The 72089-nt window shown below is 34.3% G+C and overlaps 5 protein-coding genes and 1 non-coding gene across 7 annotated transcripts; 3 read left to right on the top strand and 3 right to left on the bottom strand.

Annotated features, from left to right (window-relative positions):
* Nucleotides 1–10827: 10827 nt before the first annotated feature.
* Nucleotides 10828–12347, top strand: LOC101259272 (probable sugar phosphate/phosphate translocator At2g25520). Its single transcript, XM_004244980.5, has one exon. The coding sequence runs from the start codon at nucleotides 11019–11021 to the stop codon at nucleotides 12072–12074; it is 1056 nt and encodes a 351-aa protein (XP_004245028.1). The 5' UTR covers nucleotides 10828–11018; the 3' UTR covers nucleotides 12075–12347.
* Nucleotides 12348–16559: 4212 nt separating this feature from the next.
* Nucleotides 16560–18615, bottom strand: LOC101258978 (probable carboxylesterase 17). The gene has a single exon (XM_004244979.5). The coding sequence runs from the start codon at nucleotides 17605–17607 to the stop codon at nucleotides 16672–16674; it is 936 nt and encodes a 311-aa protein (XP_004245027.1). The 5' UTR covers nucleotides 17608–18615; the 3' UTR covers nucleotides 16560–16671.
* A 245-nt stretch (nucleotides 18616–18860) lies between these two features.
* TRNAR-CCU (transfer RNA arginine (anticodon CCU)) lies at nucleotides 18861–18933 on the bottom strand. Its single transcript has one exon. It is a non-coding gene; the product is annotated as a tRNA-Arg (tRNA).
* Nucleotides 18934–28805: 9872 nt separating this feature from the next.
* Nucleotides 28806–30173, bottom strand: ail (IDS4-like protein). Its single transcript, NM_001247105.2, has 3 exons — nucleotides 29831–30173; nucleotides 29623–29749; nucleotides 28806–29390 (listed from the first exon to the last, which is right to left on the bottom strand). The coding sequence occupies exons 1-3, from the start codon at nucleotides 30089–30091 to the stop codon at nucleotides 28978–28980; spliced, it is 801 nt and encodes a 266-aa protein (NP_001234034.2). The 5' UTR covers nucleotides 30092–30173; the 3' UTR covers nucleotides 28806–28977.
* A 3795-nt stretch (nucleotides 30174–33968) lies between these two features.
* Nucleotides 33969–46260, top strand: LOC112942082 (uncharacterized). Of its 2 annotated transcripts, XM_069287929.1 has the most exons (5): nucleotides 33969–34348; nucleotides 34600–34719; nucleotides 36551–36662; nucleotides 39168–40633; nucleotides 44740–46260. In XM_069287929.1, the coding sequence occupies exon 4, from the start codon at nucleotides 39168–39170 to the stop codon at nucleotides 40053–40055; it is 888 nt and encodes a 295-aa protein (XP_069144030.1). In that variant the 5' UTR covers nucleotides 33969–34348; nucleotides 34600–34719; nucleotides 36551–36662; the 3' UTR covers nucleotides 40056–40633; nucleotides 44740–46260. The 2 variants fall into 2 exon arrangements, with proteins under 2 accessions (XP_069144030.1, XP_069144029.1); XM_069287928.1 differs by lacking the exon at nucleotides 33969–34348 and having other exon boundaries at nucleotides 34497–34719; nucleotides 36569–36662.
* On the top strand, nucleotides 46241–51878 carry LOC138337682 (uncharacterized). Its single transcript, XM_069287930.1, has 2 exons — nucleotides 46241–46880; nucleotides 51334–51878. The coding sequence occupies exon 1, from the start codon at nucleotides 46241–46243 to the stop codon at nucleotides 46856–46858; it is 618 nt and encodes a 205-aa protein (XP_069144031.1). The 3' UTR covers nucleotides 46859–46880; nucleotides 51334–51878.
* Nucleotides 51879–72089: the final 20211 nt, after the last annotated feature.

Here is a 72089-nt window from a genome sequence, read left to right as displayed (position 1 = left end):
AAAAAGTTTGACCGTTGAAAATGCCACGTGTCAGTCATCGATTACTCTGACCGATCAGTCCCATCGTTTCTCCCTCAAACGACGCATCCAATCACAGGACCTGGCACCTTTTCACTCCTTTTAAAAAGCCTTTCTTCTTTTTGAAACTCTCATTCCTTTCTTAACTTCTTCTCCCTGTTCACGAAAGGTTTTATCAAAATTCAAAGGAAAAATTTGTCTTCTTCTTCTTCTCTTTGTTGTACAAAGAAACTTTCTAGTATACCAACCATGTCTTCTCCTTCATATTCTTCTAAACAAATGTTGAATGCTCTCAGTGAAATAGAACCTCTTGCCTTCTATTCTCCGACCACAACACAAGCCATACTTTCTCCCCCTCCCAGTCCTCAACAAGACACTCCTGATAACCCTTTTTTAGCCATAGATCTAAACATATTTGCAGTGCCTACTGGACCTGGTCCGTTTCAAGACATGTTTCCTGACAATATGTTTGAAGGGGATCTACCAAAACATAGGGCTTCCGAGTCTAACATACTGGCAGCGAGTAAAGAACTCGTGATTGAAAGTCTGGCCATGATGCGAGAAGAAGAAAGGGCAGAGCATACTGAAGTCTTGGAAAGGGAAGAGGTAAGACCTACTCAACCTATCTTTGATAAAACCCCTGATTTAGGTAGGTACTCTTCTTCCTCTTCTTCTGACTCTGCTAGTGAGGAGGAGCCATTAAAATGGAAGGTTGAGAGAAGAGAAGGGGTGGGATCTAGAAAAGGGAAGGAAAAGGTTGTGGAGGAGGCCCCTAGGAGACGACCTACTACAAGGTCTGCTGCACAAAAGTTGATGGCTGATGCCTTGAAGGCACGTGCACGTTCTACTGCTGCAGTTAGAAGTGCAAGAACCTTCAAGGATTCAAATTTTAGAATACCTGAGGCAAATATGGTTGAGTTGTCTGGAGAAGAAGTGGAAAAGAAAAATAAGAAGAAGAAGTCATAAATGAAAAAAGGAAGGGCTACAAGGAAGGTTGAAAAATCACAGTCAAAAGGGAAGAGATCTGAGAAAAAGAGAAAGCGGTCATAGGGACCTGGTTCCCAAGCTAGGAAAGTTGAGAATGTCAACATGCAGGAGGTAGTTGACAGCCTGAGGAACCAAGCAGTCCTAGCAGGAAGAGTTTTTGATATGGGGATCATAACTCTTCATGGCATGGATTCTCTGCATGATATGGTAGAGATTCAATCTTGGCTGCACTTGTTCGACAAAAGTTCCCCCATTCTCCATGAAGAAGAGGTTCGTGAATTTTACTACAATGTTCAATTCAAGGAAGATGGGAGAATCCTCACATGAGTAAATGATGTTGTCATATCTTTGGATGAGGAGGTGTTGAGCAAAATTCTCAGGGTGCCTAAAGAGGGGACCCGGTCTGTGTTGGGCAAAACTCGCTCTTCTGAGTTTGCTTTTATGATTTCGAAGACACCCACAACTAAGGTTGCTGGGATTTATAAGAAAATCATTAAGAGTGAGTATCAGCTGGTCTTTGAGTTCGTCAACAAGGTGCTCCTTCCTCGCACAGAAAAGAGGACACTTGCAACTGCTACTGATTTGTATATGATGGAGATGTTGCGTAGCTTTGAAGCCCTAAGCCTCTCTGGTCTAATGATTGAGCACATTCACAAAACCGTCGTTGAGAGGAAAGGTGTTCACGGAATGGGTTATGGATACTTTCTCACGGAGGTATTCAAGCATTTTTGAATCCCTCTCAGTGTTGGAAAGGTTGGGACAGTTAAACAGACTATCTCTGAGAATACCTTGGTTGAGTGTGAATGCATTGAAGGAAGAGGCTATCCAAAGAGCAAGATGGCTCAACTTATTGAGGACCAGGATCAGCTTAAACACGAGGTTGAAGAGCTCACTGTGCGGTTGAGTAGTAAAGAGGCAGAAATTGCTATACTCAAAGCAGAACTGCTTACTGCACAGAGTGAAGGACCTGGTTCTTCAGTGGTTCAGCTCTGGAGAAAGAGAATGTTGAGTTGAAGGCGAAGATAACTGCCCTGCAAGAAAAGGCCATCAAGGATAATGATGCTGCCAATTCTCAACTCACTCTTGTTATCCAGTCCCTGTCTCATCCTCCCCCCTCTTCCTAGACTGTTAATCAATCCTCACCTGTGTCATTTTTTTTGTGTGGCTTATCACTGTGTTGATGGATCTCAGTTTGTTTTTAATGTATTTATATTATGATGGCATGTTGGTTACTTTATTCCTTTGTTGTTCTGACTATCTTCATTTGTGAATGTGTTTCCTCTACTATTTGATTGCTTTTTAGCTTTGGTCTTGCTCAGTATTTACGTTGACATCACTGGTTTACTGCATCTCTTTTTTATGATGCCAAAAGGGGGAAGTAAAACTGTGAGTAGCTAAATGATAAGTAAGTAAAGGGGGAATATACAGTCAGGGGGAACAATTTTGGAGAAGATCTCAGATCATTGTTTGTCATCATCAAAAAGGGAGAAAATGTTATTTGTAGTTTTGATGATTTGACAAACCTAGGGACCTCATAAAGGTACCGGGTTTCTTACTTGAGTACTGTAGGTTTCTTGTTTTTAGTATTGCAGATGAAACAAACCCAGGGACCTAGTAGAGGTACCAGGCTCTCATGATGATGAGCCAGTCGACTGCTAGCTGGAGACGGTACAGAAAGTAGGTGCACACTTCCCGATGGCGTCAGAAAGTGTGACTTTTCCTACCAATGGCAAAGAAGTTTAGGAAAGTGACTTGTCCATATAAAAGACACTTTCCTAAACATTTTTAGTAGTTTTTGCAACTTGAGAGAAACCTCTTCAAGAACACTTGCAAAGGCTACTAGAAAACAAAGGCAGAATTATTCCAAGAACAACAGCAATCTCTGGAGCTTTTTGTATAGTTGTTTAGGATTACATTCTCTCATTCTTAACTTGTAAACTATTCCTGAATCTATAAAGGAATCAGTGTGTAGTGTTGAAAGTCTAGGGTACAGGTGGGATAGCTTAGTGGGTAGATAGTTTTTCTACTTAGGCTTGTTAAGCAATAGGGACTATTGCTTAAACGTGAGATTAAAAACTTATTCTCACATTTGTTGTAATCGTGTTTTGATTTTACTTGTGAATATTAGTGAAAACGATTGAAAATCCTGTGGAACAGATCGTGGTTTTACTCCCTTAAGCAAGGAGGTTTCCACGTAAAATCATTGTGTTGATTTTACTGCATTTAACTTTTCTGGTAATTTTCTGGAGTGTAGTAAGGGACCTGGTCCATTACTTGTTAAGTGAAGGCATATATTCTATCAATAGGCTATAATGTTACCGTTATTCATTAGTACACAATGAGGTCCAGCTCTGGAAACATCATAATAAACAACAAAACCCTTTGTAGCCTCTGGTATGGTTGAAATCGGAGTAGTTTTTAATCAAGTTTTCAATTTCTGAAAGATTTCTCAGAACTTTCAGACCATTGAAACTTACTTTTTTTCGGAGTCAACTTAGTCAACGGGATGAAATAGACCCTCGACGAACCACTTGTAGTAACCAACCAACTCAAAAAGAAGTTCCTTATATCAGTTGGAGATGTGGGTCTGGTCCAATTTTGTACTACTTCAATCTTCTGAGTGTCAACTCGAATCTCTTCGCCTAATACAATGTGGCCTAAAAACGCCAAGGAAGAAATAACTCACACTTAGAAAATTTGACATATAACTCTCGATCCTTGAGAGTTTGGAGGACTGCATGACTAATATGGTCATCCTCATTCTTCAAATGCATCATTATGTCATCAATGGAAACAATAACAAACATATAAAGAAAATGCTTAAATACTTTTTTTCATAAGATCCTGAACATTGTAAGAGCATTGGTCAGCCCAAAATACATTACAAGAAACTAATAATGAACATATACGATTCTAAATATTGTCTTTTGGATGTAACTTTCTCTTACTTTTAACTGATGATGGTCAGATCTGAGTTTTATCTTAGAGAAGAACCCTGAAGTTGGCCAAAAAGGTCATCAAATCTTAGGAGGGGATATTTATTTTTATGGTGACCTTGTTCATTTGTCGGTAATTGATACACATTCTAATGGAATTATCTTTCTTTCTAATGAATAAGATTGAAGTTCCCCAAGGTGAGACACTAGGTCAGATGAAATCCTTATCAAGAAGATCTCTCAACTGCTCTTTTCACTCTTTTAACTAAGCTAGAGGTATTTTATTTGGTGGAATAGAGATGAGTTGAGTATTATGAATAATGTTTATTTCAAAGTTTATTTCTCTTTAAAGAGGGACTCTGGGAAGATCATTTCGAAATACCTCTAGAAACTCACTCACAACTGGAACTAACTCAATACACGGTGTCTTAGGTAAATCTCAGTACACAATTTCATCTACAGACGGATGGACAGGTAGAGCATACCATTCAGATCTTAAGGACATGTTGAGAGCTTGCGTGATACATTTCAAGGATAGTTGGGATGATTACTTACCTCTCATAAATTTCTCTATAGTAGTAGCTTTCATTCTAGTATTCAGATGGCCCCGTATGAGGTATTATGTGGGCGTAGATGCAGGTTCCCGATTGGTTGGTTTAGAGTAGGTGAAGCAGCCTTGATTGATCCAGATTTTGTTCATGAGGCTATGGATAAATTTCAACTCATAAAAGTTAGATGGGAGGAGACTTAGAGTTCAAAATCGATGAGTGGACTTTTCTAAAGGTGTCACCCGTGAAAGAGGTTATGAGATTTGGCAAGAAAGGGAAATTCATTCCTAGATATGTAGGTCCTTACAGAATATTGAAAAAGGTTGGTAATGTTGCTTATGAGTTAAAGTTTCCAGCAGAACTAACAATAGTTCATCCGGTCTTTCACTTTTTCTTATTGATGAAGTGTGGGGATGATAAGATATCGATAGTACCAGTAAAAAGTGCGACTGTGAAGGATCGTCTCATTTATAAAGAGGTGCAGTTGAGATTCTTGACAGCTAGGGTCATAGGCTGAGAAATAAGGAAATAGATTCAGTACAAGTTTTCTAGAGGAGTCAGTCCGTAGAGGGAGCTACTTGGAAGTAGAAGCAACCATGATGGCCAAGTACCCTTTCCTCTTTCCTTCCGATTTTGTTTCAGCTCGAGGTAATAGTTCTTGTCTCTCAGTTTAATCATGTGTAATTCAGTCTCAGAATCTTGTTCCCTCAACATCCTAGCATTTCAATACATTTCCATGTTCATGAAACTCAGTTTAGTTAGATATTAGTTTCTGGCACCGAATAAAAGGGATAATAGAACTTCCCTCCATAATCATCATTTTTGAAATTCATTCGAGGATGAATGTTTCCAAGAGGTATATATTGTAACACCTCAAATTCGAGAAAATAAAAAAAATGTATCTTTTCAGAATACTGGTGTTAGTACCAAGGGAACCACTCACAGACCGTAGGTAAAACCGTGGTTGGACAATTCAAGTTCCCATAAAGTAAAGGTTACAGTATTTAGTGACGGTTCACCAGGATGGTTAATCATTTAATGCACGAGTCGTAGGAAGGTCTCGTAGGTGAGTTCCAGACTTAGAGAGAAATTTCAGGATCAAAAGATGAGACTTATGATCTTGGTCCATGGTTTGTTGATGGAACCATGGTCCATAGTTGTGGTTTCATCGTTGGGGTCCATGATTCAGTGGTCTATGATACCACCCACGACAATGGTCATATTTTTTAGCAAAAAATAAATTAGGTGGTTCATGACCTATCAAATTAAACATAATTGAATCATCTTTCCAACCCCAATGAGTTTTCTAAAATCCACACTTGAAGTAGAATGTTATGGTCGTTTTAGTGGAGCCCTGTCAAGCAGACCTCAAACCACGTCCCAGTTGAGGGGCAATAGTTCAAATGATGGTCCATGTGTCCCATAGTAGATGACACTTCGTCGGTTTTTAGTCTGGATCATTTTGGTCTTTACCCCTATGCATTAGGAACTTAAACTATATCGTTTGATGCCTAAACTACATCATTTTACTAAGTCTAAGCTTGATAATCTAGTCAGGCATAGGTAGAACCCTCATTCTCCAATAATCACCAAACTTGGAGAGAAAAATAAGATAAAGGGATGACCAACTCTTTCAAGAACAAACAAAAGCATTCTTCAAAGTTCAGCTCCAAAATCAAAAGAGTTTCTCCGTAAATTTCGTCATCAGGAATGTGAAATTTCACTTGTGGGTTCCGTTTATCCACTAGGTCCCTAGAATTCAGTTAGTTCCTTGCACTACAAGAAAACTTTGAATTATATGGAGATTTTCCAAGGAATTATTATGAAAATTTGCAGGAAAATAAGTTTTCTGCGAATTTTCATAGTAATACACATCTAATTCACACTTTTTTGTAGTGTTGATTCTTGATAGCTTGTTTAGACCTACGGTTTATAAATCCTTAGAAAGTCATGGTAATTTTTGCTGTTATAGTATCCATAGTCTAAATAACATATTTTCTTGGAAATGTTGCTTAATTTCTTGTAAAAAAAACTCAGAACCCTAGGTTGTGTTAATTTTTTTAGTTCGTGAATTTTATTTGTTAGGTCGGTTAAACAGAATTTCATGCCCCAAATTTCGAATGACACATTATCAATGTATAAATGTTGCATTCTTAGTTATCATGTCAGTATTTTGAGCTATTAAATATTTAGTGTATTTTAGATTCATGTGTATTCAGGTGGGAGTAGGCTTAGCATTGAATTGAATTAGGACTTAGCATTGAGTTGAATTAGGGTTTAGTGTACCCTCATAGTCCCAAAAACTATGTGTCCTCAAAAGATTCTAAGTAACCTCCATTGGACATCATTATTAGTGATCACGCCACAGTCATGTCTCTATACCCCGGGAAAGGTATATTGGGTCCTTTAGATTAGAGCGCATAGATCGTACTCCACATTTAGTTCACGTGATTTATGTCGATTAATAGTAAATCCTACTGTTCGAATCTTAGTGCATTGATCAGGTTTTCAATAGTTACTTTAATATACAATTCAGCATGTCATCTTCATGATTAATACTTGATCATTGCATTCAGTTTTCTTTCGGTTATACTTCAGTACATATCTATATCTTTGTTCAGATTATATCATTGCTCAGTTATGCATTATTTAGCTTATATATTTGTTCAGATTAGAATATCTATATCTTGCGTGCTCAGTACATGTCAAGTATTGACGCATACTTTGCACTACATCATTTCATGATATAGGTTTAGGCATTCAGCATCTAGATCACGCGTAGATCGATTCTCAGTCCGTCTTCAACAACTTTAGTGGTGAGTCCTCATACTTCGAGGACAACAAAACATACTTTCCATTTTAGTCTTTATTAGTTTTCTGGCTTGCTAGAGTTGGTGGAGTATGTCCCAACAACTCAAATCAATTAGAGGCTTTTCAGATATCGTAGAACATTCAGCTGGAGTTGTTAAGTGGTTTTTCAGTTATCACTTAACTCTTAATATATTTTATATATTCAAACTAGTTGGGTTTTTCCCTATTTCAGATATTCAGTCTTTTACTTTTGTCATAGTATATGTTTTACTCAGTAACTTTTATAGTATGCTTGATATATGTAAGACTCGGGGTTATCTAGGAGTTACTAGTGATCTTAGATCCCGTGCTACGTCTTGAGGGTAGCCTCAGAATGTTAAAATCATTAAAAATAAATAAATGAAGGCAACCTTATCAGGGAGAATAAAACTCACGACCATGATCATATTTCTAAACGATTTAGACGACTGAGCTAAGCTTCACAATTGTGTTAAAGTGGTTCATTTTTAAATATATAATCATAAATATCAAATTTAACTTTACTAAATAATGTAATTTTTTCGACGAGAGGATTCACCACATAGATGTGCCTCAACTACATGTGTTTAAATATACAAGTATTAATTAAAGTGTCATAGTGAAATACAATTTCAACTTTATGTGTCTTCATATGAGTGTTGTCTTACTTTATTCTTACAAGTTAAGAAGTATGTATGTGTATGGTATTTTCGAATGATCAGTCACACTAGGACTAAGACACGGCCCGGACTCCCACAGGATATTTAAGTTTCACTCATATCCTATTTTCTTTATAGATAAAGGTTTAAGCCATCTTCAGCCCATAAAGTTGTCCACATAATTCATTTAGACACCTCAACTAGGGTGAGTACCTGTTGAACACTTTAATCTTAAGAAATTTATATCTATTAGACACAAAATATTAATCAGTTAAACAAAACTGCGTGTAACTCAAAAGCAAATACATAACAGGTGTACCAATGAAATAATGACACATGGTAGTTAAATTCAATTTTTAAAAAATCTATTTAAATATTCCAAAAAGAATTTTAAGAAATTAAAAGTTAACTCTTTTAATTAACACCCCACTATCTTCTTCTTCTTCTTCGTGTTTAGACTGTTTTCCTGTTTCGTCGGTGCCGACACGCAAACAAAGTATTGCACCAGTCTTTCATTTCCTTTCATGGGCAACACCTCCTACCATTGTCATCATTTTCTTTCGATCAATAAACATTTACCACATTTACAAAAAAAATAGTCACAATCTTTTGCCGAAAAAACAATTGATTCAGTTTCTTAAATCAGAATAAATTGAGTTTCGCCAATATATTTAAAACCTGAAAAAAGAAGAAAAAAATAGAATAATAATTGGAGAGGGTGAGAGAGAGTTGGAGGGGTGGGGTGGCATGAGAGGCAACGAGGAAGTACAGACATGTGAAGGAAGAAGACGTGCTTTCTTTTATTGTTGGGAAAAGGGTCAAATATGCCCCTAAACTATTTGAAAAGGTTTAGATATACCCTCCGTTTAAAGTTTGGTCCATTTATACCCTCGCCGTCCAACTTTTGGTCTATATATGCCCTTTTGGGCGTTAGTTGGTCAACTCGGAATATCCAACTCATTTTACTTTTATTTAAATGCCAAATGTATATTCCACGTCACTTTTATGTATTATCCCTTGACATTTATATTCAAGGGAAAAGGGTCAAATATGCCCCTAAACTATTCGAAAGGTCTAGTTATACCCCCGTTTAAAGTTTGGTCCATTTATACCCTCGCGTCCAACTTTTGGTCTACATATGCCCTTATGGGTGTTAGTTGGTCAACTCAAAATATCCAACTCAATTTACTTTTCTTTAAATGCCAAATGGGATTTCACATCATTTATATATATTATCACTTGACATTTATATTAAAAGAGAAAGGGGTCACTTATGCCCTAACTATCCGACCCAATTTTAAAACACATATACGACCGTCTTTTTTAAATGGTTCAATTATGCCCCTAATCCTACTCATATATGTGTGAATTATTTTGTTATTTACATCATCATCGCCTGCTGCAGCTTGCAGTTGTGTTTGTAACGTTGTTGCGGTGAATTCCTCTGCTCTAGCCCTTGCCTGCCAGATTTGCGCTTCCATCTCTGCGTTGCGCCTAAACGCTCTTCAAACCTCGACTTCCTTTTCCTTTAGTTGTCGTGCCATTGATTCCTCGGCAGTTCCAATCAGAGCACGATAGTGTTCGCCATTTAAATGGTTCAATTATGCCCTAATCCGACCCATATAGGGTATTTAAAAAAAAGGGTCAGGTTGTATAGATTACTTAAAAGACGGGTCATATATGTGTTTTAAAATTAGGTCGGATAGTTAGGGGCATAACAGACCCCTTTCTCTTTTAATATAAATGTCAAGTAATAATATATAAAAATGATGTGGAAAATCCATTTGACATTTAAATAAAAGTAAAATGAGTTGGATATCTCGAATTGACCAACTAACATCCATAAGGGCATATATAGACCAAAAGTTTGGACGCGAGGGTATAAATTGACCAAACTTTAAACGGGGTATATCTAGACCTTTTGAATAGTTTAGGGGCATATTTGACCCTTGAATATAAATGTCAAGTGATAATAATAAAAATGACGTGGAAAATCCATTTGGCATTTAAATAAAAGTAAAATGAGTTGGATATTCCGAGTTGGCCAACTAACGCTCAAAAGGGCATATGTAGACCAAAAGTTGGACGGCGAGGATATAAATGGACCAATCTTTAAACGGAGGGTATATCTAAACCTTTTCAAATTGTTTAGGGGCATATTTGACCCTTCTCCCTTTATTGTTAGTTAATTTTTTATTTGATTTCTTTATTAATTAAAGCAAAAAAGTGTTTTCTTTCAGGAAAAAGAAAAAGATTGATGTTATTTGAGAATCTTCACGTGTCCATAGAAAGTGAAGAACATTTTTTTTGGTCACATTAGTATTTTGTGCTTAATAGATACACGTTTTGAATATGAATATTTAGGTGTTCAATAGGTACTACTCTTAATTGAGGTGTCTACGTGAATTATGCGGATAATTTCAAAGGCTTGTAAATGTTTGTTAAGTATTTATTATAATATTAACATATAATGTTTTACAATTTTTTTAATACAATATATATATTTATTTTTACTAACTATTTTTTATTTCTTGCATTATGCTTTGTTTATGAAATTATCATATTATAAGTTTATGCTTTTATTAACAATTTATTCATTATTTATTATAAACCATCATATATTTATATACTCATCAATTTTTTTATAGGAAATTTGCTATATAGACTAAAATATCAAATACTACAATTTTAAAAAAGTAAAAGAAAAAAAATGAAGGTTGTTAATATTAGAATAGTATACATGTTTTAATAAAATAAATTAAAAAAGGAAAAATAGTAACTATATTTCGAATTTAATTTTCAACCCAAAATTCATGATATAGATAATTTTCATCCTGAGCTCATTAAAAGATATTTATTTATAGTAATAAAAGGAAAAGTAAAAAATAAAAAAAGTGAGGTTTCCACCTAAAAATAAGACCTCTTCTTTCCCATTCTTCACTTTCCCCTCTTTTGTCAAACTCTGTCAGACTCCAAAACTCTCCCAATTCCCCTTTCACCACCACCACCATCGCCGCCGCCGCCCCTCGCCACCACAAAAAATGGGGAAAGGTGCCGCCTTGTCAAACGGAGTAGTGAAGAAGATCATTCTTTCTTATACTTATGTAGCAATCTGGATCTTCCTCTCTTTCACTGTCATTGTTTACAACAAATACATTCTTGACCGGAAGCTCTATGGATGGCCTTTTCCCATCTCTCTAACAATGATTCACATGACCTTTTGTTCATCTTTAGCTTTCCTTCTTGTTCGTGTTTTCAAAGTTGTTGAGCCTGTTTCCTTATCTCGGAATGTTTATCTTACTTGCATACTTCCCATTGGTGCTCTTTACTCTGTTTCTCTTTGGCTTTCAAATTCTGCTTACATTTATCTTTCTGTTTCCTTTATACAAATGCTCAAAGCCCTTATGCCTGTTGCTGTTTATACCATCGGGATCTTGTTTAAAAAGGACACTTTTAACAACTCTACCATGGGTAATATGATGGCAATTTCAGTGGGTGTTGCTATTGCTGCTTATGGTGAAGCAAAGTATGATTCTTGGGGTGTTTTTCTTCAGTTGCTTGCTGTTTTGTTTGAGGCTACTAGACTTGTTATGATCCAGATCTTGTTGACTTCAAAGGGTATTAGTTTAAATCCAATTACTTCTCTCTACTATGTTGCTCCTAGCTGCTTGGTTTTCTTGTCAATTCCTTGGATTTTTGTGGAGCTTCCAATTTTGAGACAGAGCTCGAGTTTTCAATTTGATTTTGCTATTTTCGGGACTAATTCATTGTGTGCCTTCGCTTTGAACTTGGCTGTGTTCTTGCTGGTGGGAAAGACTTCAGCTTTGACTATGAATGTTGCTGGGGTTGTTAAAGATTGGCTTCTTATTGCATTTTCTTGGTCAGTGATTAAGGATACTGTGACTCCAGTGAATCTGATTGGGTATGGATTAGCTTTCTTGGGAGTTGCATACTATAATCATAAGAAGTTACAGGCATTGAAGGCAAAGGAAGCACAGAAGAAATCTCAGCAAGCTGATGAGGAAGCAGGGAGATTGTTGACTGAGAGGGACTCTAATGGATCATCTGATGGAAAGAAGGGTGATACACAAGCCTAGTCGAATCTGTGTGACAAAAAAGGGGTATCAAAAATAAATCTTATGAACAAAAAGGTTGTTGACAAATGGATCTTGGTATGATCTGTTACTTCCATTTCATACCTAAGGTTATTTAGGATACCCACATTGCTTTGTTTACACTGCAGATTCAATTTATGTATCTTATTACTAGTAGATTTAAGATCTGAGATACCCTTCCTTATAGCTGTTTGGAGTTTCTGCTACTTGTTGAATCCTTTACTATAATTTATTTACAATTTTCCCTTTTAATCATGTATGGTGCTGTTAGATCTCATTCTTAAGTTAAATGAGTTACAAAATCATAACTTCTTGGTTGTGAAGCAAACGGTTTCGTCTATGTTGAAGTGGAGAAATTTAAACTAGAATAATTAATAGAGTTGAGTATTATAAACCGTCACCATTGTTTCTATGTTGGATTTGCATTAATGGCTATTTCAGGTGACATTACTTGTTCCTAGCTGTGTGGATTTAATGCTTTACAAAGGTATTTTGGACACGTAATTGGTGGTTTAATGGTTGAGAGATTTGAGTGTTGGCCAACTCTCATCTCATGTCTTAGATTTGAGATCTACTTCTTTTACGATCCATCTATGTACTAATTGAGTGTGCGAGCGCATTTGTTGATAACTGGGTGGTCTTTTCCTTGTAAAGTCTTGCTGTAGCCATTTCATGAACTAACTATTGAGGTTTCTTTGTTCTCTCTACTAGTGCAAGATTTGAAGGCAAGATAGATAGACTATATAGTTTGTTGGGAGAAATCTAACTTATTCAAGGAGAAAGAACTACTTTTCTTGCATCATTTTAGGTTGAGACTACTTGGTCAACATCCATTTTGAGCGAGGATGGTCTATAGACAGATTACTTGATATGTGGTAGAACAAGAGACAAAATGATGTAATGTACATTGGAGACAAGCACAAACTTGGGAGGAGATTGGGTCAAGTGTTGGCATTGTTAGACTTTACTGATCTTAGTTTTTCGCTTGTTGAACCATCTGTGTCAGTCAGACTTGGCATATGCTAATGGCTTCAGTCTTCCTATATTTTGAATTGTTACTCCCAATATATATGCCAAAAAAACTGGCCTCTCTATTGATACCATTTCAACTTGTACGTTACTTCAAACAATCTCTTGTATGCTGTGTGTGCATTAATTATGAAGAAAACTTTCAAATACCAAACCATATAATGTCCTATAAAAATTCCATATTTTAAAAGAAAGAAAAAAACCGATGAGAACAGAACCTAACTATTCCACCTAATCATTTTTGGATTTATTATTATACATATATTAGCCATCACTGACAGCCATTGGTATTGTCCCACCTGTCACTTCCTTTTGATTAAGATTTGAAAGTGTACTTTCCTATTTATACACGAGCTCTAAGTACTTGTATTTGTTCCTATTCCTATACTCTTTTGGTACTTACAATTATCTCTCATTTGACAACTTGTAATGTATATGAAGCAGAAAATAAATTTGCAATTCAAAAAAGAAGTACTCACATTTTGTCCTGATTAATTTCATTAATATCATTCAAATGACTCTTAAAAGTCCTCCATTAAGACACATTTTATGTTAAGGATTTAGAATTACTTATTTGACTTAAATGGGCCTTTATTTAATCATCCATTAAAGAAAATTACCAATTATATTTTGTAAAAGTTGGCAGATTGTTAGACCATTTCCAAATGTTATTAACAATTACTTCCTTTATTTTAGTTGTTATTATTTGACTTAACATACTAATTAAAAAAATAATTATTGATACATGAATTTTATTACACTGTTCCTATTAATTAATGTTTAGTATTAAGAAATAAGTGTAAAATTATCTATTAATTTTATAGAGTTGACAACTCTTATAATATGGAATACAAAGAGGACAAAAAAATATAATTATCTTTTCTTGATATGTTAAAACTGATAAGTAAAGATAAAAATCTATTTTAAAAATAAGTGAGAGTAAAAGTAGAGTATATTGATACAATTTCTAATGTTGTTTTTACCATATTAACATATTTTAGCGTGTCATTGTGGGGTGTCATTATTTGACATCTTTATTGCCATCAATGAGAGTATTAGCCCTTCTTGTCTCTATCTAAGTAGAGATTAGGCGAGCTTGTTGAATTCTGGGGATACCAGATAGATGAAATATTTTTCAGAATAATGTATTTACACACTTAGAGAATTATGTACAAGTATTTATGAAGAAGTACTTTGAGTAGGATATTCAACATTCTACGGGGCCATTGAATGGTCAAAATTTGGAAATTGGATGGCATATCCATAGTTTTACTTCTCATCTTATTTGTCGAAAAGTCTTCCACTAATTTTGGAGAAAATTTGCATGGTGCAATCTTCAACATTAATATATTGATCAAGTCTGTTGAAATTTTGATGGTTGGTTAGGAGTACAAAAGAGAGAGAAAAGAAGGGCACTTAATTATCTATTTTGTGAGAGGATTCATTAGGCCTCTTCTTGTTTTGTAATTTAGTTTAGCTCACTAACAACAATAAGAATGTTTCTCAGATTTCAGTACTGCTTACTCAAGTTTGAGCCTAAAACATAAAAGTACTATCAAAAATATAAAGCGGAAACATGATCATGAACCTAATTTCTAAAAAATCCAGTTTGTAGGAATTAAGAGTTGATAAATTTTTCTCAAGAATATTGCTTACTTCTATATCTGTTTCTTGCTAAAAGTATACTACAAGCTTTCTGTAAATCCTAGTTTCTACCAAACAAACACGTTAGGTAAGTTAACTGAGTATTTGCAGCTTTATCTGTGATCTCATGAACTACTTAAACTAATTAAGCAGTAAATAAAGAAACAAAGTGAATTTGCAAGTTTGTTCATGAAGGCTTCAGCTTTGATCAATGTCTATTTTATATGTAAAATATATATGTTCCTTAAGTTCATCAATCCGATACTTCATAGGCTTATAATCAATTGCCTTGTAGTCATCGGGCCAAGAATTTAGTCGGAACCTCAAAGATCTGCAGTTAGTTGTATGATGGAAAGATTTTCTTGGATGGAAAAGTTTGTGAGTAACGAGGTACTTATAGGTAAGATGAGAAAGAACTTATATCACATTGCAGATGGCAAAACATATTCTTATTATGTCTGTTAACTTATTATATCTGGACTCTTAAGCTCAGCGGGATCTCATTCTCATCATTTTAGTAATTGCTGAGAAAAATGAACTGTGTTTAATTCTATTCCAAATAGCTCATGAGGTGCAGAGTATAGTGTAGGCTGAATTCATAGATTGTTTGTTCTTGAAATCGTTCTCATTGCACATAACAAGGAGTGGCCCCCGATGGACACAAGACGTGGGAAGCAACAGCATATGAAGAGGAGATGCACGAATGTCCCAATTCAGATGTGTATTATCAAGAGGAGATGCACGAATGTCCCAATTTAGATGTGTATAGATAGTTACAGGAAAGGTATAGCAGAGGTGGGCCAAAGAAGTATCGGTAGAGGTGATAAGACAGGACATGACATTACTTCAACTTATCGAGGACATGACCTTAGATATTAGATATGAGATTATAGAGAGTTAGTTTTAGGTAGTTGAGAATTGTCTCGCTTATTCTTTCATACTAGTAGTTGTAGACTGTAGTACTACTTTGAAAGTTTTTTTGTATTTTGTTTTGTATTACTATTTAATTTTTTTGCACTTTGATTATCGTATTATCTGTTGTAGTTAATATTTCTTTTTTACTATGCTCTATCATGCTTTCTTTAGCATTTTTGTATTAGTTTCTTTATTCCCGTTGTTTACTTTTTTCGAACTGCTTTGTATCTTACTTCAGCTGAGGATCCGTCGGATATAACATTTCCACCTTCCAAGGTAGGGATTAGGTCTGCATACACGCTACCCTCTTCAAATCTCACCCGTGGGATTACACTGAATATGTTGTTCTCATTGCATATAATGTTTGACAGTCCTATGTTTATCTGTTATGTTACTCTAAGAATAGCTTGTCTCAGAACCTTATTAAGTAAGTTGTAGGAGTCAACAATGGAAGGCCTTGAAGGGGAAACTGGCGTGAAGTGTGGTCATCAGTGGAAGTGGTGACAGCTTCTACACTTGTAGGGAAGCAACATAGTAAAGATTTTTAGTTAGCTAGGATGCAGAGGTTTTCTATTCACACACATATCTGGACCCTAAAGCACACGCGAATCTGGTTTTCCCTACTGATAGATATAATTCTAATCCTCGGCTTTAAGCATTATATTAACGTTATGTTATGTTATGTTATTGATTCAAGAATTAGCTTTAGTTTAATTTGAAGGATGAATCTGGTTTTGTGAACATCCTTACACTTCCATGAAAACAAAGACATGAGAACAGATTATGGTATTTTGTTGGATTGGATCCCTCCGATGAAAATCAGCTCATTGTAGATCACCAAAAGTACTTCTTCGCATAAAAAAATGGAAGAGCAGAAAGTAGAAGTTTAGGTAGACAATTTATTGTGGACTTTAGCCAGTCTATGAAGTTTCTCAAACTAGAAACTCACAAAAGTAAAGGATTGTCCTAAATTCATTTGTCGTCAATCGACTCATTTCCTAAAACTATTTATGAAATCACTCATTTGCTTCTGAAGCAAACGAGTAGCCTCTGATTCAGGATGAAATACATGATAAACATGAGCCTGTTCCTCAGCTTCAACCACCTTCACATGACTTTTCACACCTTTCTTCTTCAAGAATTCAGCGTACGTGACTCCCCTTTCTTTCAACAAGTCTAAACCAGCAACAAAAACAATCACTGCTGGAAACTGAGACCACTCAGCCAAAGATAATTGAGCATTCTCAAAATTACATCCAAAATAATCACGATTTGATCCTTGAGGCAAGCTGAGTCTCCAAAACATGTCGTTCATTTCCACGCCCCCTGCTGATCCATTATCCATCTCTAATTCAGTCCTCTTTTCACTCCCAAAATATGGATGAATTGGCAGCAACGCCTTTAGTCTACCACGAAAAACTTCACTTGTAATCGCCCTGATAGCAACCTGATGAACTATGTTCCCTCCAGCACTGTCCCCGGATAGAAAAAGCTGAGAAAGATCAGCCCTTTTCAGCCATGGTTCAAATTCTATGTTCTTGATCAGCCATTCCAATGCAGAATAGCAATCTTCATAAGCTATAGGAAGTCTATTTTCCGGTGCAAGACGATAGTCTACTGAAAGAATGATAGATTTTGAAGCCACACTTAAATCTCCAAGAAAAACATGGTAACCGAGCCATGTAGTTGAGCCGATACAAAATCCACCACCGTGGAAGTAGACAAGAACAGGAAAGTGTTGGTGAATACTTGATTCAGGAAGGTACATCCTTCCAAATATTAGTTTCGAAGAATCAATGATAACATCCTTAGACATGTAGCCATTGTAAGGTTCAATTGATGCAGTAGCTATTTGTGGCTCGAATCGCTTCACTGAACCATCAGAAAAAACTTGGATGTAACCTGGTGCTTCAGCAACTATGGACATTTTCGTGGAAATGTACACTTGCTAGCTGGTATGGCTTGACATGAAATTTAAAGAACATGCTTGATAGTGGAGCATGACAAGAACATGAATATGTATGGTGGTTTGATCACACAAAGGGCAATGAATCATGCAAAAAAACTTTCACTTCCCCTATTCCAATTTATGCGATACTTTTAGTTTTTTAAGAGTCAAACCCAGAAATTTGCACAATAATCTTCATTTTTTTTTGAAATTAATTTATATAATTATAAATCAAAAAATGTCACGTAAATTCATAGACGTATCAAATATTTCAGCAAGATGGGTGCACAATTATGAAAAAATCTATCTTAAATATAAATTTGATCATTTGACTTTTGGGTTCTTAATATAAATCATTAAGTTTTAAACATTATAGGTTCAAAACATATAATACTACTAGTTTTAAATTTTAATATACACATTTCATCATATAATTTTTTTATGGTGCTTAAACTTTTAGGAATTTTCAATATAACACACTTGAAAATTTTGAAAGGTTTAACGAAAAAAACAAAAAATAATTAGTTGAAACGCCAAAAGCGTAACTGATAATCAGTTAAAAAAATCAATAACTACTTGAAAAGATGTTACTCTAAAAGACAAAATAGAGACGCGCATTATTTAAAAAAGAATGACTTATTTTCCTTTTTAGTCTGTTTGAAAATGAAAGACCTCTTTTTCTTTTTAGTATTTTGAAAAAAATAACAAAAGTTTTCTCTATTTTTCTCCGTAAGATTAAAGGGCACGTTTGATATAACTTTAATTAATATCTCCATAAGATTAAAGGGCAATAGATTTGACATAATTTTAATTTAGAACCACAAAATTCAAACGTCTTTTTTATTGTATAAAATTTAAAGGGAAAAGGGTCAAAATTATCCCTCAACTTTGTTTAATTGGTTAACTTTACCTGTACCGTTAAAAGCAAGTTATTTTTATCCCTATCATCAATAAACTTAACAAAAATATTCATCCTTTGATGGAAAGTCATCCTATGCTTATCACTCACCTACGCTCTTGCAACATGCCCCAAATCAATTAAAATTATTCAATTTTACTTAAATTACCCAATTTGTTAAGTTGCAACATCCTATGAATGGTATATTTGTTAAGTTTAGTAACGAGAGGGGTAAAAATAACTTGCTTTTAACGCCAAAGATATTAAGCGGTAATTTTCACCCTTTTCCAAATTGAAACTGATATAACTTTCCAAAAAAAGATTAAAACATTAACGCGCCAGGTAGGGGTCGAACCTACGACTTTCTGCTTAGGAAACAGACGCTCTATCCACTGAGCTACAGGCGCTTTTGTTAGCAAATGCTTAGTTGTATATTTAAATTTGTTACTCGTTGGTTTGTTGTGACCATAAATGCCATCATCATGATAAGAAATCCATAGTATTGATAACCTTAGATGATTGAATTCAGAAATGCAGGAAAAATTTTAATAGAATTTGTATTTTATGGGGAAAAAAAAAGAAATGAAAATTGACAACTAGAATTATATATTTTAGGGAAAAGGAATAAATATACCTTTGAATTATCATACATGGTGCGCAGATATCCTTCGTCATACTTGTGGGACATTGATGCCCCTGTAGTTCAAAAACTAGAGCATGTATATTCTTTATACTAACAGACATATACATATCAAAATCTTATCCATCGATCTACATTTATTAAACATTGGATGGACGGATAAGATTCTTTCACGTGTCTCTATTTAGTCTTCCTTTAGAGTGAATTTATTTATACATTGTAATTTGTATAATAAGATATGCATTTGTATAATTATAAGTGTATATTACGAAAATATATGTATTTGTTATATTCAATTTTCTCTCGCGTTATACAAACACAAACGTGATGTTTATTGCGAATTATAATTGTATACCGAAAATGGCTAATTGTATACCAAATCAGATGACAGATGTTTACTGCGAATTACAATTAAAATAAACTATGATTGTAGTATTTAATTTGAATTAATAGTTTTTTATTCATATAATTTTCCCACCTTTTATTTGACATTTTATTTATAAATAATAAATTTCATACTAATTATCACAGAAAATAAAACCGTGTATCATATCAAATATCATAATATCAAATAAAAACTAAAAAATTCAGTGACAGCATCCATGAAAACTCAAAATCGTTAAAGAAAGCTTTAGAAGTTTCAAGAGGACCTATGACAAGATCCCTAACAAGGAAAATTCATAACAAACTTAATGTGCTGAAATTAGCAATTACAAAGTGTTGTGGTGGAAGAAGCTTTCAAGTCATAATCTCCCCCAAGTTTATATCAATTTGAAGGCCCAAATTAAGTCCAAGAAGAGATGGAATGGGTTCCCAATACGTCCCCAAATGGAGAAAATACTGCAGCCCAAAGTTAATGGTCCCTTGACTAATCTATTTATAAGAGTTGTTTTGCTCTATGTTCACTTCATTGGACTTTGTGTGGCATACCTAGAAAGCCAAAGTTTTAAAAGGCGGGAGCGTGAAGCGAAATATTTTATACCGTATGGGACGAGAAGTAAGTCTTGAGACATGTGACGTAAGTCTTATGGATCTATGGGACGTAGTCGCATATACATTCAGTTTTATAGCTTATTACTAATAAAATAAGCAAACCAAACCTTTTAATGATTTTACAATTTTTTTTTTATAAATAACCTATAATATATAGAAATTATATTATGATTTTTATTTGAGACAAGTACTGATAATTAATAATGAAGAAAAAAATATTATAATTACGATTTGAGAAATATCGTTACACCAATAATTAAAAAATATGATTTCAAGCAAAAAAAATTCAAAAAATAAATTAAAAATGTTCGAGCCTACATTTTTACGCGCAGGACTTAAGCTTTTATGCTTGAGGCACACGCTTCAAATTTTAGAATTTAAGTCTTTAATTTACCGCTGGGGCGTTTTTGGTACGCCCCTCCTCGAAACTCGCCTTGAAATCACCTCAAAAATATTTTTTTAAAAATACGACTAGAAAGTATTCATTTAATTTTGTCTTTAACCAATTCCTTCTTTATTATTTCCCTCGTTTAAATTTACTTGTTAAATTTTGATTTGATATATTTATTAAAAAATTAATTTATATAGTGAAATAGTTGATGGAATTCTAAGCATATTTATTCACTACATTTTCTAAACACATTAACTAAATTTAAATAAATTGAAGATTAACAGAAAGAAAAAATTGTTCTTTTTTTATTGATCAAAAAATGAAAAGCAAAAGCAGAATCAGATTAAGTTAAAAATATTTGACAAAATTAAAATAAACATTATATGAAAAGATGTTTTGTTCCTTCGTTAGAATCATATATTGAAGAATATTTATTGAAAGTTCTTTTCAACCTTTGTGGCAGATTTCTTTTGGAATTTATCTTTCAACTAACTAGTTCATAGTTCAAGGTAGCAAGATCTCTTCTATTTGGTGGAAAACACTTAAACTTTGTTTATTTTTATTAAGATTAAAATATCTAAATATAAATGTACATATGTATGATCAAAGTATTATACTAACAAAATATTAGGGGGAAAATCATTTTTTTATAAACGTTTAGATATTTGAATTATAATTAAATGTTTTAAGTTTAATAAAAAAAATGCATGAAGTACATATATAAATTATAATAACATAAAAAAATTGTTTAAAAAAATTGCAGTATCTTTTTTTGAAAAACAAATTCAACACAAATTAATCTTAAATAAATATACGGACAAGGGCCTAAAATACTCTTAAAAGTATTAAAAATTATATAAAATTACCCTTTATCCACCTATTGGCTCCAAAATGCCCTTTTCGTCCACCTATTGGCTCCAAAATACCCTTGTCATCCACCTTTGGGTTCAAAATTGACCATTTTTTAATTGTTTTAAAATTAAACTCTTTAAATATTTTTTTTAATACTGCGCGTTCAACTATTAATTATAATTTTAATTTATTAATATAATTTATAAACCAATCCACTACCCACTTATTACTAACTAAACCTCACTCAATTATTAATTCAATTATAATATAAAAATCGTCATAAACACTACTAAAATACGATGAAATTGTAGATTACTAAAAATGACATTCAAAATTATTCGAGTCCGAATCGAAGCCCCAATTAAATTTAGGTTGAGCCGCTTATTTAAAAGGACACTTTCTTTCAAAATTGAATTATAAATTTATATTAAAGGTAAAGAAATAATACATCCCAAATTAATTCATGCACTTTTTTTAAATATAATTTTATAAATATTTATGATTTATATTAAAATCTTTAATATATTATTTTTAAAAAAAAGTTACCTATGAAGTAACATCACATAATTGAGACGTAAGAATAATTAAGATGAACATAGTCAGACTTTTAAGTTTATCGGTGATTTTTATGTAGCCACTTGAATGTATGATAATTTACTTCTATATTTTTTAAAAACACTCAATTGGCAGTAGCTTGCATTAATAATGTGACGGGTTCATTAATTTAGAGGGATTTAATTAGTAATGGGTGGGTAGTGAATTGATTTATAAATTACACTAATAAGTTAAATTATAACAAATAGTTGAGCGCCACGTATTTTAAAAAATATTTAAATAGTTTATATATAAAACCGTTAAATAAGTGGTCAATTTTGAACCAAAAGGTGGATGACAAGGGTATTTTGGACCCAATAGGTGGGTGGAAAGGGCATTTTGGAGCCACTAGGTGGATGAAGGGTAATTTTGTACTATTTTCAATACTTTGAGAGGATTTTAGGCCCTTTTTTCGATAAATATATGAAACATTTCTATGTTCTATAATGTGTTTGCTCGTATACTCTTCTATAAAATAAATAACGAACGTGATACATTTAAATGATCTTAATCAAATTATAAAAACATCATCTTCTACTTTCAACAACACATATGTATAAAGTTTCTTTGCACTTTAATCAAATAATTTTTTACAATAAATTTTTATCAATTCTCGATAAACAAATTGGAAGAACAAAAATTAAAAGTTTAAGGGAAATAATTTGAATAACTAATAAAGTTGGAAAAGGAGAGAGAATTGAATTTTTATTTTTTTTTAAAAAAAATATGGAACATAATTTTTTTGTGAAAATAAAAGTGTCTTTAAAGAGTACGAATGAGAATAAGACTTTGTCGCAGGTGTGATTCTTCATATCCTTACAAAGATTTAGATCTCATTTGTTTCCATTAAGATTAGGAGGTTTGAACCCGAATATCCATATGATATTAAGATTTGCATTAATATATGGATGTTTTGATCTGAATACGCATCTGAATATTAAGATATGGTCTCAAAATCTGAACACTTAATAATTGATGTTTTTGTATTCAATATCTGAATGTAGAAGTGAAATTGAACAATATATTAATAAATATTAGAAAACTTTCATTTCAACAAAATATATCACTTTTGATTAAAAAAAAGTTTTAATAAATATGATTTGGAGTATTATTTTTTCATTCAAAAACCTTGATAAACAATAATACACAAAAAAATATTATTATAGTGTTGGTGACACATATCAATACAAGTAAAATATTAATATAAAAGAAATACTTAGATTTATGAAAAGTTACGAGAAATGCATATTCAAAGTAGATAAACTATAATTTATTATTTGATAACTTGTCAAATGAATCAGAATATTGTTAAGAGTCTTCTACATATCTGATTCATTTAGACCTTTTTAGACTCGTTACAAAGTTTTATAAAAAATAAAATAAATGAGGTCTTATATTGACAAAATCAGTTCTATGTGACTTGTGAATGGTATCTATTATATATAGATAACTATATCATTCAAGTAGACTACCACAAATTGATCAAGACAGGGATAAAAATAGATAATGTACTTAGTCTTCAAATAAGCGCACGTGCGACCCTAGAAAACTCAGTCACATTCTTGCATAACTTGCCAACAATCTTTCTATGTTAATGTAGTCTAAGACACTAGTAATCATTAAGAGAATAATAGAAAGAACAAGAGAAATTGCAAGAGAGATTTAGGGTTGAATTCGAAGATGAATTCTCTAGATGAAGAAGAAAATGATAGCATCCATATCAACTCAACTCATTTAAGAGTGCATTGGAAGTTCCAAGAGGATCCGTTACAAATTCCAAACAAAGAAATTTCAAGACAAGCTAATGGGTTGGAATTAGCCATTAACAAGTGTCTTGTGATTGAAAAAGAACTCAAGACCAATGAAGATATTTTCACCAAGTCTTGCATCTATTTGGAGGTACAAATTAAATTAGAATCCAAGATGAGACGGAATGAGGCCTAAAATTTCCCTCAAATAGAGAAAATACTGTAGTCCAAAACTAGTGTCCTTTTAACTAGTTCTAGAATCTATTTTTAAGAATTGTTTGTTCTATGTTGACTCCATTGGACTATGTGTATGGGTAGCCTTCTATGCCCATGGAAATATCATTCCCATTTAATATTTGTCTCTGTCCAACCCCCCTCTTTACTACTATTAAAAAAAGGAAAATTTTAAAATGTCATTGTTTTAAAATTTAAGAGGGTTCATTAATAATACTTTCAATATTTAGTAAAAATGTCAAATTTTAAATTTATTATGCATCTTATTTATGTTTTTATTATTTATTTTATTTTTAAAAAATAACTTTTATATAACAGATTGAGAGGAATTTAGGAGAGATAATTATTTTTAAAAAGGAACAAATGTTAAAAGTTTCATCAGTTACAATTTATCAAAATACACCAACTTTTATCTCTTTCTTCTTTTTTCATAATGTTATAAAAAACACTCTTTCTCCATTGTTCTAAAAAATTCAATCTCCAATTTTTTTATTTTTTTTATTTTTAAACACTTTTATTAACCAAAATAAATATTCATTTTTCACTAATTATTGTTATAAAAATAACAGAATTAAAAAAGTATCACATCTATAAAATTTCAATATCAATTTTTCACTAATTAAGTTATGAAAAATCATATAATCAAAAAATATAATATCTTATTCTCACTAATTATTACTATGAAACTTTATGATAATACTGTAATGACCCAAAAGCTCCTCTTTAGAATTTTGAATATTTATTTAACTTAAGTTAATTAATCGATAGTTTATGGGCTAAAGTGATAATTTATTTAAGACCCTATACCATTTAGACTATATTTAATAAAATATGTGGGTAAAACCTATCACTTTTAGTACATAATTAAGTAAAAAAAAAAGAGTTAGAAAACAAAAACGAAAAAGGGAGAGGAATAACGTGACCTAGCGCAGCATCGATCAAAGAGGAAAAACAAAAAGAAAGCAATTTGCAGAATTCCCGTCGGCCATCTTCAATTCTTGATAGGCATGCATTAATTACTTCATGTTACTTTATATACAATATAGAAAATGTATAACTGTTGGATATATATATAGAATTGGAAGGAGTTTATTGGTTGGAAGTTTTAGGGGAGGAACTGATACTTAAACTATGCCTAATTTAAATATTTTTGTGCAAATGTTTTCATTAAATGTCTATATATATATGATATGATATTATAATGGAATGGAAGGAAAAGAGATTTGGAATAGAAATGGGCAGTGTTATACGTATTGGAGTTGGGTATGAATATGGCTGATTTCTATGGTCTAATCATTGTCCAATAATGGCCTAATCATTGGACAATGATGGCCTAATCATTGGACAATGATCCTTGGGAAATTTAAGTGAGGAATAGTGATAGTTAATTGGGTACTACTGCACGAATATTTTATCCCTGAGCTTTCTTTTAAAATTAATATATATATATATATATATGGTATCACATTATTATTAAAGTTATGAGTTAGTGATAGAAGTAATCAAATATTAGATTAAAATGTTATATGAATATGATTAAATTTATGGTATTGGGGAATTATGCTTTAACCTTAGACTTGAAATTTGGAAATATGAGAATTTATATGTTAACTTAATTATAAAGTTGGATAAGCTTTTCGGTCTAAGCTAAACCTATATAACGTAAGTGTTGTTAGTGTCGGAATCTGATTCCAACTATATACTTGAATAGATTGCATTGGTTTGGAAGCTCAACGAAAGGGGAAAACACAAGTCCCGGAGTGATTGTTCGTTGATTTGAGGCAAGTGAATTTCTAAACTCTTGTTAAGTGTATGAAATTCGTGTATTTCCTTGTGTGGTGTTGAGAATGACTTAGAGACTTGTTGCTTAATTGTTGGTTTTGTATTTCTTGTTGTAAAATGTGCTTTGTTATCAAAATGGTTATCTCCTCATTTTCATTTGAGCATGTCATTTGCATTGTATCTGAGACATGGTTGTGGTAAGAGGATGTACCATTTCGAGGGTCGTATCGCGCGCCGCGATGGATATTATATTTCGAGGGATGTATCGCGCGCCGCGAAGGTTACTATTATCGAGGGTCGTGTCGTGCGCCGCGACAGATGCATGGACTGATATGTCCCCCATGGGTCCCGGACTGAGAGACAGCGGGTGTGTATCATTAAGAAAGGCATGCATCACTATATTTTACATTGCATCTCATGACGTTGCACATTTTATTATTGATGAACTTGAACATGTGTTTTGCTGATCTTGTGATTGTTTCTCTGTGAAGCTTGTGACTGTTGAATATTGAGTTGTTATTGAAAATGTGTAAACTGATGGAGTGTGGTTATTGAGTTGTGTGTTTGGTAAACTGTAAACTGTTAGGCTGTAGCGTGGAGATTTAGATAGGGTGTAAGGAGTACCTGTATTTCGTTCACTTAACTTGTGTTTAGAGGTTTGCTTGTTGGGTACCGCGTGGTTTGGTACTCACCCCTTGCTTCTACAAATTTTTTTGTAGGTTACGAGCCCGGATTTTTGTGATACTTTCCATTCGCTTTGTTTCCGAGGCATCTTGTGGAGGATTGTGAGGTAGCTGCTTGTCATCTCAGCGAACTTTCCTACTCTAGTTTATGACTTTGTTTTTACTTGAAAGACAACTTCATTTTAGACTTCTATTTTATTTCAATTCTAATAGTTACATTAGAGGCTTGTGCACGTGACAACCTGGTTTTGGGGATTGAATTAATATGACTTGGTTTCATACTAGAAATGTTGTTGGATTGTCATTTACTTCCGCACTTTGTTAGATATTGGGTTTTAGGCTAACTTGTCTTGGTGGGATAAGACAAGCGCCATCACGTCCATTTTTGGGTCGTGACAAATACATTATAGTTTTATTTATTAAATTTAAATTTTTTTAATTTAGAAACTTGAACACCTATAGTTTTATTTGTATTTGACCTACTTTTCTCACAGTGTATTTGTTTTATTTTTCAAAATTTTGTATCCTCGCTTAAATTGCAATGAAGCTTATATTAGTATCCATTCTAGTTTTCATGTTGTATTTTGTATAATGAAGCTTGTGTTTTTTTATTTATTAGTTTGTATTCATTCCAATATGTATGTCAAATAAATATGTAGCTATGTAAGAAATACATTTTTTTCATATATTTTTCACTGTGTTTTGTTTTTCTTTTCAAAATCTTATTTCTTTTTCTAAGTCGTATTCATTTAAATATGTATATTATTTGTATTTGTATTCGAATACAAATAAATTAATAGAAAGTTTTTCTTCTGAGTGGATATACGTTTGGATGAATACAAATTATGGACAAATACAAAATTCATAAACCATGCAACATGAAATTTTTAATAAATACAAATATTGATAGTATACATACTGATTTGAATACAAATTGAGAAAGCATACCAAATTCTAAAAAAGAACTATAAATACAAAACAAACTAATATAAAATTGGTCGATGAGTATTCGATCTTTGTCGTCTTTTTCAAGATCTTCACGAGTAGACGAAGATTGTACATTTGTCTTCTGAATTTGAAGAAGGTTTTGCACACTAATGAGTCTTATAAATGTTCTAATCCTCTTTCTTCTGTCATTTTAGTAGCGGATCATACATTATACACTATTTGTTGAGTACTAAATAAATTAAAGGATAAAAAATCACTAGAAATTGGTTTATTAAGATGAATACCTCTAGTAAGCCTCTTGAATTCAGCCATTGGAGAGTAAACCATAACGGAAATTAAAAAAAAAAAAAAACAATAGTTTTATAAGATTTAAAGAAAAACAAAATCAAAAAAGAAATCTGAAAATAGGATAAAAATTAGGGATACCTTGATCAAAGGGATTCTTGTTGATCTAATTTTTTATCAAAAAAAAATCAAAATATATGGCAGAAAATATTTACAACTTGAATGTTGGAGGAAAATCAGAGAAGATAAATATGATAGAGAAAAAAAATTTAAATAGGAGAGAGAATTAACAATTTGAAAAGATAAATATGAGAGAGTGTTTTTTTAAAAAAATCTTTTTATAGAATTAATTGAAAAACGGAGACAAAAAATAGGAGGAAAATCAGTTACATAAATTTTTTAAAATAATGTCATTTTTGACATTATTACTAATATTTATAAAGTATAGATATTTTTACTAAATGTGTTTTTTTTTAAAAATAGTTTACTAATTCCTCGATGAAAATCAAAATTTGAAGAATTACCTAGCGTATGACCTTAAATTCTCAAATACTTTTGGAAAATTATATTTGTATAAAGTTACACCATGTGTTTGGCCTAAAATTTTTTCAAAAATATTTGACTATTTCAAAAAATATGATTTACACATATAAGTTCTAAAAATTATTTAACATACCCATAATTCATATTATCATTTTATAATGAATATTTTCCGTTAAAAAAGACCTTATAATATAATTGACAACAATCAATAATAACTTACATAACAATTTAGGTAAGATAATACATTAATCACATATTCAAACTTTTCACTGATTCAGTTATGATTATAACTCACTAAACACAAATTCTTCCTTTTTCTCAATTTTATTACTCAAATTAGAACTCAATTTTTTTCAAATGTAATAGTAACAAACATTAGTTGGAACTAATAAAAAAAATATGTTTTTACTCTCAATGATTTCATTAACTACTAGTCCATATTACCTATATTTGGCATATTAGTGTGTACCAAAAACATTTGCAAAGAAGTTCCTATGAGGTGGTGAAGCTCATTATCTTACCCAAACATCAAATTCTGCCTCCAAGCCTAATTAATGTACATACAACCTTTAAGACAATAGAAGCATTAGCTTAACTTAAAATTCGTTGAGTCAAAAACAATGGATTACAAACGGTAACATGTGTGTATGTATATATATATTTATCAGAAATCTAAAGCTATACATGAACAGCAACTGCACTCGGTACTTCTTGGCAAGAGGGAATAAAACAGTATATCAAGAGGCATGAGTAACCCCCTACTTTGCTTCTTGTATGACCACTGGAGCGTTTTTCCATACATTGTCGAGGGCGTTGGTCTTCATTGGTGGCAAAGAGAAGATGCTGACAGTTGAACTTCCGCTGCGCATCTCCTGCAAGACTCTGAGTGCTGAATAGGTAAGTCTCAAGTACATGTTCTCCATATTCTTGATCTCTGCAAGTTCTTGAGGAACTTTGACTGGCCTTTCTCCGCCACCACCTCCACCTCCTCCTGCTACTTTGAGTGGCTCAGTTTGGTATAATAGGTGACTAAGAAGTGTATCACACTCCTTCACTAGTTTATTTAGAACCTCAGTTTCGAAGAATGGCTCCGCAAGCACCTTTTGGATGAAAGGCAATCGAAGAAGCTCCCCACTGAGTTTGTCATATTTCTTTAAAATCTTCACAACTCCTGTGAACAATAAAAGTAACATTGTGAAATTCATTACAGGTACTTGTTCATGTGCCAATAGCTATAGATTTAAAACAGAACGAATATGCAATTATGTCGTAAATTTGAGTTGTGACTAACAATTTTCTTTCTATATCAGGGCTCATACCGGATACCTCTAATTCATCCACTACACCACATGTTTGAATTTGATAATTAGTTGAGGAGGTTAGCTCATATTCAGAGTGGATACCTGTATAGTTAAGAGCACTGTAATTCTCCAATAAAACCATCTCTCCATGAAGATCCACAATATCCCTGCCTAATCTATTCACCTCTTCATTTGACTTTCCCATCTCAGCTACCCTCTCTTTCAAAACCTGCAATCAATTGCTACTACTATTAATTGACAAAGAATCATGTGATTTGCAATTGAATTTAACAAAAGAAACCCTACGGACCTTAAGGTGAATGATGTAGTCTTCTTCTTTCTCGACAAAGAAAGTGTTGAACTTATCAATCTCCTCTTCTAAGAGCTTTACAAAATCATTCACCTCCTTGGCAAGCTCATCATTATTCAATCTCTGTTTTTTGATAGGCCGATCATCCTGAGGATAAATCAATTTCAATTCTTTCTTCAGATCTTTGTAACTCAAGAATTTGTCTTGCCATTCCGGCAATGTTTCCTCTATGTGACTCTTCAATATCTTCCAGAACTTCATCTCTGATTTTTTCCTTACAATAGAAGATTGCAGAAAATGGAGTTTAAAGTATATAAAAAGGGCATAAGAGAAAGAATATTCCAAGCAGTGGTTTAGGGGAATTTGGCATATTTAAAACGAATATCCTCATTCCTTCTCTTTCGGTGCTTATTAGATGCTCTTTGTTTTCACCGTTTAAATTCAACCCCATCTTCCCTACCAATTATTTATTTCCCTTTTTATTATTAAAATCCACTTCTATATTTCTATTATTATAATATATAGTGGTAAGAAACAGAGAATCTCCTCTTTTTTCACACTTATTATTATTATTATTAATAATTATATAAAAGTTGGTCAAATCTACTTGTAAATCAATTTTTGAATTCTAAATGTGTTTGACGAATATAAAAAATAACTTAAAATAAATTACAAAGTGTTTAACAAGGTAAAATATATATTAAAATAAGTCAAAAATCAAAAGTAAGTCTCCTTTACTTTTTATTTTTATTTTTTTGACTTACGAATCAGTTTGATTTTTATTTTTGACTTAAAAACTATTTTCTTAAGCCAATTCTATTTCTTTTCTAGAGTCTGATATTGGTGTGGGTTGAGAGTTCTAACACAACTATGAAATATCAAGAAAAATTACTTAGGAAACAACACTTAAGTTTATGTGTTAAAGGCTATATTGTGATTTTAGTTCTTCTGTTATCTAACTTAGCACTATTAACCTTCAATTATATCATGAAGTGAGTGATTTTAATCCTTTAACTTATGGATCCAAATAAATTAATGGAGAGTTCAATTCTACAGGGGCAATTCAGGTATTTAAAAGTTGCTGCTTGAGAAATAGAAAATATTAAAAAAAATCATTGTTGCATAGCCTAGTCGTCGTGAATGTGCAATGGGATTGTGTTCTAAAAATGGTTTGCAATTCACTCCATCATATATGAGTACTCTTTTTAGTTAAATAGTTTAAAATTTCATGTGACAGACAAAAAATAATATCTATATCAAAATACTTTAAATTATAATGTTATGCAAATTTGAATTATAATTATTTGTATATGTGAAAATTTGATTCTGAATATACTATTTGTTAACTTCAAGCTACTAGAAGAAATCAATTTCAAACACCCTAAGAATCTGCATCATATTTAATTTTGGTTAGAAATAAACAAAAAATTGTTAGCATCATCATCAAAAGCATCACATAAATTCAATGTTTTCAACTATATCTTAAATATATCTTGAAAAATTTCATTTCAATTATTGTCAATTTCAACAATAGTAACAATCACAGAATGACTTAAGGAAACTGCTAATACTAGAATAGAGAGATTAGAAATGATTGCAAGACCCTTCTAAATTGGATATATTATAAATCCAACTCGTCCAATTGATTATAAGTAAAATTATAAAACTTAAAAAAATTAAGAAGTATTAGGCTGTTCGATTTATTATGGTAGGAAAACTTCTAATTATTGGAGGAAATATCGAGAAGTATTAATCCTATCTCGGCATAACAATTTCCTATCGTTTGAAGGAAGTATTAGTGGTAAGAAAGAATATCCTATTCTGCACTGATCCAATATCTATTCACACTTAATATTATTTTTTCATATAACCAAATTAATTAATTTTAATTTTAAATATATATATATATATATATATATGGTATTAAATCATCTCTATTTCTTTTCCAAAAATCTGATATTGGTGTGGGGCCGAGAGTTCTGACACAACTATGAAATATCAAGAAAAATTACTTAGGAAAACAACATATTTAGTGTATGTGTTAAATATGATTTTAGTCCTTGTGATATCTAACTTAGCACTATTAACCTTCAATTATATCAAGTGACTGATTTTAATTCTTTAACTAATAACAAAAAGATCACCCCTGAAAGGGGCGATTCAAGTATTTAAAATTTGTTGCTTGAGAAATAGAAAATAATTTTTTTATTTAAAAAAACCATCGCTGCATAACCTAGTTGAACCCTAATTCTGTACAACGAAGAAGTCCCCGATCTATTTGGTGTGGATGTGCAATGGAATTGTGTTCTAAACTAGTATTTGGCCATATATTCTTAGCAAATATTGTTTGGGTGAAAATTTCGGTGAAGTTTCACCATGTGTTTGTTTGGTCATAATATTTGGAAAATATATTTCACTTTTTAGAAAAATATGATTTGTACCCATAAGTTTTAAAAACTTTAAAACTAACCATAAATTTTTATTACAAGTCAATTAGATCTTCGTTGCAAAAAATAACAAGTAGTGCCCATAACACTACACCAATGTGATAGTTTGGAGTGAGTGCAACAAACATCATTCCCTGCACTGCTATCCGAAGCCGATTGTTCATCATTTTTATCATCACATTCATATTCACTAAATATTATGTTTATGTAGAAAATTATATTATACAACACAAACAACTACTATAGAGAATGATTTCGTAAAAGATAAAAGTTTAGTGTAAAATTTCAATTTTCAAAAGATCCCAAATAATGAGATTTGCCCAAATATTAGAAAAGAAATAATATTTGAATTTGAGATATTTGTCAAAAATATTTACCAAATAATGACAAATTGAATGGATAAATAAATTTTTTCCAAGTATTATTTGAAAAATCTATCGCCAAACGAACCCTAAGAGTGAGTTGTAATTCTCTCCATCATATGAGTACTATTTTAAGTTAAGTAGTCTAAAATTTCACGCGACAGACAGGGAATAATATCTCAACAAACATATCAAAATACTTTGAATTATATTTCCCTAATGTTATGCAAATTATATGTATATGCGAAAATATGATTCTGAATAAACTATTTGTAAACTTGAAGCTACCTAAAGAACTCAATTTCAAACACCCTAAGGATCTGTATGGTAACGCACTACATTTAAGTTTGGTTGAAAAATATAAAAAGTTATTAGCATCATAAATTTAATGTTCTCAACTATTTCTTAAATTTATCTCGAGCAATTCCATTTCAGTTGTTGTCAGTTTCGACAACTCCGACAATCTGAGCTTGATATAGAGCCTGTTTGGATGAGCTTAAAAGCTGGTCAAACTAACTTAATAGTCAATTTTTGACTTATTAGAGTGTTTGACAATCATCAAAGTGACTTATTTTAAGTTCAAAAAATGACTTATTTTTAGCCAAAAGCTAAAAGTTAGGTGAGAGATGTGTTTTTTTAAACTTAAAAGTCATTTTATGTTGACCAAGTACATAACCCTTGTTGAACCCGATTTTGACCCTCCCCTGCGATAATTTTCGAGCTCCTTCGATCTTAAACAATCTAAAAAAAATAGTTTTTATAAAATTTTGAGGAAGTACAAGCTTACAAATTATTTTAAATAATTTTTGTCACTTTTTGTATTTTTAGCAATATATATATACGTTTCATATAATTTTGTACATGAAAAATTATTCTATAGATATCTCGAAGAGCATCCCAAGAGGTTTTAATTTCTAGTAAGTATTTTGGATAAATTAGTTTGGTTTAAATTATGGTTATAACTTCAAGCTATCGTTTTGTAATTAAGTTAATTATTTTATTTTTATTAAAAAATCAAGAAGCTCCTAAGTTGATTACATTTGTTCGTCTTGTTTTGGTCTTAATTAAATTCGAAAGTTAATCCGATTGGGCCGAATCAATGTTTAATGCTAGTCATTTGAAAGACCAATTGTAGGCCTTCATAATTGTTCTACTCAGCAGCCCACTCCCTATAATTCCTTATCAGTGGCCCATTCCCGAGCCCATTTTGTTTTTCTATCTCTAATTAATTGACCCAACTCATGTATTTTGCAATTTGTAAAGTTTCAATTCCATATAACTCAATGTAATTCCCGTCCCACCCTTTATTCCTTCGACCCGTCCAGCTCAATTCACCAAGGAGAAATTCACCAGGGCAAACGCGTGAAAGCCCCTTTTTCCTCGCAAAAAAAAAATTGGAACGCAAATGGATACAAAACCCTAGCAACTTGAGAAGAGGTCCAGGCGCGTGAGTAGTAAAGGTAGCGAGAACGAGTGTAACGGAAAGTGAAGGAGGGCAGGCCCGTACACCGCGCTTTTGTCTTCTTTTTTCCATCGCTCTCAAATTGTACGATTCCCAGCAACTCAGAACACGCGAGAATCGTCCTTGCAGGCAAAGATCGAGCCACGTCGACGCTAAGGGCAATGGACGTCTATTTCAACTGTCTATTCCTCCTTTCTTTTTTGAGGATGAGGCCAAGGTTCAGAAAAAGGTGTCTCCCTATTTTTGGGTAAGGGTTTTGAATTTTTGAATTCAAGGGTAAAAAATTTGATTTTTTTAGGGTTCTCCCCCCCCTCCTCCCCCCCCCCCCCAAAATGAACCCTAAAAATTCCCTCTATATAAACAACTTTTCTTCTCGGTTGCGGGCACAAATTTTGAGAAGAGAGAAATTTTTTTATAAAGGCCTTTTCCCAAACAAAAAGGGATATCGAGTTCTTTTCGTTTTAGCCTTTGTTTGATACTTTGGATTTTTTTTTTGAGGTTGAACTCTCAGAGAAAGGGGAATATAGATAAAGCTTAAGGAAGAATCGAGTCGCATTTCGCCGATGTAAAGTCACTGCCTATCTTACTCATTCCATCCAAGTTCACTGCCCCCCCAAGGTAAATGAATCGTATCTCCTTTGTTCATTCCGTTTTTAATAATTGACTGCGTCCTTTGACGGGTTTTAAAATGATCCTGCTTGGTGCGTTCCATAAAAAAAATTCATTTTTTCTTTATCCTCAACTTATTCCCTTTAAGTTAGGTATTGTGTATTTCGTTTTCGAGGTGATTTAATAAATGTTTAAAAAAATTTCTTTCCTCATTCTTAAATCTTCTTGAGCTTGTGATTATCGTGCCTGCCTCAGATCTCATCTTGTTTGTTTGTTAATCACCTAGTTATTGTTTTATCTCTATTTGTGGATTGATATTCATGTCCTGTGGTGCATTTTTTACACGTCAAAAGAACTGTTCCACTGATATTCGCATAAAGTTTTCAAGTTTATATAGGTTAGTTCTCACTATATCAATGGGAATAGATTTGTGTAAATCTTTGGGGTCGTCTTGTATCGTAAGCGATTTCTAGTCGTTATAAAAACACATGTTTTGATTCTGTTTAAGTTCTTTTCTATTTATTTCTTTTCTTTTATTAGATGTCATCCATGCCTAGCTCAAATATGTTATTTTTTTTGGGATTGTGCTTACTTTTCCACTTTTGGGGGCCTAGTGTTTCAAAGAGTCTCTTGTAGTTAATCTCTACATTAATTTTGATTTATTATTGAGTGTTTTATGCTACTATAACTATCTATACACCCTAATTAACGAAGCTATCATTTAAATAAAAAGAAGAAGAAACATTCTAATTTCAGTTTGAAATTATGCAAAAGTTGTAGTTGGTATCCTTTTTCGTTACTTGTTAAGCTGCGAATTCGAATCATTCTAGCCATGAAAGACATATGATAGTCCTATTTGCTGCCGGCTATTCATTGTCGGAGAATGGCGCTTACTGTAATTTAGTGTAGGTATAAAGGTTCTTTAGTAAGTTATGATGGAGTTTGTTTTGGAGATAGATTTTGCGAAGTTTTGTGTTGGTTCATTTTCTAAATTAGTATATACCTTTTAAAAAAAAATATAAATGAAATATATTTTTTTAATTTTGTATACGCCTTGAAGAAACTTCTTCAATTCTTATGTGTAAAGAATCATGCTAAATTTACTGTAATTTCTAAGTTGTTTTAGTTGTCAAGCTCATCCCTGTTAGCCTCTTGTATGATCTTAACTTTATTTAATTAAATTGCAACCTAAGTATGAGTTTATCTATGAATTTGCTTGATTTGAATGCTACCTGCATAGTTGTTAATGTTGCAGTATGTTTTGTTTAGCAATTAATATTTGAGGGTTACCTATTGTGTTTTCATTTGATAGTCTATTATTTGGTCTTTTCTGCTCATACATGATAATAGTAACAGAATTTGTGTTTGAATCCCCCTTCATACTACTTTCCTTATTAGGATGTTGTTCATACATTTGATAATTAAGTCCTAATCCCCAATGATCAATGTGAATATATATTATCCATTATCATTTTAATTTTTGTGCAAAAGTCATGACAGTCTCCAATTATTTTTTGTTGCATAAATTGGTACATTTTTCCTATCTTCCATTTTGATTACGTATTATCCTATTTTATTTTATTTTTATGCTTGGAAGTTTGTCCGGGTCTTGCGGATTTTATCCTCGCTTTCTCCTTTGGGCCATGGGGTTTCAATTCTTTATTCCGAGGCAACCAACAATAAAATCGACGAACAAACCCCCAAATTGAAGAATATGGAGTCAATTAAAGAGTTGAAGAAAAATGGGTCATTAGAACCCAAATTTTATTTTTCCTTAAACTTTGTATTTTGTTGTTTTTGGGCCTAAGCCCATATAATTATTTATTTATTTTATTCTTAGAATTTAGGACATATGCAGGTGAAGTGGGCCAAAGGCCCAAAACAAACGGGTCAAAAAACGCGAAAGCAAGTGGGTCCAAAATCCGATTCAGGCGGACAGAATCCGAGTTTGGGTACAAAATCTCTCTCTCTCTCTCTCTCATCTTATTACTTATCTGTTTTTATTTGTTGCTACTTTAAAGTTAGAAAACTCCAAATACCCGTCGAATGTCATAAAGTTTTAGTAACTTAAAATTAAACTAAGTTTAAATAGATCTAAAAAATATTTTTTGCTTAGGTAAAAAACTAAGAAACTCACTTCAAATAATTTTCAATAAATTTTATAAGTTAGTTATTTTAGCCAAATAAGTTCGTTATCGGACAACCGCAAGTTAGTGGATATTTTGGGTTCTTAACACTTTTTCAAAATACAATATATAACGACCTGTTTAGGCGTTTTGAGCAACAGATTTATTTCTGGAAAAACTGGCTGAGACGACGGATCCAACGACGGACCGTCATGGGCACGATGGACCGTCGAGGGGGTCTCGTTCCAAAACACTTAGATTTCTGAAATTTGGGTACTGAAATCGACTCTCTGAACTTCGTGACGACATGGCAGGACGGACCGTCGTGGGCACGACGGACCGTCACAGACTCTTCAGGGAATTGAGTCTCTAAACTCTGTGATGGAAGCAGCAGGACAGACCATCGTAGGCACGACGGGCCGTCACAGACTGCATAATCCCAGGCTGGGTCGGCTTTCTGTTAAATGTTTTAAGGGGCGTTTTGGACTATTCCTGCTATAATTATAAATTTAGTGGGTTAATGTTAATAACTTAACTATTTTAGGGTTAAAGGAGATAGCCTTGAATTAATTAAGGGGTTGATTTATCATCTTTGATACTTAATTATATGCTAATTAGGGTAAAAGAAAGAGGGTTTGAATAAGAAAAATAGAAAGAACTAGAGAGGGAGATCGATCGATCGAGAGAGAGAAGAACGAAGAGAAAAACGAAAAGGCTTGGAAAGTAGATTGCTTGATCACCATTCTTCAGTGGAGGTAGGTTATGGTTTTTTATGCTATTCGTAGTAGACTCTTAATAGTGAATGATATGTATTAGGTAGTATTGTAAAACCCTTCTATATGCTTAATTATGTGTTTGCATGTTGTGATGATATAATTGTGATGAAATAAGCATGATGAAGCTATTGAATCCTAAATCTTGAAAACCTCTTGTTAATGATGATGCCTTGGTATAAAAGAAGGCTTGATGAACTAAGTTAATGAGATTGATGATGCCTTGGTATAAAAGAAGGCTTGATGAACTAAGTTAATGAGATTGATGATGCCTTGGTATAAAAGAAGGCTTGATGAACTAAGTTAATAAGATCGATGATGCCTTGGTATAAAAGGAGGCTTGATGAATTAACAGAATGAGATTAGTGGAGCGGGTGTCACGAACCGACACATAGAATTAGGGGATCGGGTGTCACGAACCAACAAGTAGAATTAGGGGATCTGGTGTCACGAACCGACACGTAGAATTAGGGGATCGGGTGTCACGAACCGACACGTAGAATTAGGGGATCGGGTGTCACGAATCGACACGTAAAATTAGGGGATCGGGTGTCACGAACCGACACATAGAATTAGGGGATCGGAGTGTCACGTTTCGACACATAGTAGTAGGGGAGCGGAGTGTCACGTGCTGACACAAGAGGAATAAAGATAATGAATCTTGAAATTATTTTAATAAATTCGAATGAAAAGAACCTATTTCCCAAATGAGTATGATATGGAGGCTTGAGTCCTCATGAGTGTACTTGACGTTATTTATCAAAGATTCTTGTACATGTTGTTGCTACAAATTGAGTATTGTAGTTGATTTATGATATGATCTGATATATACTATTTTCTATTTTGAGTTGGCCGATGATACTTACTCAATACTTGTTCCTTGTACTGGCCCCTACTTGTATTTGTTTTTCTTGATTTATTTGGGGAGTGCAGCAAACGTGCCGTCGTCTTCAACTCAACCGCAACTCTAGCCAGTCTTCATTACACCGGATTTCAGGGTGATTTAATGCTTCTAGCTTGGACTGGGTCTTCCTCTTCATGTCTTGATGCCTTGAACTTCCGGCATGGACTATCTTTTTACTTATTTTAGCTTCTTTGATACTCATAGATTAGTAATTTGAGGATAGATGTTCTTGTGATGATGACTTCCAGATTTTGGGTATAATAATAAGGGTTTGAGTTTTAGAAGTTATTAATATATTTCTATTAATGAGTTTTTAGTCTTCCGCATTGTATTTTGTTCATTATGTTTGAAATGATGGGGTTTAGATTGGTTGGTTCGCTCACATAAGAGGCTAAGTGTGGGTGCCACTCACGACGCGATTTGGGTTGTGACAAACTTGGTATCAGAGCATTAGGTTTGTTGGTCTCATCACACAAGAACGAGTCTAGTAGAGTCTTAAGGAACGGTAGGGGGACGCCTTTACTTTTCTTTGAGAGGCTATAAGACTCTAGGAAAATTCCATTCTTTCTTTCTTTCTTTCATGCTATTACTTGGATCCAATTGGTATCTAGGTGATACAAATTGGTATCTGACCATCGTCACTCTATTTCGCAGATGGTTAGAACTAGAGCAACGACTGCGCCAACACCAACATCGGCAAGACAAGAAGCGTCTGAGCCAACCACTGGGGCTGTAGCTCGAAGAGGAGTAGTGGCAAGAGGCCGTGGAAGGGGTCGCGGGAGGACGTCCTCTAGAGGAAGAGGACAAGCACCTAGCCCATCTTGTAATAGGGCGGTGACTCCTCCACCGGCTGAGGAAGTAGTAAGAGAGGGGGAGGATGGGGAAAATAAGCAAGTACAGAATGAGGAATTACCACCCCAACCTAACCCAGAGATGATCAATCAGGTTCTTGCTTATCTTAGCGGGTTATCTGATCAAGGACAGACACCTCCAGTGTTTTCTGCACCAGCACCTCAGCTTCCGGAGGTACAACATGCGGCTACTGTGGCTCCCCGCATGGATGCCTCATCGGAAATAGGCACGTTTCCTCGTCTGACTACAGGACCTATAATGACAAATGATCAGCATGAACTTTTCAGTAAGTTCTTGAAATTGAAACCTCCAGTCTTCAAGGGTGCTGAATCTGAGGATGCCTACGATTTTCTGGTTGACTGTCATGAGCTACTACACAAGATGGGTATAGTAGAACGGTTTGGTGTTGAGTTTGTGACTTATCAGTTTCAAGGGAATGCTAAAATGTGGTGGCGGTCACACGTTGAGTGTCAACCAACAGAGGCACCACCTATGACTTGGGCATCATTCTCTAGCTTGTTTATGGAGAAGTATATCCCCCGGACTTTGAGGGATAGGAAAAGAGATGAGTTTTTGAGCCTAGAGCAAGGTAGGATGTCGGTTACTGCATATGAGGCTAAGTTTCGTGCATTATCCTGGTATGCCACCCAACTTTGTTTCAGTCCACAAGAGCGGATTCACGTTTTGTGAAGGGGTTGAGGTCAGAACTGCGGATTTCAGCCTTACAGGTAGCAGCTATGGCAAAATCCTTTCAAGAAGTGGTAGACTTCGTGATAGAGGTAGAAGGAGTGAAGCCAGATGACATCACCATGGCATCGACATCAAAAAGGTTTCGAAAGGGAGTGAGTTTAATGGTTTTTACTCTAGAGGACAGGGTTCAGGAGGTTACTCAGTACGACCAATTCAGTCTTCACTACAGACTGTAGTTGGGGGTCCACCTCAGACCAGTCAACACTTCTCTGAGAGACCTATGCTTGACTCCAGGGAGTGTTATGGATGTGGGGAGACTGAACATATTAGGAGGAATTGTCCAAAACAGAGTTATAGACCCCCAATAGCTAGAGGTAGAGGTTGTCATGGTAGAGGCCGTTATTCTGGAGAACGTGGTGGCCGAGGTAATGGTGGTCACCAAAACGGCCGGGGTAATGGGCAAACTGGAGCCACTACAGCACAACATGGTAGGGGCAACGGGCAGACAAGTGATAGGGCCCATTGTTATGCTTTCCCTGGGAGATCTGAAGCGGAGACATCTGATGCTGTCATCACAGGTAATCTTTTGGTTTGTGATTGCATGGCTTCTGTATTGTTTGATCCTGGATTCACATTTTCTTATGTATCTTCCTCATTTGCTAATGGTCTTAATTTACATTGTGAATTGCTTGACATGCCTATTCGTGTTTCTACTCTGGTGGGTGAGTCTGTGATAGTTGAAAAAGTATATAGGTCTGGTCTGGTGACTTTTGTGGGGAGCAATACTTATGTAGACTTGGTTATCTTAGAAATGGTTGATTTTGATGTAATTCTGGGTATGACTTGGCTTTCTCCGAATTTTGCGATCTTGAATTATAATGCTAAAACTGTGACGTTAGCGAAGCCTGGGACAGATCCGTTAGTATGGGAGGGCGACTACACTTCCACTCCGGTTCGTATCATCTCCTATCTTCGTGCTAAGAAAATAGTTAGTAAGGGGTGTTTAGCTTTCTTGGCACATCTCAGGGATGACACTACACAAGTACCTTCAATCGAGTCGGTTTCGATAGTTCGTGAGTTTCTAGATGTGTTTCCCGCAGACCTCCCTGATATGCCACCGAATAGAGATATTGACTTCTGCATTGATCTTGAACCGGGTACTCGCCCCATTTCTATACCCCCTTATAGAATGGCTCCCGCGGAGTTGAGAGAATTAAAGGCTCAACTTCAAGAATTGTTAGGAAAGGGCTTCATTAGATCAAGTGCATCTCCTTGGGGTGCTCCTGTATTGTTTGTGAAGAAGAAGGATGGAAGCTTTCGGATGTTCATAGACTACAGACAACTGAATAAGGTAACAGTTAAGAACAAGTATCCTCTTCCTCGTATCGATGATTTGTTCGATCAGTTACAAGGTTCTTGTACTTTCTCAAAAATCGACTTGAGATCTGGTTACCATCAATTGAAAATACAGGCAACAGATGTGCCCAAGACTGCCTTTCGGACCAGGTATGGGCATTATGAGTTCTTAGTAATGTCTTTTGGGCTTACGAATGCCCCTGCTGCTTTCATGAGCTTGATGAATGGGATTTTTAAGCCATATCTGGATCTCTTTGTCATCGTATTCATCGATGATATATTGGTATACTCAAAGAGCAAGAAGGAACATGAGGAGAACTTGAGAATTGTATTGGAAATGTTGAGGGAGAAAAAGCTTTATGCCAAATTCTCCAAGTGTGAGTTTTGGCTAGATTCAGTGTCCTTCTTGGGACACGTGGTTTCTAAGGATGGAGTGATGGTGGATCCATCTAAGATTGAAACATTGAGGAATTGGGTAAGACCTACTAATGTGTCAGAAGTAAGGAGCTTTGTTGGTTTAGCTAGCTACTACCGTCGATTTGTCAAGGGGTTCTCTTCTATTGCTTCCCAATTGACAAGCTTGACTAAACAGAATGTTCCATTTGTATGGTCGGACGAGTGTGAAGAAAGCTTTCAGAAGCTCAAGACTTTGTTGACTACTGCACCAATTCTCACCTTGCCCGTGGAAGGTAAGAATTTCATTGTCTATTGTGATGCATCCTATTCAGGTTTGGGTGCAGTACTAATGCAAGAGAAGAATGTAATTGCTTATGCTTCGAGGCAATTAAAGGTGCATGAACGTAACTATCCGACCCATGATTTGGAGTTGGCTGCGGTAGTGTTTGCATTAAAGCAATGGAGACATTATTTATATGGGGTTAAGTGCGAAGTCTACACGGATCATCGTAGCCTACAGTATGTCTTTACTCAGAAAGATTTGAATTTAAGACAGAGAAAGTGGATGGAACTACTGAAGGATTATGACATCACTATCTTGTATCATCCAAGAAAGGCTAATGTTGTGGCAGATGCCTTAAGTAGAAAGGCAGGGAGCATTGGAAGTCTAGCCCACTTGCAGGTTTCTAGACGTCCATTGGCTAGAGAGGTTCAGACTCTGGCTAACGACTTTACGAGGTTAGAGGTAAATGAGAAAAGAGGATTGTTGGCTTGTATGGAGGCAAGATCTTCCTTTCTTGACAAGATTAAGGGAAAGCAGTTTAATGATGAGAAATTGATCCAGATCTGAGATAAAGTGTTGCGAGGAGAGGCTAAAGAAGCAACAATCGATGAGGAAGGTGTTTTGAGAATTAAGGGAAGGGTATGTGTACCCCGCATTGATGATTTGATCAACACTATTCTGACAGAGGCTCATAGTTCAAGGTACTCTATATATCCTGGTGCAACCAAGATGTATCGTGACCTAAAGCAAGATTTTTGGTGTAGTAGAATGAAGCGTGACATTTTGGAGTTTGTTGCCAAATGTCCAAATTGTCAGCAAGTAAAGTATGAACACCAGAGGCCTGGAGTCACACTTTAGAGAATGCCCATTCCTGAATGGATGTGGGAAAGAATTGCAATGGACTTCGTGGTTGGTCTTTCCAAGACAATGGGTAAGTATGACTCCATTTGGGTAATTGTTGATAGGTTAACTAAGTCTGCTCACTTCATTCCGGTCAAGGTGACTTACAATGCAGAGAAGTTAGCCAAACTTTACATTTCGGAAGTGGTGCGATTGCATAGAGTTCCACTTTCCATTATATCAGATAGAGGTACGTAGTTTACTTCTAAGTTTTGGAAAACATTGCATGCGGAATTTGGTACTAGGTTGGATCTTAGTACCGCATTTCACCCTCAGATCGATGGTCAGTCTGAGCGAACGATCCAAGTGTTGGAAGATATGCTTCGTGCATGTGTGATAGAATTTGGAGGCCATTGGGATAACTTCTTACCCTTAGCGGAGTTCTCATACAACAATATCTATCACTCAAGTATCGATATGGCCCCATTTGAGGCACTGTATGGGAGAAGATGTAGGTCTCTCATTGGGTGGTTTGATGCATTTGAGGTTAGACCTTGGGGTACTGACCTTCTGAGGGAATCCTTAGACAAAGTGAAATGCATTCAAGAAAAGTTTTTAGCGGCTCAAAGTAGGCAGAAGGAATATGCATATCGGAAGGTTAGAGACTTGGAGTTTATGGAAGGTGAGCAAGTCTTGCTGAAGGTTTCACCCATGAAAGGGGTGATGCGGTTTGGTAAGCGAGGTAAGCTTAGTCCGAGGTATATTGGTCCCTTCGAAGTTCTGAAGCGCGTGGGGGAGGTAGCTTATGAATTAGCCTTGCCCCCAGGACTGTCAGGGGTGCATCCGGTATTCCATGTGTCTATGTTGAAAATATACCATGGGGATGGAAACTATATTATTCGTTGGGATTCAGTTTTGCTTGATGAGAATTTGTCTTATGAGGAGGAGCCTGTTGCTATTTTAGATAGAGAAGTTCGCAAGTTGAGGTCAAGGGAAATTGCATCTATCAAAGTTCAATGGAAGAATCGGCCGGTTGAAGAATCCACTTGGGAGAAAGAGGCTGATATGCAAGAAGGATACCCACACCTGTTCACAGATTCAGGTACTCCTTTTCGCCCTTGTTTTTCTTCTTGTGATCGTTCGAGGATGAACGATGGGTAAATTGGTATCTATTGTAACGACCTGTTTAGTCGTTGTGAGCAGCAGATTTATTTTTGGAAAAATTGGCTGAGACGACGGATCCCACGACAGACCGTCATGGGCACGAGGGACCGTCGAGGGGGTCTCGTTCCAAAACACTTAGATTTCCAAGTGTCCTACAACGGACACTTATGACGGACCGTCGTACCTACGACGGTCTGTCCTGCTTGACCGTCATGATGGTCAGAGACCCCTCTGATCAGGGTCTCCCAACATTTCCTAAGTGTCCTACGACGGACTCTTACGACCAACGACGGTCCGTCCTTCTTGTCCGTCATGATGGTTAGAGACCCCTATGATAAAAGTCTCCTAGCATTTTCTAAGTGTCCTACGACGGACTCTTTCGACGGACCGTCGTACCAACGACAGTCCGTCCTGCTTGACCGTCATGATGGTCAGAGACCCCTCCTTCAGGGTTCTTTATATATACATAGACCAAGTACAACACGACGGACCTCATGACGGTCCGTTATATCCACGAAGAGCCTTCATCTAGCCCGTCGTGTGATACAGTTTCACTATCACTAACACACTATTTTAAATGTTTTATTTTGTATAGGCTTGCCTGTCTTGTTTGACACTACTCGTACTAATAGTGATCCTTTGCAGGTACTATCTACTATGGCACCCAAGCAAGACCGAGCCTACGCACGCGAGCGATCCAAGTCTGTTGCCCCGTCTGCACGCTTGATCATCGGCTCTGATGATGAGCGAGACCCTGAATATGTGCCCCAGGCACTTCCGCACCTTCCCGTGTTGCACGTGCCCCCAGAGCCACACCCAAGACGGTGGCATCCGGCGTAGTCACTGCCTCCTAGTCTGATGAGGAGCTCACACTGACCGGCACACCCTCTGGGTCAGCCACAAATGAGGAAGGAGCGTCTGGCTCTTTAGGAGTATCCTGGTCCGAGGAAGCTTCAGGCTCTGCTGAGGTTCCCGCACCCGCCACTGCTGAAGCGTCGGCCTCGTCTGATGAGGCTGATAGTTCAGACTCTACATCCGGCGCACCAGCCCAAGTCCCCACCCCAGCCTCTGACCAGCCAAACCGGTGGTGCGTCGAAGGCCAGTTTCAAGTTTACTCCGACGCCAAATTCCTGACTGATAAAGGAGTAATGACTCGGACACTCACCTTGGAACGTCGGGTACTTACAGGGAGTCTCCCATCGATGCCGGAGATCCACAACCTCTTCACCAGGCATCTCTTAGAGTGGAAAGCCCGTCCGTTGGGACGATACAACGAGGAAGTGGTCCGAGAGTTCTACGCATCCTACGTGGCGACTCTCCGATCATATATAGATAGGAGGGCTGCTCCCGTTAAACAGGCCCCACTGGAGCAGGTTCGAGTTCGGGGTGTGCAGGTTGACATTTCCCTGTCAGCTATCCGCCGGTCCCTATACGGCGAGAGTGCAGATGCTACGCGGACTCCCCACACTGCCGAGTTTGACTACCGCTGGCAGATAGTTAAGGATGGACAGTTCTTGCGCGAGCAGGCACTGAGAGAGACCACCAAGAGGTGGATGGCCCTGCACCTATCAGTCGATGGAGAGGGTGCAGATTGGGTCACTGAGCCGAAGGGGGCCATCAAGAAGGCCAACCTCACGTTCTTCGCGAAGTTCTTGTGACTGCTCGTCCGTCACTGCCTTTCCCCCACAGCTGCTGATAACATCGTCACTTGGGATCGAGCAATGTTGATAGCAGCGATGATAGCCGGATTCAAGGTCGACTTCGCATGGCTTCTCCAGGCAGGCATGCACGAGAGGGCATTCAAGGTCACTACTACCTACCCCTTCCCGTGTATGATTTTTGCCCTTTGCAGGACCACAGGTGTGCCCATATGGCACATAGATCGGTTAAAGACCTCGCAGGGCACCGTTGACATCGGCCTCATCAGAGACGAGGCCAATGAGTTGGCCCCACCCGTCCAGAGCTGCCACCACTTGCTGATGATCTTGCGGATACGGTGGCCCAGGCCCGCACCGCTACACAGGCGTCCACTGACACTACCCCGGTCGAGTCTATCCCGGGTAGTAGCCCAACCCCGAGCTCCTCTCGTACAGCCCCTCTACCGTTACTGGCCCCGCTTGCTAGGGTCCAAAAACTGGAGGCACAAATGGTCACCCTTCTGCATCATATCCAGCTGTGGATGCAGAAGTCTATTACTGAGTCTGAAGCACGTATGGAGAGGAAGATGCAGCAGAAGATTGCTGAGGTTCACCAGCGCCTAGATGCATTTGAGTTGAGAGTGTTAGCCCGCCCAGCCCCTCCGGTAGATGTGTCGACTCTTCAGGCTGCACTCGACAGTCTTCATGCAGACATCGACACGATCCTAGAGGCGAGAGTGCCGGAGCCTGTCGAGCCTGTTGAGGACACTATATTGGCGGCCCTGTTTGCTACTTCAGAAATTCCCCCACCTTCCCCTCGAGAGAGTGCCAAGAGGCGTAGGGATCGATCAGAGGATGAGGCGCGAGCAAGGAAGAAGGAGCGCCAAGTGATGGAGGCCGCGAGGAGAGCCTCACTTGCTGAGGCGGAGGCACACCAAATCAGAGCATCGCAGATAGCGGCTGGGGCGTCTAGCTCCCGCACTGTAGAGACAGCAGGAGGCACTACTGATGGTGCGATTATTGCTGAGGACATCACTGAGGGTGTCCAGATTGCTGAGGACACCAATGAGGGTGTCCTGATTGCAGAGGATGTAGGTTCTGGGAAACCGAACCCACCAGCTTGCTGATCGACGGCGCTATGCGCCACAGGTTTGCTTCACCTACCCCTCTAATCTTTAGATTTTTTTTATGCATTGGGGACAATTGCATGCTTTTTTGTTGGGGGTGGGGTAAATGGAAAGTGACTGTTAGGGTGAAGTCTGAGTAGCCCAGGGCTTCATTAGACCAAGTGCATCTCCTTGGGGTGCTCCTGTATTGTTTGTGAAGAAGAAGGATGGAAGCTTTCGGATGTGCATAGACTACAGAAAACTGAATAAGGTAACAGTTAAGAACAATTATCCTCTTCCTCGCATCGATGATTTGTTCGATCAGTTACAAGGTGCTTGTACTTTCTCAAAAATCGACTTTAGATCTGGTTACCATCAATTGAAAATACAGGCAACGGATGTGCCCAAGACTGCTTTTCAGACCAGGTATGGGCATTATGAGTTCTTAGTAACGTCTTTTGGCTTACGAATGCCCCTGCTGCTTTCATGAGCTTGATGAATGGGATTTTTAAGCCATATCTGGATCTTTTTGTCATCGTATTCATCGATGATATATTGGTATACTCAAAGAGCAAGAAGGAACATGAGGAGAACTTGAGAATTGTATTGGAAATGTCGAGGGAGAAAAAGCTTTATGCCAAATTCTCCAAGTGTGAGTTTTGGCTAGATTCAGTGTCCTTCTTGGGACACGTGGTTTCTAAGGATGGAGTGATGGTGGATCCATCTAAGATTGAAACAGTGAGAAATTGGGTAAGACCTACTAATGTGTCAGAAGTAAGGAGCTTTGTTGGTTTAGCTAGCTACTACCGCCGATTTGTCAAGGGGTTCTCTTCTATTGCTTCCCAATTGACAAGCTTGACTAAACAGAATGTTCCATTCGTATGGTTGGACGAGTGTGAAGAAAGCTTTCAGAAGCTCAAGACTTTATTGACTACTGCACCAATTCTCACTTTGCCCGTGGAAGGTAAGAATTTCATTGTCTATTGTGATGCATCCTATTCGGGTTTGGGTGCAGTGCTAATGCAAGAGAAGAATGTAATTGCTTATTCTTCGAGGCAATTAAAGGTGCATGAACGTAACTATCCGACCCATGATTTGGAGTTGGCTGCGGTAGTGTTTGCTTTAAAGCAATGGAGACATTATTTATATGGGGTTAAGTGCGAAGTCTACACGGATCATCGTAGCCTACAGTATGTCTTTATTCAGAAAGATTTGAATTTAAGACAGAGAAGGTGGATGGAACTACTGAAGGATTATGACATCACTATCTTGTATCATCCGGGAAAGGCTAATGTTGTGGCCGATGCCTTAAGTAGAAAGGCAGGGAGCATGGGAAGTCTAGCCCACTTGCAGGTTTCTAGACGTCCATTGGCTAGAGAGGTTCAGACTCTGGTTAACGACTTTATGAGGTTAGAGGTAAATGAGAAAGGAGGATTGTTGGCTTGTGTGGAGGCAAGATCTTCCTTTCTTGACAATATTAAGGGAAACAGTTTAATGATGAGAAATTGATCCGGATCCGAGATAAAGTGTTGCGAGGAGAGGCTAAAGAAGCAACAATCGATGAGGAAGGTGTTTTGAGAATCAAGGGAAGGGTATGTGTACCCCGCGTTGATGATTTGATCAACACTATTCTGACAGAGTCTCATAGTTCAAGGTACTCTATACATCCTGGTGCAACCAAGATGTATCGTGACCTAAAGCAACATTTTTGGTGGAGTAGAATGAAGCGTGACATTATGGAGTTTGTTACCAAATGTCCAAATTGTCAGCAAGTAAAGTATGAACACCAGTGGCCTGGAGGCACACTTCAGAGAATGCCCATTCCTGAATGGAAGTGGGAAAGAATTGCAATGGACTTCGTGGTTGGTCTTTCCAAGACAATGGGTAAGTATGACTCCATTTGGGTAATTGTTGATAGGTTAACTAAGTCTGCTCACTTCATTCGTGTCAAGGTGACTTACAATGCAGAGAAGTTAGCCAAACTTTACATTTCGGAAGTGGTGCGATTGCATGGAGTTCCACTTTCCGTTATATCAGATAGAGGTACGTAGTTTACTTCTAAGTTTTGGAAAACATTGCATGCGGAATTGGGTACTAGGTTGGATCTTAGTACCGCATTTCACCCTCAGACCGATGGTCAGTCTGAGCGAACGATCCAAGTGTTGGAAGATATGCTTCGTGCATGTGTGATAGAATTTGGAGGCCATTGGGATAACTTCTTACCCTTAGCGGAGTTCACATACAACAATAGCTATCACTCAAGTATCGATATGGCCCCATTTGAGGCACTGTATGGGAGAAGATGTAGGTCTCCCATTGGGTGGTTTGATGCATTTGAGGTTAGACCTTGGAGTACTGACCTTCTGAGGGAATCCTTAGACAAAGTGAAATGCATTCAAGAAAAAGCTTTTAGCGGCTCAAAGTAGGCAGAAAGAATATGCAGATCGGAAGGTTAGAGACTTGGAGTTTATGGAAGGTGAGCAAGTCTTGCTGAAGGTTTCACCCATGAAAGGGGTGATGCGGTTTGGTAAGCGAGGTAAGCTTACACCCGAGGTATATTGGTCCCTTCGAAGTTCTGAAGCGCGTGGGGGAGGTAGCTTATGAATTAGCCTTGCCCCCAGGACTGTCAGGGGTGCATCCGGTATTCCATGTGTCTATGTTGAAAAGATACCATGGGGATGGTAACTAAATTATTCTTTGGGATTTAGTTTTGCTTGATGAGAATTTGTGTTATGAAGAGGAGCCTGTTGCTATTTTAGATAGAGAAGTTCGCAAGTTGAGGTCTAGGGAAATTGCATTTATCAAAGTTCAATGGAAGAATCGGCCGGTTGAAGAATCCACTTTGGAGAAAGAGGCTGATATGCAAGAAAGATACCTACACCTGTTCACAGATTCAGGTACTCCTTTTCGCCCTTGTTTTTCTTCTTGTGATCGTTCGAGGACGAACGATGGGTAAATTGGTATATATTGTAACGACCTGTTTAGTCGTTTTGAGCAGCCGATTTATTTCTGGAAAAACTGGCTGAGACGACGGACCGTCATGGGCACGACGGACCGTCGAGGGGGTCTCGTTCTAAAACACTTAGATTTCTGAAATTTGGGTACTGAAATCGACTCTCTGAACTTCGTGAAGACATGGCAGGACGGACCGTTGTGGGCACGACGGACCGTCACAGACTCTTCAGGGAATTGAGTCTCTGAACTCTGTGACGGAAGCAGCAGGACGGACCGTCGCATGCACGACGGGCCGTCACAGACTGCATAATCCCAGGCTGGGTTGGATTTCTGTTAAATGTTTCAAGGGGCGTTTTGGACTCTTCCTGTTATAATTATAAATTTAGTGGGTTAATGTTAATAACTTAACTATTTGAGGGTTAAAGGAGATAACCTTGAATTAATTAAGGAGTTGATTTATCATCTTTTATACTTAATTAAATGCTAATTAGGGTAAAAGAAAGAGGGTTTGAATAAGAAAAATAGAAAGAACAAGAGAGAAAGATCGATCGAGAGAGAGAGAAGAACGAAGAGGAAAACGAAAAGGCTTGGAAAGTAGATTGCTTGATCACCATTCTTCAGTGGAGGTAGGTTATGGTTTTTTATGCTATTCGTAGTAGACTCTTAATAGCGAATGATATGTATTAGGTAGTATTGTAAAACCCTTCTATATGCTTAATTGTGTGTTTGCATGTTGTGATGATATAATTGTGATGAAATAAGCATGATGAAGCTATTGAACCTAAATCTTGAAAACCTCTTGTTAATGATGATGCCTTGGTATAAAAGAAGGCTTGATGAACTAAGTTAATGAGATTGATGATGCCTTGGTATAAAAGAAGGCTTGATGAACTAAGTTAATGAGATTGATGATGCCTTGGTATAAAAGAAGGCTTGATGAACTAAGTTAATGAGATTGATGATGCCTTGGTATAAAAGGAGACTTGATGAATTAACAGAATGAGATTAGTGGAGCGGGTGTCACGAACCGACACGTAAAATTAGGGGATCGGGTGTCACGAACCGACATGTAGAATTAGGGGATCGGGTGTCACGAACCGACACGTAGAATTAGGGGATCGGGTGTCACGAACTGACACGTAGAATTAGGGGATCGGGTGTCACGAACCGACACGTAGAATTAGGGGATCGGACTGTCACATTCCGACACATAGTAATAGGGGCGCGGAGTGCCACGTGCCGACACAAGAGGAATAAAGATAATGAATCTTGAATTTATGTTAATAAATTCGAATGAAAAGAACCTATTTCCCAAATGAGTATGATATGGAGGCTTGAGTCCTCATGAGTGTACTTGACGTTATTTATCAAAGATTCTTGTACATGTTGTTGCTACAGATTGAGTATTGTAGTTGATTTATGATATGATCTGATATATACTATTTTCTATTTTGAGTTGGCCGATGATACCTACTCAGTACTTGTGCCTTGTACTGACCCCTAGTTGTATTTGTTTTTCTTGATTTATTTGCGGAGTGCAGCAAACGTGCCGTCGTCTTCAACTCAACCGCAACTCTAGCCAGTCTTCATTACACCGGATTTCAGGGTGAGCTAATGCTTCTAGCTTGGACTGGGTCTTCCTCTTCATGTCTTGATGCCTTGAACTTCCGGCATGGACTAGCTTTTTACTTATTTTAGCTTCTTCGATACTCTTAGATTAGTAATTTGAGGATAGATGTTCTTGTGATGATCACTTCCAGATTTTGGGTATAGTAATAAGGGTTTGAGTTTTAGAAGTTATTAATCTATTTTTATTAATGAGTTTTAAGTCTTCCGCATTGTATTTTGTTCATTATGTTTGAAATGATGGGGTTTAGATTGGTTGGTTCGCTCACATAGGAGGCTAAGTGTGGGTGCCACTCACGACGCGATTTGGGTCGTGACACAATATGAATCCCCCAAACCCCCTAAATGTTTCAAATGATTTTATCTCTCTAAGTCTTTTGGAATCGCTAGTTTTTCTTGATTTTTCTCAAAAATTAAGTGGCAACTCTAAAAAGTCGAAAACTCTTCGAAACAAATATTTTTCCTTTTCTTGATAAAACAACCCTTTTGCCCATAATTCTTTTATTATTATTATTATTGCTATTGTTGTTGTTATTATTATTGTTGTAATTATAAAAAATTTGTGATGATAAAAAAATATATGAATGACGAAAAATATTATTACTTATGGATGTAAAATATAATTAATTTTATTTAATTTTTTAAAGTATGAAAACCTCAATTTTATCAACTTTTTTTTCATGTTAACAGTTTTAGGGTATTTCAGACATTTTTATAAAGAAAAAGTGTTTACTAGCACTTATTAGCCAAACACATCAATAATTTTTTTTTAAACTGAATCATTTTATCCAAACACACAACTACTTATTTTAAAAATAAATTTTAGCACTTCCAAAAGTACTTATTATAACGTTTTTTTAAGACAATCCCAACGGGCTCATATAATAAAGTCAACTCGTCCAACTGATTACAACTAAAACAAAAGCTTAAAGAAACTAAAAAGTATTAACATACAAAGAAGTAACGTAGGAGATGAGGAATATTTTAGAAGAACAAGGGATGAGAATAAGATAAAGTTATACCAATTCATCAACACATTTCTTTCTCTTCACGTTATTTTGGCTCAGTCATAAAAAATCAGTTTTTTAAGGCATATTCCTCATACACGTCACTTCTTGGATGCAACATTCAGGTTATTTGTGTTGATTTCTCAGTCCTCCAACTCAACAACTTTTGAGACCGCAACAATTTCTTTTTAATTTCTCTTGCTAAATTATATCTCCTTATCACACCTGTGTGAACGAATGAATTGCTGATTATCATGACTTTTTTTTAAATGATAGTTGTGTGAAATTCACTATCTCCATATTTTTATTGTAATTGTTGAGTTGTGTCCTTGTTGGAATCATGGTATCTTCATAATTTTATTTTGCTTCTTTTTTTTTCTTTTCATGTCTAAATAAAAGAATAAATTTTCACTTGAAATATGAACAATAAACTGAATCCAAAATAATAAGTCTTTAGACTTTTCTGTATCAAAATAAGTAAAGTGATAATGACTTTAAATAATGGAAATCATATGTATGCCTATCAAGTTAACTATTTTATGATTTACAAAGTTGAGCAATCAATAATAGATGCAGAGTGAATAATAAGTGCAGACAAGTTGAATGGTCAGGATTAACATTTTATGGATGATTGTAATTGTGATTGTAATCATCTAATATTTATTAAATATAAATTTATAAGATGATTCGGATTAACTAAATTCATAAATATATTAATCCAAATAAATATTATGGATTAATATAATTGAGTTAAGTATATGGACTTAATTAAAATTTAAATTATTTGATTTGAACTACAATGGATGAACCTAAATTTATTAAGTTAATTTTATCTCATTCTAGAGGTCCATCTTGGCTCCACGTGGGCAAATGATGTGGCATGTCAAGTCAAATACGAAATCAATAGCAATCATGGCATGTGTCAAAGATGACAAGCGCGCTCCATAAAGCTCATATGCTATGTCACTTAAATCAGATTGGCCAAAAAAATCATGTTCCAATCGCAACCCCCCTATTCTAAAACTATAAATAGGGGTCCTCATAATTCAGAAAAGTGACAGAAAATTCTAAACAAGAAGCTAGAGAAAATCCGTGGTACAAACGCATAAAATTTTCTATAAAACTACAAGTTTAAGAATTCAAGTATTTAAGTTCAAGAACAATCAAGATCAAGACCATTGGATTCAAGAACATGCTCGAAACCCTTGAATTCAAGTAAAATTCAAGAGCAAGATAAAGTTAAAATTTCAAGTTCATAGGAGATTCAAGAACAAGCTTTAAAGCCCTTGAATTTATATTTGAAAAGGCGAATTCAAAGGAATCATATAGATTGTAACACTTGCACTTAAAAATAATAAATATGGTTGTTGCATTATTTTCGTTCTTGATTATTTTTTTCTCGACGTGAATTTTATCATCTACAGTGATATGTATTATTGATTATTTTAATGTGTTAAAAAATCTTTTTACAGATGCAAGTGAAGATCTTGATATGTACTCAATAAAGTTGCATTTTAAGGATTAATGGATATTTGAACTTGAGACTAATTACATTGGCGGACTAATAGATTATTATGACTACTGTAATTGCGAGGAAAACTCTATTATTTAGATGAGATTGTGTGTGAAGAAGTTGAAAGTTAATGACAGAAAAGTAAAATGTTGGTTTCAACTTTGGATCTTATTTTGAGACAAGTATAAGATTGTTAATAAATGATTCAAATATATATAAGCTTATAAGCTTGTCTATGTAGTACCTGTGAATAGAGAAATTGAGATATTTATTGAGCACACAAATGAGGACCAGTAGAGTTATGATGTGACATATTTAGAAATTCAACTTCAGAACGAAGAATGTTTGATAAATGTAGTTGATGAGGGTTATGATAGTGATGCTGTTGGGATTTAGCAAGTGTGACTGAGAAAAGAAAAGAGAGAATATGAAAAGTGAAGGAACTACTTTGGAGGGAAAATGAAAAGTCATTTGCAAAGTGCAAATGAAAAGTCATTTGCAAAGTGCAAATGAAAAGTCATTTCTCCCATATTGGCAAAAGAAAGGGAAATTGTTGTCCTAATAGAAGGAAACACTTTCATTACTTCTTAAAGAGCTAAGAAGAAGATGCCCCCTCGCGTCGTCGTCGTCGCTCGGCCTCGGCTTTGGAAAATGATTTGATTGATACATTTTTTGGACAAAATTTATTTAATCAATTTTTGTTAAATCAAATAAATCCTGTTAAAATTATGTCTTATAAATTTGTGGGTAACGGTAACATTCCGAAAAGTTGTTACTCTTTCCGAAAAGTTACTTTCCGAAAAGTCGTTACTTTCCAAAAAGTCATTATTCTCCTAACAAACACAATTTTTCGAAAAGTTGTTATTTTTTCCAAAAGACACAACTTTCTGAATAAAATGGGTCTGAACAGATTTCACTGAACAGACACATTCCTTGCAGAAAATGGCTATAAAAGAAAGTCAATTTTCGATTTTTTAAAACATTGAAAAATTTTCCTTCTCTGCATTTATTTTTCTCTCAAATAAAATCAAAGTGTCCATCGACTGAGTCTGTGTGACTTGTTGCTGTTCTTAAGTTCGTGAAGTTAAAGAAGTTTGAGGTACCAGTATTTCTTTAACAGGTTTAATCCATTTTATCTTGGGAGAAATTAATCCATAACATTGGGTATAGTGAGGGGATTAAATTTCTTAAGGATACACAGTAGTTTCTGTGGACTCGGATTAATTCTTGTATTTTATGTATTTTCTGCTTCATCTTATTTTTGTTTCTGTTCATTGGTTAACCTTATAAATATAGGTTACTATAAGAATAACAATCTTAAGAAATTTAACAGTTTTTGTATTTGAGGTTTCTGGAGATTAAAACCTTTATGATTTTCTACTTTGCTTGAATTTTTAAAAATTCATGCGATTAACGATTAAAAGAACATAAAAACTTTATCATTAAATCAGAAACAGTTTGTATAAAGATTTGTTCTTTACTGTTAGTATTTCAAATACTTAACTTATCTGCCATTTGTGACAGAAAAAAATGACTAATTCAAGTCAAACAAATGCTGGAACAGTAAGTGCTGCAACAACAACGGTTGCACATAATCGTTCAAATGCTGCGTTAGCGCCGACTGAGAACCTGCAAAGTTTTCAGAAGTCGACTTTAAGAGATGGCAACAAAAGATATTCTTTTATCTCACTACGTTGAGTCTGTAAAAGCTTATTAATGAGAATATTCCTGTCATGTCAGATGAAACTCCGGCTAATGAACGATTCTTGGTCACAGAAGTATGGACACACTCAGATTTTTTGTGTAAAAATTATATTTTGAGTGGTCTGCAAGATGATCTGTACAATGTGTACAACAATGCCAAAACCTCAAAAAAACTGTGGGATGCTTTAGAAAAGAAGTACAAAACAGAAGATTCCGGAACGATGAAATTCATTGTGGCAAAATTTCTGGACTATAAGATGATAGACAGTAAGACTGTCGTCACCCAAGTTCAAGAATTGCAGGTCGTAATCCATGATCTCCTTGCTGAGGGTATAAATTTATTTAATACCTATGTTAGAAATATTACGTTTTCTCCTAATACTCACATAATCTTTAATGTAGGATTTATTAAGAATGATGCTTTTCAACTGGCTGCAATTGTTTAAAAGTTACCTCCATTATGGAAGGACTTCAAAAATTACTTGAAACACAAACACAAGGAGATGACTGTTGAAGATTTCATAGTAAGGTTGAGAATCGAAGAGGATAATAAGGCTGCAGAAAAGAGGTCACGTGGTAATTCAACAATATCTGGAGTAAATTTTGTTGAAGAAGATCCCACAAAATTAAAGAAAAGAAAGAAAGCATCTGGTCCAAAAAGCAATCCTCCTAAGAAGAAATTCAATGGAAACTGATATAATTGTGGTAAACATGGTCATGGGGCTAATGAATGCCTGGGTCCTAAGAAGGAAAAGAAAAAGAAGGATCAAACAAACTTGGCTTAATCCAAAGGAGAAATGAATGATCTCTGTGCAATGCTTTCAGAATGTAACTTGGTTGGAAATCCAAGAGAATGGTGGATAGATTCTGGTGCCTCATGCCTTGTTTGTGCCAACAAAGAATTATTTTCATCATATACTCCAGCACTACAGATGAAAGATTATTTATGACAAACTCCGCTGTTGCAAAGGTGGAAGGAACTGGCAAAGTCCTATTAAAGATGACATCAGGCAAGGTGGTGACTTTGAATAGGGTCTCATATGTTCCAGAATTGAGAAAGAATTTAGTTTCAATTCCAGTTCTGACCATGAATGGATTTAAATGTGTATTTATTTCTGATAAAGTAGTAGTAAGCAAAAATGATATGTATGTAGGAAAAAGCTATCTTAGTGATGGTCTTTTCAAACTCAATGTAATTACAGTTGATATGAATAAAGATTTTGCTTCTTCTTACTTGCTTGAGTCTAAATGTTTATGACATGAACGTTTGGGACACGTTAATAACAAAATCTTGCGAACACTGATTAACTTAAATATTTTGCCAAAATTTGAGTGCAATAAATCAAAATGTCAAATTTGTGTTGAATCTAAGTATGCTAAGCATTCTTATAAATCTGTTGAAAGGAATTCAAATCCTTTAGAATTGATTCACACTTATATTTGTGACATGAAGTCAACACCATCACGTGGTGGGAAAAAGTATTTCATAACTTTTATTGACGATTGCACTAGATATTGTTATGTCTATTTGCTAAATAATAAGGATGAAGCAATAGATGTATTTAGGCAATATAAAACTGAAGTTGAAAAAAAAGTTAGATAAAAAGATCAAAATGATCAGAAGTGATAGAGGTGAAGAATATGAATCTCCATTCGCAGAAATATATTTAGAAAATGGAATAATCCATCAAACTACTGCTCCCTACACTCCTCAGTCTAATGGAATTGCAGAAAGAAAAAATCGAACTTTAAAAGAAATGATGAATGCATTACTTATAAGTTCAGGTTTACCACAGAACTTCTGGGGGGAAGCTATCCTTACAGCAAATCAGATACTTAACAGAGTGTCTGACTCAAAGACAAATGTAATTCCATATGAGAAATGGAAAGGTAAAAAACCCTATTTGAAATAATTCAAAGTGTGGGGGTGTTTAGCCAAAGTCCAAGTTCCTATACCTAAGAGGGTAAAAATAGGACCTAAGACTGTGGATTGTGTATTCATTGGATATGTCACAAACAGTAAGACATGTCGATTTTTGGTTCATAAGTCCGAACATCTGGATATTCATGATAATACGGTAATGGAATCAGATAGTGCTAAATTTTTTGAACATATCTATCCGTATAAAACTAGACTTGAGTCATCTAGTTGGGGATCTAAGCAACCCAGAGAAGAACCAAAAGAAAATGAACAAAATGAAGAAAGTCCAAGACGCAGTAAACATCAAATGACATCTACTTCATTTGGATAAGATTTTGTAACATTTCTTCTTGAAAGTGAGCCTCAAACATTCAAGAAAGCAATGTTGTCTAGCGACTCAATCTCTTCGAAGGAGGCTGTTAATAGTGAAATTGAATCAATCTTAAGAAATCATACTTGGGAGTTGGTTGATCTTCCTCCAGGGAACAAACCCTTGGGTTCAAAATGGATCTTTAAAAGGAAGATGAAAGACGATGGAACTATTGACAAATATAAAGCAAGACTTGTTGTCAAAGTTTTTAGACAAAAAGAAGGTCTTGATTATTTTGACACATACTCGCCAGTGACTAGGATTACATCAATTCGGATGTTAATTGCACTAGTTGCAATATACGGTCTTGAAATTCATCAAATGAATGTGAAAACAACCTTCTTAAATGGAGAGCTTGAAGAGGAAATTTACATAGAACAGCCTGAGGGTTTTGTAGTTCCTGGTAAAGAAAAGAAAGTGTGCAAACTTATTAAGTCACTTTATGGGCTAAAACAAGCACTAAAACAATGGCATACAAAGTTTGATCAAACCACGTTTTCAAATGAATTTAAGATTAATGAATGTGATAAATGTGTTTACATTAAAGATACTCCAAATCAGGAAGTTATTTTATGCCTATATGTAGATGATATGCTTATAATGAGTAAGGACATTGCTAATTTAAAAGCTACAAAGCGTATGCTTGCTAGTAAGTTTGATATGAAAGATTTAGGAGTTGCTGATGTGATATTAGGAATTAAAATTCTTAAAACTCCTAACGGTCTAGCATTGTCTCAAACTCATTATATTCAAAAGATACTTGAAAAATTTAAATTTTTGAATTTTAAAAGGGCAAAGACTCCAATTGATGTAAATATTCATCTTGCAAAGAATAAAGGTGAAAGTCAGTTTCAATTGGACTATGCTAGCGTATAGGGAAGCTTAATGTATGTCATGAATTGTACACGACCAGAAATAGCTTGCACTATCAGTAAACTGAGTTGATACACAAGTAATCCTAATCATAATCATTGGTTGGCAATGCAGAGACTTTGAGATACTTAGATGACACTCAAAACTATGCTTTACATTACAACAAATATCCACCCGTTCTTGAAGAATATAGTGATGCAAATTGGATTACTGGGTCAACTAAAACAAAATTCACAAGTGGATACATTTTTACTATTAGTGGAGGAGCAATATCTTGGAAATCATCCAAACAAACATGTATAGCTTGCTCTACAATGGAGTTTGAATTTATTGCTTTAGACAAGGCAGGTGAAGAAGCTGAATGCCTCTGGAATTTCTTAGAAGATATTCCATTTTGACCCAAACCAATGGCCCCTATATGCATACATTGTGATAGTCAAGCTGCAATAGGAAGGGCTGGAAGCATTATGTATAACGACAAGTCTCATCACATAAGACGAAGACATAACTCTGTGAGACAACTACACTCTAGTGAAATTATCACAATTGACTATGTGAAGTCAAAAGATAATGTGTCGGATCCACTTGCAAAAGGCCTAAATAGAGAGGGAGTTGAGAAATCATCGACGGGAATGGGACTATGGCCTAGAACAAGTCATCGTGGCGGTAAATCTACTAGGTTCAAGGAGATAAAACAAAGTCATTGACGACGGTTCAACATTGTCAAAGGAAAAGAAAAAATTATTATTATTTTATGGTCCATTCTCATGATGAGACAATGTTTAGTAACCAGGATAAAGACATAAGGAATTTTTAATGGTTTCTAAGTTTGATACATGGAATATCAAATGGTGTATCTATGGTATAACACATTTAGAAATCACCTATGTAAGTGTGAAGTGTAAGCCGTTTCAAGGAGAATCAGGTAAGGCCATTTCTTTAAGCACTTACTATCCAAGATGTGTTCATGGCTGAAACGAACAAAACAATGAGAACTAAAAACAGTTCAAGGATTGATTGTGTGACATATGTTGTCTAGATATACACCAAAGCTCGATGGTTCAAAGATATCAAATCTACCGATTGACGGAGTATATCCGATATATGTTCACTATGGAAAGTTTAAAGTAAACCTACTTATCCAGAAACGATTAACCTTTACCTACAAGACACACAAGTTTTTCATGCATATGTTTTAACAATAGCCTTCCCCATTCATATGGGGGATTGTTGGGATTTAGCAAGTGTGAGTGGGAAAAGAAAAGAGAGAATATGAAAAGTGAGGGAACTACTTTGGAGGGAAAATGAAAAGTCTTTTGCAAAGTGCAAAATGAAAAGTCATTTCTCCCATATCGGCAAATGAAAGGGAAATTGTTGTCCTTATAGAAGGAAACACTTCCATTACTTCTTAAAGAGCTAAGAAGAATATGCCCCCTCGCGTCGTCGTCGTCGTCGCTCGGCCTTAGCTTCGGATTTGATTTGGATTTGGATTTGGCAAATGATGTGATTGATTGATAAATTTTTTGGACAAAATTTATTTAATCAGTTTTTGTTAAATCAAATTAATCCTGTTAAATTATCTCTTATAAATTTGCGAGTAACGGTAACATTGCGAATAGTTGTTACTCTTTCCGAAAAGTCGTTATTTTCCTAACAGATACAATTTTCTGAAAAGTTGTTATTTTTTTCAAAAGACACAACTTTCTGGATAAAATGGGTCTGAACAGATTTCACTGAACAGACACGTTCCTTGCTGAAAATGTCTATAAAAGGAAGTCAATTTTCGATTTTTAAAACACTGAAAAATTTTCCTTCTCTGCATTTATTTTTCTCTCAAATAAAATCAAAGTGTCGATCGATTGATTCTGTGTGACTTGTTGCTGTTCTTAAGTTCGTTGAAGTTAAAGAAGTTTGAGGTACCGCTATTTCTTTAACAGGTTTAATCCGTTTTATCTTGGGAGAAATTAATCCATAACATTGGGTACAGTGAGGGGATTAAATTTCTTAAGGACACACAGTAGTTTCTGTGGACTCGGATTAATTCTTGTATTTTATGTATTTTCTGCTTCATCTTATTTTTGTTTCTGTTCATTGGTTAACCTTATAAATACAGGTTACTATAAAAATAACAGATGCTACAAGTGAAGATTGTGGTTATTTCATGATTTTGACTATCCTAGAGAAGAAGATGTCATGATTTTAGATCAAATCGATAACTCTATTACTCGGCTAGTGAAAGTAAAAAAACAAAACAAAAATCAGATTTGTGAAACTAGGAAGAACATTGAGTTTGGATTTGTCCCAAATATCAAGGTCTTCTAGAGGATCCAACATTTGAATTTACGATTAATATGATTTTTAGTAATAGTAAAGATTTAAGAGCGCTATTGAAGTACATGTTGTGATGAAATAGAAAGATATTATATTTCTAAAGAAATAAACTCAGGTAAAGAGCAATTCACAAAGAGTCAAACAGCAAATAATTCATATTTGCATCAAAGGCGAATTAGGATGAATTTTTCAAGATTAAGACAAAATACCCTGATTAGGAATATGACAATCAAAGTGACAATAAGACTATTGACTCTGAATTTTTGGCCTAAGAAGAATATAAAAGATTTCAGAATGAATCCTACCTAGATGTGAAGGAATTTTAAGCTCATATAATGAGAACTCACAAACGGATACTTAGTAAATACCAATCATATAAGGGAAAGAAAAAGGTATTTAAGTTTATTACAGGAACTAAAGAAGAACAATTCAACATGTTTTGAGTTACAGAGGAGTTATCCTTATACTAAAAGATGAAAAATAATCTAAACATGATGGTTAGAGGTAAGAAAATACTTTTAAAGCTTTATATTTTCTATACATCTTGTAAACAATAATTTTTAGCAATCATAGAGGTTGATGGATGTCACTTGAAAGGATATCAAAAGGGTGGTCAATTAGTTGTTGTCTTAGGTATTGACGAACATGTATTCAATTGCATTTGTTGTCGTAGAAGGATAATTGAAGGAAACATTGTGTTGGTTTCTCGCTCTTCTTGATGAAGACATGAGAATCTCTCACAATTCTCATGCGTGGAATTTTATTTCATATAATTCAAAGGGTCTATTTTTAGCTTTTGATGAGGTTTTTCCGAATGTAGCACATAGGTTTGTGTGAGACACATGCACAACAACTTTAAAACTGAAGGTTATAAAGGTCAAGCACTGAAGGATGTCCTATGGAAAGCTGCAAGGGCAACCATTAAAGCTACATTTCACGAGTACATGAAAGAAATTAAACACAGAAGCCAATCAATGGTTCATTAACAAACCTCATATTCACTGTTCCAGAGGTTCTCTTCTATCACAGTGTGATATGTTATTAAACAATTTATGTGAGTCGTTCAATAATGTATTATTTGTTACAAGAGATAAGCATATTTTGACAATGCTCGAGTTAATTAGATTGTATGTTATGTCAAAATTTCAAAAGAATAGAGATAACATTATGAATCATACGCATAAAATTTGTCCATAAATCTTGTTGAAGTTGAAGGAGAACAAATCTAAGGTTGTTGAATGTATTGCCACTAAGATATATGATCTAAACTTTCAAAACATGGTAACAATGCTTGAAGAAATAAGGAATAAAGTTTAGTGTATTGATTATAGTTACATGGTAATTTAATGTATTACTTAAAAAAATAACTCACTGATGACCTGTTCTAGATTTTATAAACCCCAAATATATAATGTTGTCTCGCTTCGTATTTTTTTTATATATTCGTAATCTCAAGTGAAAAAATAATTCTCATTAAGCTTTGAACATCTTTTCAATATTCAACTGTTGTAAGAAAAAAATAATGGAGATGTTAGTAAATTGTGAGAGCATTCCAACATAAATTAAATGATTGGACATATCATATATATCAAACATTGTAAATACATAATGAAGATAAAAAATATATTGATATCTAATAATTATTATCTTAATATATTGTCATAATATATTTTTTGTGATATAATTGTTTTGTAAATATTGCGTGAAGTTTTTATGAAGTGATGAATCTTCACTTTTTTTTATACATGAAAAATATAGATTCTTGTAATTTTAAGGTTAAAATATACTCTTTGTGGAAAAAAAATGTGTATCCCCAAGATTCAACAAGTACTAGTATTGGAAATATTTTTTTTTTGTTTTTCTGCCTCTCTAAGATAATTTGAAGAACGACATATATATATATATATATATATATATATATATATATATATATATATATATATATATATATATATATATATATATATATATATATATATATATATATATGCCATGAAAATTGACACAAGGCTAGCAATTTAGAAAGTTTAAAAGTCAACTAACCGTAGTAACAATATTTAAGTAGAATCAATTGTTACTTCAAACAATTAAGCAAAATAATTTAAGGTTATTATGTGGAGAATAAATTAATTAGTGGGTATTAATTAAGTTTGGTACCTATTCACAATAAATATATCAAAAGAGATTAGCAAGATATAAAGGAAATAATCTGTACAATAAATCTTTTGACATATTAGCATGAGTTTTCTAACACATTTTGCATATAAAACCGCAATAGACTTGGACAAAACTTATAATTTTTTTCATCCTTTTTATTTCTTTATGAGAACAAGGCACAGTGAGAAACACAAACATCTGGTAATACATTTTATCTGTTTTCAGAAGGTAAAATTATAAACAAAGACGAAATAATTTTTTTTAATGTTAAAATGATATGAGAGATTATGTATAGTACCTTGTAACAATCTAAAAGTTTATTGGGATATCATAGATTTTCACTTAAGATATTTTAAATGTATAGTAAACACCTAAAGATATATTTTAGTGCCTTAGTGTTGCATCTAAAAGCACATGCAAGTGCATATGGTCACTCTACTAGTATATTGACTCTTTCGAGTCGGATTGTCGAATGCGAAGGACTTCAAATCAGCAAATAACAATTCTTTTATGTATTAACTAAATTTATTCAAGTGGCAAATACTTTTTAGAATTTTTTTTTAACTACTAATTAGACACTATCAAAAATTAGTTACTTTAATCAAACAATTTTAAACAAGAAAAGTTCATAATTAGGTAAGATATCCTAGGGTTGTAGCATAGATCGATTTCCGATGTAATATTGATTTTGTCTAGTATTTGTTGGGTTAACCTCATTATGGATAATAAGGTTATATTATGATCACGATTTTTCGACCTCTAATCGCCTATCACCATTTACAACCTAACTACATCACTGGAGCGAGGTTAGTCATGAATCAATGACGGAGCATTAAACATTCATCTTACATAATAACCAAGCGTGGTATATAAGTATAAGACTATCCTATATACGAAACATTCTTGACTGTAACCTAGAATGAACATACTTCTCACATTCTTTGGTCTATCCCTCTATTCATATTTCGAGTTCAAGAGCGACAACAAGTTTATCCTATTGTTGATCAAACATTAAAATAGTAAAACAAGTATGCAAGCACAAATCATAAGATAACCCTTCTCATACTAGAAAAAAATTGTAATAGATCATTAATCTTATCTACAACCATATAATAAGGGATTTTAGCTACTCATAGCACAAAAGATGATGAAATAATGTTTAGTATTCATACAAAGTTTACCAAGGTGAAGAAATTCCCTAGAAAATCTAATAAAATCGCCTAACTCCCAAGTGTTCCCATATTTTTGGAACTTGATAATATAAAATAGCACACTTAAATTAAATATAGTATAAAATTAAAAACATGTGGCCCGATTCTGGTGTCTAGGTCCGCACCCTATTCCCTCGCCTAAATTTACACACAACTGAAATAGGTCTATGATGCACTCCCAACGCAGACTCCACTGTAAAGTGGAATCCTTCTTCTGCATACACGGATTAGCTCCATGACGCGGATGTGCTCATTTGTAGTGTATTCTCAAGCTTCTTGGCCCATTTTTTTGGCAACATTGTCTTCTATTTTCCGACCTCCGTTCAGGTGTCACATTTTGGCTCATGTTTCTTTGTTTTTCACTCTAAAACATCTAATTATATTTGTTAGAAGAAGCAACATTAAAAGACTCTAAAAATTTAATTTCGACATCGAGAATGCTCTCAAACATAGCTATATAAATGGGATAAATTGGTTATTAGACACATAATTACCTCCAAGGTCACTTAGTAATGGAAAAATAATTTATTGAAGCTTGTCTAATTTTTGACTTGTTAATGAATAACTTTTGCGTATTTGACAATTAACTTGTTAAGTACATTAGCATTTCATATGAAAACTTGACTTAACATTTATCTTGTTTCTGTTTACCATTATCCCAATTTTTTTTTAAAAAAAATTGATAAAATTAATTCATCTCGTGGTTATATTTTTTTAAAGTTAGCCATGAATATGTAGTTTAAATGACTAATTATATAAATGTCAAACTAAATATTATTCAAAATCTGGTCAACTTGCAAAAAAAAACAACAAGTAATTATAAATTACTCTTTTTGTCTTAAAAAAAAGGAGATAAATACACCATCCATAACATTTAACACAAAAATAAACGATACGAGACATGGATACTTAAACCACAAAAGGGCTAAAAACATAAACTTAAATGAAAAACAGGTATTGCGATAAGCATTGAATGAAAATGATAACAAACCTAAAAACCAACCAAATCCATGGTCACTCAAAAATCCAAAGTCGAATCTCTTATGTAAGTTACTCAACCTCTTGATCATCATTGTCCTTCTCACTAATCAAATCCTTAGTAACACTACTAAAACTCCTGCTAGATGATGGAATTAATATATCACTTGTTGCAGCCAATCCAACATTCATATCCATGTCGATCCCCATAGTCTCAACAAAATGGATAAAATAATTTGCCTCAATAAGAAAGGGATAAGGTGTAAGTGCAGGTACACTGTGGCTTGTTGTGATTCGTCAAACGTAAATCATGGATGGTCAAGATTTCTCTTTCAATGGGAACAGTTAAAGCATCCCTCACAGGGTAGGAATGGATTTACGTTTGCCCAACAACGATAAAGGTTAGGAATTTGATTGAAGGGACACAATATTTTTTGACGGGAATCACCTCTTTTCCATGTTCCATTAGGCATGTGCTTACGTTGTTGCCTACCAAGTTCTTGTCTTGAAGTGAACACCTCATTGCAGTACCTGCATTGAAAGTACCAAATATATGAAGGATTCGTTGTGAGGGCTTGATTATCCATTTTGCTTGTTGATGACTTTTTCCTAAATGATTTTTTGGTGAATATGATAATGAGTTGGTGAAGATATAAGTATTGGTCATTGAAAAATATAGATCGAAAAGTTCAAAAAATGGAAACAATACTTGAACAAATAAGGAAAAATGTATTATGTATTGATTATAGTCAAAGGGTAATTCACGGTATCATTTCAAAAAAACAACAACTCAATGATAACTTGTTCTAGATTAAAAAAAACCCCAAATACAATGTTTTACCGCTTCGTCTTCTTTTTGTCTATTTTTAAACTAACATTAAAAAATATTATTATTAAGCTTTTGAACACCATTTTCAATATTCGACTGTTGTAAGAAAAAAACCAAGGAGATGTTAGTAGGTTATGAGAACATTTCAACAGAAATTAAATGATTTGACCTCATGATATATATAAAAAATTGTCAATACAAAACGAATGATTAGAAATATATTGATATCTAATCATTATTACCTTATATAATTTGTTATAATATATTTTTGTGATATAATTGTCTTGTTAATACTGGGTGATATTTTTATGAAGTGATGAAGTTTAACTTTTTTTTATATACATGAAAAATAGAGATTCTTGTAAATTTAGGTTAGAATATACTCTTTGTGGGAAAAAAAGTTGTGCATCCTCAAGATTCAACAAGTTTTTCTAGTATAAAATTAGACGAAGAAACTATCAAAGATTTAACGAGAAAAACCTAGCCCAAAAGGATACAAGAAATATTTTTTTTGTTTTTCTACCTCTCTGAGATAAGTTGAAGAATGATATATATATGTCATGAAAACTAACACAAGGCTAACTATTTAGAACGTTTAAAAGACAATTAACCATAATGACAATATTTAACTAGAATCAATTGTCACTTCAAACAATTAAGCGAAATCACTTAAGGTTATTATGAGGAGAATAGATTAATTAGTGGGTATTAATCAAGTTTAGTATCTAATCACAATAAATACATCAAAAGGGTTTAACAAGATATCAAGGAAAGAATATACACAACAAATCATTTGACATACTAGAATCAGTTTTCCGGCACTTTTTTTGCATATAAAGTCACAATAGTCTTGGACAAAACTCATAATTTTTTTCATTCTTTTTATTTCTTGATGAGAAGACTTCACAATGAGAAATACAAACACTTGGTGATACATTTTAACTATTTTCAGAAGATAAAATTATACAAAAAGACGACATAATTTTTTAATGTTAAAATTGAATTAAAGGATTACATATACTACCATGTAACAATCTAAATATTCATTAGTATATCATACATTTTCACTTTAGATATTTTAAATGTATTAGTAGTAAACACCTAAACATATATTTTAGTGCCTTAGTAATGAAAAAATAATTTATTGAAACTTGTCAAATTTTTGACTAGTTAATGAATATCTTTTGCACATTTGACAAATAATTTGTTAGTTACAATAACATTTTATATGAAAACTTGATTCAACACATTTATCTTGTTTCTGTATACCATTATCCCAATGTTTTTTTTTTAAAAAAAAAATAGATAAAATTAATTTGTCTCTTGGTTATCTTTTTGGAAGCTAGCCATGTATATATCTGTAGTTTAAATGAGTACTTATGTAAATGTCAAACTAAGAATTATTCAAAATTTGGTCAACTTGCTAAAAAAAGATACAAGTGATTATAAATTACTCTTTTTGTCCAAAAAATATATGAGATAAAAGCACCTTTCCTTACATTTAACATAAAATTAAAGGATAACGACATGAATACTGAAACCATAAAAGGGCTAAAAAGATAAACTTAAATGAAAAACAAGTATTACAATAAAAATTGAATGAAGACGATAACAAAACTAGACAAATCAACCCAACCGATAATCACTCTAGAATCCAAAGTCGAATTTCTTTGGTAAGTTACTCGACCTTTTGATCTTTAGTGTCCTTCTCACTCATCAAATCTTTAGTAACACTTCTAGAACTCAGGCTAGATGGTGGAACTGATATATCATCTGTTGTGGCCAATTCAACATTCATATCCATGTTGATCCTCATATGCTCAACAAAATGGATAAAACAATTTGCCTCAATAAGAAAAGGATCAGGGTTAGGTGCATGTACCTGCAACACTGTAACTTGTTGTGATTTTTCAAAAGTAGATTGTGGATGTCCAAGATTTCTCTTTAAATGGGAAATATAAAGGCATCCCTCACCGGGTAACACAATAGGAGTGAGTTTACGTTTTTCCAACCTACGATAAAAGTTTGGAAATTTCATCGCAGGGATAAAATATTTTTTGATGGGACTCACCTCTTTTCCATGTTCCTTGCATCATGTACTTACGTTGGTGCCCACCATGCCCTTGGCTTGAAGTGAACACCTCATCACATTACCTGCATTGAAAGTATCAAATCCTACAGGATTCGTTGTGAGACCTTGATTAGCCATTTTGCTTGTTGATTGTTATTGATGTATTTTCCTTAATGACTTTTCTTTTGGTGAATTTGATAATGAGTTGGTGAAGATATAAAATTTTTTCATTGAATATATACGAGCGAAACTTTAAAAAAATTGTAACGATACTTGAACAAATAAGGAAAAAAGTTTAATGTATTATTATAGTCAAAGGGTAATTTAAGGTATTACTTAGAAAAACAACTCAGTGATGACCCATTCTAGATTTTATAAATTTCAAATACAATGTTTTCCTGCTTCATCTTCTTTTTATCTATTTTGCTTATAACACTCAAACAAAAATGTTCATCTTAAATAAGATTTTTTATTTACTTTTCATTTATTATTATTCTTATTCTTATTCTTATTCTTATTCTTATTCTTATTCTTATCTTATTATTATTATTATTATTATTATTATTATTATTATTATTATTATTATGCACTGATCTAACTATTTATAGATTATTATTAATTTTTCAACAAAGGAAAATAACATTAAATCTCAATATTCTCATACTTATCCTTAAATATTACTAAGAACTCAAACAAATGTAAGAACCATTATTTTAGATAAACACATTTTATAAATTTGAATTTGACCAAGTGCATACAAAATAATTAATCTTAAAAGTTGACTTGTGAATAGTGAGTCTTTTGTACATTGACTAAATAAAATTTATCTAAAAATATATTAATTTTTTTTCCTATTAAGGTGTAGGGAGTTAGCAATTCTATTTATTTTGATTTTCACTTTAAAAATGAAATGAAATAGGTTTAAACATACAAGCTAAAACAATTTCAGTTGTTTGATTTGGATTTCTTTCAATTTAACTAGTCTAGTTTTTTCTTCACAAATGAAATACAAATTTGATTTATTTAATCACAAGTTCATTAATTTAGTCAAATAAGAGCTACTATTAGAATTAACTTTTATATGTCAATATTAATTAATTGTTAATATTGGGATCAGTTTTTATGAAGTGATGAAGCTTCACTTACTTTTATACATGAAAAATATAGATTCTTACAATTAGAATATACTCTTTGTTAAAAAAAAAGGTTGTGTATCCCCACAATTCAACTACCTTTTCTAGTATAAAACTAAAAGTGAAAAACTAGCAAAAATTTAACGAGGAAAATCTAGCACAAAAAGATATAGAAAGTTTTTTTTTTATTTTTCTGCCTCTCTAAGATAAGTTGAAGAATGATATATATAAGCCATGAAAATTGACACAAAGCTAACAATTTAGAACATTTAAAAGTCAACTAACCATAATGACAATATTTAAGTAGAATCAATTGTTACTTCAATAATTAAGCAAACTCATTATTGTTATTACGAGGAGAACAAATTAATTAGTGGTATTAATCAAGTTTTGTATGTAATCACAATAAATACATCAAAAGAGATTAACAAGAAGGAAAGAATCTACACAACATATCTTTTGACATATTAGAATCAATTTTCTAACACTTTTTTTTGCATATAAAACAACAATAGACTTGGACAAAATTTAAAAGTTTTTTCATTCTTTTTATTTCATTATGAGAAGAAGTCACAATGAGAAATACAAACACCTGGTGATATATATTTTAAATGTTTTTAGAAGGTTAAATTATATAGAAAAATGACATATTTTTTGCTATGTTAAAATAATTTAAGAGATTACATATATTATTATGTAGCAATATAAAAGTTCATTGAAATATATTAGATTATCACTTAAGATATTTTAAATGTATCAGTAGTAAAAAACCTAAATAAATATTTTAGTGTCTTAGTAATCGAAAAATTATTTATTGAAGCTTGTCTAATAATTTACTAGTTAATGAATAAATTTTTCACATTTGACAAATAATTTGTTTTCTACATGTAACAATCGGGTTCCTTCGTTATAGAAATCCCAACGAGGAGAAAAATGGGGTCGAAAAAACTTTTTGTAGTATTTGAATTTTTCTCAACCTTGTCCAGATTTGGAGGAAATCAAAGTCTTTAAGGTCTAGGAAAATCTAGTAGCAATCGAGTGATTTGATTATAAATTTGGCTACATGAATAGTTAGATAACTCGTTAACGAACTTGTACGATTTTACGAAATTGAATTAGAGTAGTAAAGCTCGGTGAATCAATCTTAGAGTGAAGGGTATTTTCTGAGCGTAGTGGAATGAATATGTGTTTTAAACTGGGACTTTGAAATTATGCGAATGAGCTCTATTTCATGTTTGGCCGCTGTAGCGAGATAGCGAGCCTTGTGGCGGACGAGACGGGACTTAAAATCTTGGATTTTTGGAGAGGTCTCACTATTTCTTAAATGCCGCTGTAGTGGGACTTTAGGCCACTGTGGCGCCGCCGCTACAACACGATGAGTGCCGCTGTAGCAGGATAGGTGCGAATTAGTTGTTAATAGAACCCCTAAACGATCTTATTTGACACTTTTTGTCTTTTAAAGTTAAGGAACGATCCCTAAGCTACTCTAACTCATTTTCTACCGTTCTTGAGGCTAAAAGTAAGCTTTTAACTCTTTGAATCCATTTTTCAATCAATAGAACGTGATAGAATGAGTCAATATTGATGGGGAAGGGTTTGTTGATAGATTCTATGGTGGAAACAACCCCAATCTAGATACTAGAGATCATTTGTATAATCAGAAGTTGTGAGTGTTGTTAATAATCCGGGTAACTAGTGATTTTTATTGATTTTTGTATGTTATTAATTATTTGTAGGCCATGAACAAGCGGAACGAATTTGGAAAGGGAAGAATGAAGTTTCTTAAGGTTTCAAGCTTGTTTCGAGGTAGGCAATGGTTGTGATTTCATGATTGTGTGATGTATGCATGTTCTTGTTTCATTGTGATACTTGTATATGTACAAATATTGCAGTGTTCATCACATTTGTTGTAAATTATATAGATGAATGATGTAGCCATGAATCATGATATACATGTATGATCTTGATGATATACTTGGGATGGTGATTGTGGTGTGTGAATGGAGATCGGATTGCCAGGTTCTGGCATGCTGACAGGGATCGATTGCCACATACCATCATAAATTTTGATTAGGTTGCCACGTTCCTACACAACATTGGATCAAATTGCCACGTTTCGAGATAATTGTGGGATCAGATTGCCACGTTTCGGCAGCTACCTGTTTGGGTTTGGGTTCCGTGAGAGGACCACTTATATGATGATAATTGTGAAATGCATTGTTGAATTTTCATGTTGATAATGTTGTATACATTGTTACATATGCATGTGATTATAATGTTGCTTGACTTATTTATGTTACACTAGTGAAATAGTCACGTGATCCTACAAGTATACTGTGGTTGTAAACTGATTCTGCACTTGATCTTAATTTTGTTGAGTATCGGACATCTTCAAGTAGTTACTGATAGACCTCGCTAAAGAAATTAAAGATCGTCGCATCGAATTCAATGGTGAGGCAAATTTTCTAAGCTTCCATGGGATTTCCTTTTGCCTATGTCCATCCTTTCAGGGCATAGACATTTATTTTAGATTAGTGTATTAGTTCATTAGTATTTCTTATTTAGACTTGGAT

This window comes from Solanum lycopersicum, chromosome 8, assembly GCF_036512215.1.
Source record: "Solanum lycopersicum chromosome 8, SLM_r2.1".
NCBI lineage: Eukaryota > Viridiplantae > Streptophyta > Magnoliopsida > Solanales > Solanaceae > Solanum > Solanum lycopersicum.
This window is presented reverse-complemented; position numbering and strand designations above follow the sequence as displayed.

Coding starts and splice junctions, on each gene's coding strand:
- LOC101259272 (XM_004244980.5), top strand. CDS start 11,019: ATGGGGAAAGGTGCCGCCTTGTCAAACGGAGTAGTGAAGAAGATCATT.
- LOC101258978 (XM_004244979.5), bottom strand. CDS start 17,607: ATGTCCATAGTTGCTGAAGCACCAGGTTACATCCAAGTTTTTTCTGAT.
- ail (NM_001247105.2), bottom strand. CDS start 30,091: ATGAAGTTCTGGAAGATATTGAAGAGTCACATAGAGGAAACATTGCCG. Junction 29,750..29,830: donor ACTACATCATTCACCTTAAG/GTCCGTAGGGTT, acceptor AATTGATTGCAG/GTTTTGAAAGAGAGGGTAGC. Junction 29,391..29,622: donor CAGTGCTCTTAACTATACAG/GTATCCACTCTG, acceptor TATTGTTCACAG/GAGTTGTGAAGATTTTAAAG.
- LOC112942082 (XM_069287929.1), top strand. CDS start 39,168: ATGGTTAGAACTAGAGCAACGACTGCGCCAACACCAACATCGGCAAGA.
- LOC138337682 (XM_069287930.1), top strand. CDS start 46,241: ATGGTCACCCTTCTGCATCATATCCAGCTGTGGATGCAGAAGTCTATT.